The sequence below is a fragment of the Amblyomma americanum genome, chromosome 5, assembly GCF_052857255.1.
Source record: "Amblyomma americanum isolate KBUSLIRL-KWMA chromosome 5, ASM5285725v1, whole genome shotgun sequence".
Taxonomy (NCBI): Eukaryota; Metazoa; Arthropoda; class Arachnida; order Ixodida; family Ixodidae; genus Amblyomma; species Amblyomma americanum.
This window is the reverse complement of record NC_135501.1, coordinates 120263156-120324103: the sequence shown is the minus strand read 5'-3', so window position 1 is coordinate 120324103 and position 60948 is coordinate 120263156. Positions and strand designations below refer to the sequence as shown.

The following is a 60948-nucleotide window of genomic DNA, read 5'->3' as shown; positions in this document are numbered from 1 at the left end:
ACAGCGTGCACAGTGCTTTAAAAGTGGATTACCAAGTATAAACGACGCGGGTAAAGATAAAATAACTGCAACTTGGATGCTACGGTTTCAAATTTTCTTTACTACATTTAGGGGTATTTGTTCCACCAATGCAACATCTTCTCAGTTTTTGTTTGAAAGAAAGTTCAAGTGCATAATTGCAATGTCATCATTTGATGAGGCAGGGTTAATTGAGCAAGCACATATTAGCAGCAGTCGCTATTCACGCTTTATTATTTTTGTAAACTATTTAAGGCAATAGTTCATGCCTTCATCGAGCACGGTATCGAAGAAGGTTTTTCCAACGCGCAGAGTAAGGATAAATGGAATTTCCTGGGCAGCTAATTCGGTACACGTGCTGGCAGTGGGGTGGAATGGGCCCATCAACCGTGCTACCGGTCTGTAGGAGCTGGCAAGCTGCAGAAAGAGGGAAACAAAACTGCTGTTATAAGCCAGGAAAAGTTAACAGCAAACAGCTAGTTGACAGTAGGTTGGCAGCAAAGTACGATAAATATAGTCCGAAAACTGCGGCGGACCAAAGGGCGAACATGAAACAAAATTTATCTGAAACATTCCGAAATTGTTCTTCACAATAATATCAGGCAAAAAACTTGTTACCATACGTAAGCCACGACACTGGTTGAAGCCAGCATAGGCGCGGAGCAGCTTCGCATTGCGAGGCATGATAACGCTCAGAAATCATTAAACTGTCTTAAACTACATGTTATACGTGGTGCATAACCGTTCCTAGCCGCTCACCAATCTCTTAGTTAATTGTCACTCGTTATTTTGCGCTCCTAAATGCTTGGTGCCAGTAGCACAGACGTCCGGGACAAGTCAACAGAAAGACAGGCTTGCATAAGCCTCCATAACGGGCGGCTTTCAGCCACGCGCAAAGTTTACAAGTCCGCGAAGGTGGCTGAACGCGTCACTATGGCAAAGGAAGAACTGCCGAACGCGTCAAGCTGCATCAGCAGCTGTGTACGCTCAGCGTTCTGCACAGGTCTCCACATAAGCCATCGAAATTGCTGAAGGAAGCCAACTTATGAACCGCAGCGAATGGTGGTGGCTCCTAAAGCCATGAAAGCAGCCAAGGAGGCATTGAGTTCTTCCCCTATGAAAAGAACAAACGACAGCGAAGGCAGACGCGTGTTTTAGAACGGTAGTGCTAAGGCCCCCGTTGTGCAGACGATCCGGCGTCCTCGTCGCCTCTGTGAGCGAGAAACCCCCGGAGAAGAGCCTAGGTGGGCATCCTAGGTCACGTCATGTGGCGCTATCACAACCTGTCCACACATGGCGAGGGATTAAGTTACCACCGCGGCAGGCGGAAGTTTATAATTTATCGAGAGAAGTGGCCCAGGAGGAACATCCGGGGCTGCCAAAGCCCCGTCGACAGATGAACCTGTCATCGCAGGGCCATGTGTTAAACGCTGCACAACGGCGCCAGTAGTGTTATGAGGACTCCCAGGTATATTTGAATGTAAAGCTAAGAAAGATCAATTCCGCGTGTATGGACGTTAACCCATCAGAGCTATCCCGTCACACCCTTAACGCGCAGTTTAACGGAACCCTCCAATTTTTGTTTCCCTTTTTATATTTTTGTAAATATTGTGAGTGATACCTAAATGCTTTCCCTGTCCTATTTCGCTATCGCTGCCATCTGTACTTATCCTTGCTATCCTTTCCCTGTTCCTTGATTTCCGCTGGCTGCAGCTCGAGTGCTTAAGATATCAGATGACAATTGCCCCTTCCCTGTTACATCTTTTCTTTCCTTTTTTATAAATAAGCCACTACTCCTAGAGGCATGTTCAGGAGCTAAATGACCTTTTGAAAACGAAAGTTTGTCTCACTCGTTTTCGGCGAGCAGTCCAAGGCAATCCTCCGCCTTTCCTGCTACACATTTCCATTGATACAGCTATGCTCAGAGACCCGATCGACAGCGAATTTTTGTTCTGCGTTATCCTTGCTAATGGCCGATAAATAAATGTAGGCAATTTGAGGCGATGTAGAGGTTTGGTGCGCAATATGTGTCCCAGCTACGTCGCACATAGGCAGAGGCTCGTGTTTTGCTTTCTTGCCAATGCCGGTAGCCCGTTTTCTTCATGGTAGACTTAACATTTGTGTCAATGGGGCTTGCAATCTATTTAAAATTGGAATTCTTCTACACTGCAGCTAAAATTATTGTACTAACAGCATTACAGTAGCGCCGTCTCCTTTTCTGTCCTTATATCCTTTGGAGATTTTAATCGCTACCAAATTTGAAGGTTTGTTGCGTGATAAAAAAAATCTCAGCCCGTGTAGCACTCATGAACGGCACACCTATGTATTTATTCCTTTAGAAACCAAAGCAGCCTCGTGATCTAGAATACCTCCCTGAATACCATAGTTCTGCCAAGAAGCTCTATAAAATAGTTTAAATTGTTTGTTTACTTGAAAGTGTGTTTGTTTACTTAGTAATTCAGCGATCACGTAGAGGCACAGCGTCCGCCTCGTGTGCAAGAGGACCGGAGTTCGAATCCCGGCGCCGCGCAATTCTCCATCGAGTTTGAAAAAAAATCCGTGTGTCGATGGAATTGCATAAGCAGGCCTGGGGTGTGGCCTGATCTCGGTGACGAGAACCGCCAACGCACTCCCTCACCAGAACAGGATTTGGCCACCCTGGTGCAGTGCTTGGCCACAACCTTACGAGAACAAGCCAGTTACCCTTCGGAACTCAGTCCCCAGCGGCTGCGTAGCAACTGTCCACGGCGGCGGTCAGACCTGTGACGCAGCGGAGGGTGCTAAGAATTTCTGGCTCCGGAGAGGCCGCCATTGGAATCTCAACCTGGCAACGTTTAACGCTAGAACTTTATATAGTGAGGCTAGCCTAGCAGTGCTGTTCGAGGAACTAGCGGGCATCAAATGGGATGTCATAGGGCTTTGTGAAGATAATAGGACAGGTGAGGCATACACAGCACTAAAGGACGGGCAGATATTGTTCTATCGTGGATTAGCGGATAAACGAGAACTAGGTGTGGGATTCCTCATTAATCAGGATATAGCTGGCAACGTAGAGAAGCTCTATAGTATTAACGAAAGGGTGGCAGCTATCGTAATTAGGCCTAATAAAGGGAACAAGCTGAAGGTGGTGCAGGCCTACGCACCAACATCTAGTAATGATGACCGGACTGTTGGAAGCTTCTATGAAGACGTGGAATCAGCAATGAACAAAGTAAAAGCACAGTAAACTGTACTGATGGGCGACTTCAACGCGAAGGCGGGCAAGAAGCAGGCTTGCGACCAGGCGGTAGGCGACTATAGGATAGGTTCTAGGAATAACAGGGAGACCTATTACTAGAGCTTGCAGATAGAAATAATTTGCGCATCATGAATACCTTCTTCCTCAAACGAGAGAACAGGAAGGGCACCTGGAAGAGCACTAATAGTGAGAATAAAAATGAAATTGACTTCATACTATGTGCTCACCCTGGTATCATGCAGGATGTGGAGGTCATAGGAAAGGTGCGTTGTACCGACCACAAAATGGTAAGGTCTGGAATTAGCTTAGACGTGAAGAGGGAATGGAAGAAGTTAGTGCAGAGGAAATCCATTCATGAGCTAGCGCTAAGAGGGAATATTATCCCTGTAGAACAGCTATTCATCTTTAACTGTGCAAGGCGATCCTATGTTGGTACAATGAAGGATAATCTGACAGCTATCAAACGGAGCGCGCAGTAGAAGTAGGCGGTAGGACGGTTTGACAGGATACCCGCAAGCTATCTGATTAAGAATCGGCAAAACATGAGGGCATCTAACCCTACAGACGGAATAGAACTAGCAGAGCTATTGAAGTTAATAAATAAGCGCAACGTGGCCGACATAAGGAAGGTTAATATGAAGGGAATCGAGCATGCTCCAAAAGAACGGAGGTAGCTTAAAAGCGGTGAAGAGGAAATGAGACTTAGGTCAAAACCAGATGTATGCGTTAAGAGACAAGGATAGCAATGTCATTAGCAATACGGATAAGATAATTAAAGTAGCCGGAGAGTAGAGTTCTACACAAATCTATACAGTAGCCAATATAATAAGAACATAATTAATAGAGACAGCAGCACATAGCAATCTGTCATCCGGCGCGTAACGAAAGAGGAAATAAAAAAAGCCTTAGGAGCAATGCAAATGGGAAAAGCAGCAGGTGAGGGTCAGGTAATAGCAGATCTGTCGAAAGACGGTGGGGAGATTCTGCTAGAAAAACTAGCCACCCTGTATACGCATTGCCTTATGACCTCGACCGTACCAGAACCTCGGAAGATCTTAATTCATAAGAAAGGAGACGCCAAGGACTTGAAAAATTACAGACCGATCAGCTTACTGTCCATTGCCTGCAAGGTATTTACTAAGATAATCACTAAGAGGGCCAGGGTAACCTTAGACTTTATTAAAATAAATGATCAGGCAGGCTTCCGTAAAGGAAATTTCACAATAGATCATATTCACATTATCAATCATATAATAGAAAAATGCGCAGAATATAACCAACCCCTGTATATTGCCCTTATTAGGAGAAAGCATTCGACTCAGTGGAAACCTGAGAAGTCATACAGGTTTGAGGAATCAGGGTTTAGATGAGCCTTATGTCAAAATACTGAAAGATATATATAAGATCTGCACAGCTACGATAGTCCTCCATAAGGTCAGCAATAAAGTTCCAATAATAAAGTGCGTCAGGCAAGGAGACACGATCTCGCCAATGCTATTCACCACATGTTTACAGGAGGTTAATCCGAGGCCTGAATTGGGAGCAGTTGGGGATAGGAGCTAATGGAGAATACCTAAATATTCTGCGATTCGCTGATGACATTGCCTTGCTGAGTCAATCAGGAGATGAACTGCAAATCATGATCAATGGGCTAGACAGACAGAGCAGTACGGTGGGTCTCAAAATTAACATGCCGAAAACGAAAGTAATGTTCAACAGTATAGCAAGGGAACAGCAGTTCACAATTTGAAACGACGTGCTGGAAGTGGTAAAGGAATACGTCTACTTAGGGCAGGTAGTAACAGCTGATCCGGATCATGAGAGGGAAATAACTGGAACGATAAGAATGTGGTGGAGCGCAGATGGCAGGTTCTCTCAGATCATGAATGGTAGTTTACCAATGTCCCTCAAGAGAAAAGTGAACAACAGCTGTATCCTACCGGTACTAACCTACGGGGCAGAAGCATGGAGGCTAACGAAAAGAGTTCAGATTATGTTAAGGACAGCCCAGCAAGCCATTGAAAGGAAAATGTTAGGTTTAACGTTAAGAGACCGCAAGCGGGCAGAGTGGGTGAGGAAACAAACGCGCGTTAATGACATCCTTGTCGAAATCAAGAGGAAGAAATGTACTTGGGCAGGGAATGTACTGTGAAGGCAAGATAACCGCTGGTCCTTAAGGGTAACGGAGTGGATTCCAAGAGAAGGCAAGCGTATCAGGGGCGGCAGAAGGTTATGTGGGCGGATGAGATTAGGAAGTTTGCAGGCATAGGGTGGACGCAGCTGGAAAAGGACTGGGTTAATTGGAGAGAGGTGGTAGAGGCCTTTGCCCCGTAGTTGGTGTAATCAGGCTGATGATGATCATGATGGCGCAAGAGAGGTTTCATCTTTCCTCTTTGGAGGTGCTTACATTGCTAAAATTGTATCGTTTATTTTAACATAAAAATTCTAGCTGCCCGGTCTGAGAAACAGGAGAGGTAGTGACAAATTTAAGGCATGCTGAATACACGTGAAAGGCACTACATAGAAGTTAGTCAATGAAAACCTATTCCAACGACGGCAACTTCGGGGAGACAAAGAGCTCCCACTTTCTGCAGTCCCCTATGAAAAAACAGCGCTGAAACAAATAGCCGTGTGATGGCGCGCTTCATGGTTCTTCTCGCAAGAGAGTACTAAGTCCAAGAGATACATTGGCCTACATCTTCGTGGATCTGACGAGTTTGGAAGGCACAGGCAGGAGATGCTCTAGGGTGCGAGCCACAGGAGAATATTTTCAATGTTCAGAAGGGGAACACATAAGGTTTTAAGCTACGACCTATGATCATGGTGATGTGCATTGTGCTTTCCCCGGATAGACTCGTCTGTAGCACCATGATATAAATTCTATCCAGGTCCTACCTGAACAGTATTGTAGACGCACTTATACAGCTGCCAGCAGATTTGCAGCGATTAATAATGGCTTTCGTTCCACACAGTACACATGCGCACTGCTTTTGTAAAGTATAGAGCCTAGGGCGCTTTTCTGTCTTGAACACGCCGTGCTGCTCTTTATTCGTTCCCGGAGTTCTAAATCACTTGAAGAGGGACTCAGCTCCTCCACCAACTCAAGGTTACGACTTCCACTGATGCTGATAAAGCCGCCAGTGGCCGGGTTATATGCAAAGCCCTGTGGTGTCTGAACGTATGGTAAAGGCTGTTTTTGTTTTTTTTTTGTTTTGTGTTCCCCGCCACCATCACTTTCTAAGCGGGCATAAAAAATTTCCTCAATCACACTGATAACGTTTATGGCCATTACTGCGCAGGTCCTACGGTGCCGCTGCGTTCTTCGCACATGCAACCTACTAGCAACGCAGACCGCGCTGACGCCTGAATTCTGATGTGTCAAGTGCTAATTTGCCAAACGTAACGTAACAACGTGTCAAGCTTAACTTGTGCGCCGAGACGCACAGTGGTCTCGCCGTGACCGAATGGCAGAGCCATCCACCAGACGCAGCCTGAAACGGTTGGTTACGTGCCAGTATTACAGCAACGGGTGGTTGAGGCTGTCATTTCGTAGATACGCCAAATCAGCATGCCTTCGGTGCGAGCAACGCCAGCGACACCCGCGATACGCGGTGTTGAAAAAATGAGGGCACGCAGCTGGGCTGCCTTGATAGCTACAAGAGCAGCTGTGCTTTCGCGGAAGACGATACAGAAACTGAGCCCGCGGTATTCAAACTATAAACGAATTACTCCATGTTTTTATAGGAGCGTTCTTTTTCAAATTTATTTCAGTTTTCCTTATTGCAGAGCATAAAATTCGGATGGCATTTAATTTGGTCCAAACGATGGTACCAGTCAGCTTAATCTGTCAAAAATACCATATCTCGGGTAATTTCGCGCAGACTTGCAGCAAATGCGAATTAGTATAAGCATACTTTTCCGTGCGCAAAAAAATAATTGTTCTTTGCCGGCTATTTTCTCACAAAAAATAAAAAATGGCATGCGCTACCTTTTAGCCCAGACATAAATTCTATTTCCCAGCTATTCCACCAGTCCCGCATTTTTGCAATACCCGGCTGCTTTGATGCAGTCTGAAAACATTAATTCAACATCCCAGCCACAATTCTAATCGCCCAAGCGCCTTAGAACACGACATCGTTGCTGCGGGTAGAGTTAACTTCAATAATCGAAATAAGTAGTCTCGTAAGTACCATATTTTCCGGGCTATATTCTACGACTATACATATATCAAAGTTCGTATTTCACAAGGTACGGACTGTACATGACTTCTTCTTTTTAAGATCATAGTCATATCTGAAGAAGGCCGGCCTGGCTGTTACAATAAAATAATGGGACCTGACTGTACCTGCGTCATTTGGCCGGGTTAAATCACACAGCGAAATCAGCTCCGACATGCGATCAGCTTCGGTATACAATAAAATTGTGCTGGACATACTCAGAGTACTTGCTTTTCAGTGCTTGTATTCGTGAATACAAGCGAAAAGCCTCGATGAATAACTCCAGAGGCGTCATATGCCTTTTGAAGAACGGCTGCGATGGGTACGAAAAGATGAAGGACCTTCCCGGCAGAATTCGACCAGTAAAGTCGAACCAAGCAGCACCTCTTTCTTCCTTTCTTCTTTCACTCCCTCCTTTATCCCTTCCCTTACGGCGCGGTTCAGGTGTCCGCCGATATATGAGACAGATACTGCGCCACTTCCTTTCCCCAAAAACCAATTATTATTATTATTATTAGCAGGGGAGAAAAAACTTGATGGCGGTTAAAAAAGTTAACGGGTGTGGGCTGCTTCCCTGAAAGCGAGGGAATGTGAGAGAGAGAGTGGTAGAGGAAAGGCAGGGAGGTTAACCAGAATATTATTCCGGTTGGCTACCCTGCACTGGGGGAGAGGGATCGGGCAGGCGTTAAAGAATAAGAAAGAGCAATGTGATCTGTATCTAGCACGACAAACAATAACAAGCACAATCAAACAATCTGGAGAAGATATTTCATGCTTCCGACACATCAGTGGACAATATAAAAAATTACGTTAAACCGTAATTCGTTCCTGCGGACTAATTACCAAGTGCGGATTAACTAAGCAGACACATTTTGCAGGCCAAAAATTACCGCTGCGACTATAGTGACCGAACAATGACTATAAGCCGCAAAGACGGTACCCGTTTTGAGGCTTTCACTTCGAAAACTTTCTTTTAGACCTATTCGCGAACTTTATGTGCGCGGTGAATAGGACGCGTTTAATGGGCCACAGAAAGGGGTGTTTGAGCTTGGCTTTAAATTTCTTGCACTATGTAGAGTACAGGCCACCGAGCGTCCATGGCGCGTACGAGACCTCGGACGCGAGCGGGAAATTTACAATACATTTTTAAAAATTCCCGTTTTCGCACCTCGCGGCGACGCGCGGTGCCGGGCTTTCGCACGAAAACCTGGCCGAGGACGTGACGCCTTTCAAATGACGTCAGCAGCCGGAGGTTATCATTGATTCACAGCGCGAAATTCTTTCAGACGTCACGGGCTACCGCGGCCGCGGCGACTCCGCGCGCGCCGCAGCCGGTGGAGGAAGGGGAGGGGCCGAGCGAGTGGGGCCGGCAGAGGAGCGCCGCTGTTTTGGCGTGCAAGAGGAGGGAAAAAGGCGCGAGAACGCGGAAGTTTAAATTTTGTCTGCATATAACTCAGCTTCCACAAAACGCATTAATATAATATTAGCTGGGGGATAATTATGAACCGTCGTCGTTTAACATCACAGACATATCGCACCTTTTCTGACGCCTATTTTCTGGGTCCCTTTAAGTCGTTTAGAGTCATCAGTGCATTAAGAACGGCCCATTTAGATATGTACAAGGAATGGACTGATTCTCGCTTGGCGTATTCAGCTACGGGCATTGCAAAACAATGTCGTCAAGCAGGCGTATTTTCGCGATAAACAGAGTTTGATCCAATTTTTACGAATGCTTTCCGGAGGGGGGGAGGGGGCGAAAACGGGGTGGAAACCGTGATCTACTCGAAAAGACCATGCGCTATGAGCGCAGCGCTTGCGCGGTAATAATGTTTCTGTTTATCCAGCCATACTCCTTGGCCCTCTCCGTTTCAGTATAACTCACTTCCGCCAAATTACGCTGGATAACTGTTATTTAAAGAAGTGTACGGGGTATTTACTTCAGCAGATACATGGGCTTAGAAGGCCCATTTTATAAGCTTTAGAGAGACAGGCTACCTTTTAATAACAGGGTGGCAGTATAAACATTCGCCCGCTATTTAGAACAGCCATCCTTCCTTCTTGAGAAGAAGAAATTCTTTTTCTTCGCGTGCCGACATTGCACCGGGCTGGGAAGCCATGTGCTTATTATAATTATAGGTTTAGGACGTATTCCTTTATTCAAAATTCCTAATCAAAGCAACAGTCATAGCTCTAAGAGTATGGAGAATGCACGAAAAAACAGTATGCACATATTATCCATACTGAGAATATTGAACAATATACAAATCAATGTACTAAGCAACCAGTCAATTGGCGTCAAAAGGAACAAACAAAAAAATGAATATTCTAAAAACCAAATCAGCGACACAGACGAAGAACGTAGAAAGAAGACACAAGGAATGTCTGCCCTTTCTGCGTCCGTTGCATCCTCCGCAGTTTTTTTTTTTTTTTTACAAGGTGCTGCACTAGCTACCTCGAATGCCGGCATTAGTCCCTAAAGTTTTTCTGCCTTGTGCGCGCTGATTCAACCTTGCCCAGAAATTGCGGACAAAAGCATTTTTGAGCGGGAAACAGTTTATGAACGCAATTCTTTCATATCATGTATGATTTCACTATAACAATCAATATACCCGCAGATCACCCACGGCAGTCTTATAGTTATTTTTTCTCTTGACTTTTTTTGCAATTTTCAAAAGCGTCCCCATTGGTTTTCTATGGCAGTCTTAGCTGTTCGGTAACATCGCTTGAAACACTTCAAAAGAAAGATGTTGCTATATATAATAATAATGCACTATTGCCCTTAAAATTTCTATAACAATGTCTTACAATTATCCAATTTCCAAAATTTTTGCCCGAGCAAGCTGAACTTGATAGGAGTTTTTGAACTGACCTCTCTGGCCGCTGGCGAGGTAGCGAACCATGATAATGCATCCTGTTATTCGGTCGACGAACATGAGCTTGAAACGAACGATTGGTCCTCCTAAAGTGTGTACGAAAAAAAAAGCGCTGAATCTTTCTTCCGCAGAGAAGAATTCAGCACTACCTGAGTGTTGTGTTTTGAACACCAACTTTGCAGCTCTGGCTGTATTTCAGACCCCGCAGTACAATCAACTGGAATGGCAATGATCTCGTATAAATTCTTCATTTTTCCTGCTTTAAAGCCGGCTCACATTATATTGTAATCGAGTGAAAATACTTGTTAAGCCCTTCGCGTTCGCAAAACATACATTTAACCTTTGTGGTTAGATTATAGTGGTAGCGATTCATACCCGCCATTTCAGTACCGCTTTGCTCTATTGAATGTCTTCTTGGTTTCCTGCAATGGTTGAAGAACTCTAAGAAATATTTGCACTCGAGGAAAAATGTAGAAGCTATACGGACTTTTATACTGATGGTTGAAAAAGAGCTGTTGTTTGAAGCGCAGTCGTACGTGTGAAAGGAATGGAAATAGTAAGACCTCCACAGTGTGCATCCATCCTTACTGCCAAATGGTAGGCCGGTTTAGCCGTAGAGAAAACATTAAATAAAAAACCTCGGAAACATTACTATTTAAACAGGCTCTATAAGTGTACTTCAAGCTCTGTACTCTAGAAATGCAATCACACCGCTATTTATTGACATCATACACAAAATAATAATACTCATAGCTGAACGAAAACCTTTTAACTCTGGTACGTCCTGAGTCATGTCGGAATTGAAGGCAACGATAAAGCACACTTGTCCAATGCTCAAGTTCATGGCAAGAAAACAGACAGTAATAATCCCTTGAAAGATTGCATTCACTCATTACGCAGCCAATAAAGAAAAAAAATGGCAGTAGGTTTGGAACAACCAAGTAAATAACAAATTGTACATTTTAAAGCCCTTTTTAGGTGAATAAAAGTCTTCAACGCACCTGGAACTTTTGGAGGACGAGATTATCTGCTGTCTTCGTATAGGGCACACACACAACTTACACATAACTTCATACCAACAAACAAGACAGGCCAATATGTGCACAATGCGAAGACTAGCTAACAGTACATTGCATTTGATTTTCAAGCAGAAAATCCAACACACCGAGGGAAAATATTTTGCCGTGTTTTACAATGAACACGCACCATTCCATCTACCATTGCTCTTAGGTGAAGATGCAGTTGAGTCAGCACGTTCTTTAAGTTTTTAAAGAAAGCAGGCGTTTTAAATGAACTGTACATTTCATAAAATGTAGTCAGTTTATTATAACAACAAATTTTTAATCACACCTCATCCACTTTCGCACCCTGAGAAGAAGGATGAGGCTTTTGTTTGATTTATTGGGAGCACCGAGATCCGAGCAGCCAAATATGGTCGCTGAGGTAAAACGATTTTTAAAACTTGCACTCTTTGCCATTTCTGGAATTCGGTCCTTTGTAATCACTAAGCAGTACGAAATGCACATTTAGGCTCTTCTAATCGGAATTGTTATATATTTTTCTGAAATTTTGCATAAAACATTTATTTCCGTGCATTGAGCTTGATGACCTTAGAATCTTGTGCGCCACTAAACCCAGCAAAAAAGACAATACTTGCGCAACTATTACAAGGCACCTGGATGCCAACTGCTGCTTGAGCATCACGTGGCAGTATTCAATGCTTGGTCTCCAACAATACTTTCTGAGCAATATATGATGACGCGATTGCCAAGTGCTCTTTCAGTTTCACTTGACTCTATTGAATGTCCTCGTGTTTTCTTGAAATAATACTTGCCGAACTACGTAAAATGGCCCAGATGCCAACTGCTAGTTCAGTATCACTTGGCTATATACAATGCATTCATGGCTTCCAGCAGTAGTAGGCGAAACATTTATAGTGTCCCGGATGCCATCTGCTAGTAAAGTATCACTTGGCTCTATTTAATGCCTTCATGATTTCTGCAATAATTTCCGAACAATTTATAGTAGCCCGAATGACATGTTCTATTTCAGTAGTATTTGGCTTCAATCAGAGCCTTCATGGTTTCCAGCAATATTTGCCCAAATATAAAGTGGGCCGGATACCAACTGCTAAGTGAGTATAATTTGGCTCATTTAATGCATTTATGGTTTCCAGCAATACTTTTGCGTAAAGCTCCTAGTGGCCTGGTCACTGTTCTTCGAACTTATATTTCCACCTCGTTAGCATACATTTCTAGCAGGTAAGCTTTTTCGGAAGTGTCAACCTATAAGTGTAGACCAAGGAGGTGACCACTAGACAAAAGGTGTTTGCTTTTCTTGTTTTGTTTTCTCCGCCAATGAAAGCGGAGACTAGCCGCCCTGATCCTGCACAACCTTAAGGGAGAAATGCGTTAGAAACACATTCCGGGACAATTTTTTCAAGGAGTGTTGTATGGATTTGGAGAGTGCAAAGCTTCAAAGACTAAAGTCAAAGCATTGGCTTGAATAAGGCTGAAACACGAAAGACGGAAAATATTTTAAAAAAGGACTGTCAAATCTGTATAAGATCATCCCTCATTTGAAGTGTTCCTGGAAGTTGGACGAAAATTTCCCGCCAGGAGATTCAGATTTCTCGGAACGTCAAAGTGCACTTTTCATGGCAGTAGTAGCAGGACACACTCGTAAAAACATGTATCCCAGAACTACCTCTTTATATGATGGTTTGGTTCGATTTACGGGGTTTTACATCCCAAAGCGACTCAGGCTTTGAGGAACGCCGTAGATAATGGCTGCGGAAATTTCGACCACTTGAGCTTCTTTAACGTGCAAAGACATCGCACATTACATGGACCTCTAGCATTTCGCCTCCATCGAAATTGTACCACCGCGGCTGGGATCAAACCCGTGCCTTTCAGGTCAGCAACCGTGCGCTATAACGACTGAGCCTCCGCGGTGGCACACCCAGAGATGAATGTAATATTTCGCTGACGTCACGCATTCACTCACATACACTCGAAATGAAAATTGGTTTTTGAGGAAAAAACTTGGCGCAGTAACCGTCTCGCATGTCTCGGTAGACACCCAAACCACGCCGTAAGGGAAGGAATAAAAGAGGGGCTGAGAGCAGAAAGGAAGAGACGCCATAATGAAGGGCTCCGTAATAATTTTGACCACCTGAGGATTTTTAACGGCACTGAAATCAGAAAGCGCACGCGCGCCTTTTGTGTTTCCAAGAGAGCGTACCTTGTACGGGGTGGAAATCTAAAGCGTTGTCCAGAGCGTGCTGGCCGGTTCTTGCTGGAACTACCATTGTTTGAGTGGTATCGCTGCAAAAAATAGAGGAAAAGGTGCTTTGGTAGTATAACTGTTGATCATGGAACTCATTTCGCAGCCTAAACGCAATGAGGCGTGCCACTATTTCTGAATTCCAACATTTTCTAAGTGCTCATGTATGCAGTAAAAAACGAAATGGAATGCACACAGGTCTTAGCATTCGTCTTTTTTCCTTATTGATGCGAGGCAAAGGCATGCAACATTGTTGCCATTCTTCTTTTAATAATCATAGAAAAACACTAAACAAGATTATAAGTCCAGTTAAATTTGAATCTTGACTTGAAGAGGGAGCACCTATATCATTTTTATTGAGAGCGCATTATTAATTAGTGGCGAAATTACGTGAAACTAAAGTATATGCCTCATCCTCTAAAGGTTTTAAGTGACTTTGGTTTCTCACTATCACAATGGCAAAGCGTATACAGCGTAGAAAGCAGTAAGGCAATACTGAAATCGTGGCCGAAAATGGAAAATGCCTTCCGAGACTGCAGCCAGCGTCAATTCATTGTACGCCGAAGATTACGAACTGCTCTAATGCCCTGTCGGGTTTTTTGGTAGTCCGGTCAAGCAGATTCGTTTTCGTTTCATCCATCAAATTAGCTGCTTTGCCCATGAAGCTTTCTGGCACTTAATTAGCCAAATTTTCCTTTTTTTTCGTGGTGCACACAGCGATGAAAGATGAAGGCTTCGCTACTGAAGAGATAACTTTTTGTAGCTTGAGTATCCTATATTTGAGACGCAGAGGCCGGCTGATGTGGGGTTCCTCCGAACATGATGAACAAATCTCTTTGATGCCATTACTGCCAATCGGCGTTGCCGTGACAGGGAGGGTATATCGCCTGTCAGATTTTAAGTCGGGCCATGTGTGATACACATATGCATTCTATTACATAAACTTGACTTCCCTCTTCGAAAATAACTACACCTTTGCTATTGAACGCCTGGGCAATTATAAAAGCTGCCCCATTGCAAAACGGTATTTTCTCAACATTTCACTAAAGCTGGAAACAAGTAAAAAGATAAGAGCGTGATAATCAGCCATGTTCAAAGTATCTTTGTTATCTTTGCCATTGCAGTGAAGCTAAACACAAGTTCACAAAATCGGCTTGAATCCCGGGCCAGCAAGACCGGAATCTGAACTCTGCTCACTGCTTTCCTACAGAAGTGCGACAAAAGAAAATAAATGACAGAAAGCAGATAGGAGAAGAACACAAATAAAGCTGAAGGCACAGCGCACGAAGGACGGGACTAAGAAATAGACAAACCCAGCGCTGTGTTTGTCTCTTTCTTAGTCCCGTCCTTCGTGCGCTGTGCCTTCAGTTTGAACCATGTACCGACTAGCCCAGACAAATACCTTATTGCCATACAATTAAAGCACAGCTTAACTTTGTGCAGCTCTTGCAAACAGGGGTGGGATACATGTGCACCCACGTGTCACGATCAGCAAAACAATACGTGTTACGAATACCAACACGCCGAAAATCGGCGACGCCGGTGATCAACGTCGCACATAATAGTATGCCTAAAAATATCACAAAGACTTTGAAAAGCAAGCAGCGCGACGAGCCTCATAGACAAACGGTGGATGTACATCACAAGCGTACGCAGTCAGAGTAATCTGTCTATTAGTCTTTTTTCTCGCATTCGCGATGGATTATGCCGAAGACTAGTGGCTGCGCATCGGCGCGTACGACTACGCTGCGACGGGGTCAGCATATTTTTGGGCCATACCGCTTCTCAAGCGCGCCAGTATCAAATGCCTGTGAGAGAAGCCGCTTGTGTCTTCAAAAGCGATGCGGTTACCGCAAGAGGTAATTTTACAAACTCATTGCTCACACTGGTGGAAAAGAACTAGAAAACTAAATATTAACTATGCATGACACAAGCAAAGAGGAACAAATAAATTAAAAGAGCAGTTAAAAACACAGAAGGTAAAAGTTGAATTAATTCAATGGAAAAGGATTAGACTTGTGAACGGTATCAAAATTTGAAAAGGTAGAACAGAAAGGAATCGTTTGTTCATAACAAAAGACGCAGTGCCATACTCTGAAGCTACGTGAGGGTGTCTTAGAATGCAAAGCTACAAAAAAGTAACTTTAACAAAACGATGACCATGGGGAGTGTGTGATAAGTTTGGAGAAACAATTCAACATCGTATTCTCAAATGTGGTGGCATCCATCCAGATGTCGATATCGATGTCATGGGGGTTTTGAGATAGAAAAAGTCTTGTGAATGAATCTGTGGTGGAAGTTAGCAAAAATAATTTGAAAAATTGGTTGCTCAGAGAGCTGACAAAGTTAGAAATGCACGAATAAAAATTGTATTGTAAGAAATTGTGGCTATGTCGACCGATTTAAGACACAAAAAAAATTTAAAGATAAAGAAGTCAAACATGGTGGCATCTGCCGCCAACCCGTTTCAAAGAGGCGCTTCTATTTCTGTCCATTAATCCACACTTTTCTTCAGTGGCCGCTCACGTACACATGAAGTGCTCTGCTTCTTTCCCCTAGCATAAAGAATGCGTATTGGCGAAAAGCTTCTTTCACTTGATACAAGGTGGTTGTCTCATGAATGCTCCCCAAGTAATATCTGCAGTTGCACGGGAAACTCATTCGTCAGGCGAACGGCTACCCCTACCTATCTCTTCTATTCCTTCTTATACGGTCTATCTCTTCTTATAGAATAGATGTAAGCATAAAATGCACTGCAGGAAAGGCGTACCGCAATCCAGAATAGCTCAAAAGTATTTTTGAGCTATTCTGGATGTAAGCTTGAAGTTCACTGCAGGAAAGGCGTACCGCAATCCAGAATAGCTCAAAAATTTATGGCTGTAAACGTGTCTAGTGGACCGTACTTTATGAGCCATTTTTCTTTCCTTAGCTTTCTTCACGAAGTGGAGGGTGCCCGGATTTCTTTTTCGCTCTTTATGGATGGCGACTAGCGCTTGCCACATGCCAAAGAAGAGGGGATGATCCTAGCACGGGCTACACCGAACGCTGGGACGTTCACCGCGGCTGGACGCCGCCGTCACCACCCGGAAAGAGAGCGCGTGGTCGAGGTCGTCAGCTGCCTCATTCCTCTCGAGACCCGTATAAGCAGGAGCCCATTCTATGTTCCGAGTACCTCGAACAACACAACACCTTCGCGGACACCATGTTCGATTTTGCCCACACACATCCGCGCAGGATGTCCTGCTCAAACTCGACAGCGAAATCTTGAACCCCATCACACATCCCCAAAACGACAAAATTGACCTCGCACTCGACATGACAGCGTTCGACTGCGTAAATCATGACATCATACTCATACACTTAAGTCAAGCTCACTGCGGCACCAATACCTTTAATCACGTCAAACAATTTCTCACGCACAGACTGTTCTACATTCGAACACAGGATCAAGACCACGGACCTTTCCTGCTCGGCATGAGGGGGGGGGGGGGGACTCTACAAGGCGGTGTGCGGTCCTTTCTGCTATTCAACACTGCTATGATACGCCTACCTGCTCTGCTGGGTGAATAGAGCACTGGACTTCCCGGTCTCTACATCTACCAGCCACCTCATGGCACTGAGGGTGGCGAACAATTTCGGGGAGCTTCGGGAGGCCACCTAAACAACCAATACGCTCGTCTCCGAAAGAAGGTCGGGTCGCCGCCTTCTAGCCCGACTTCACATCCAGCACACCCAATAGACAGAGGAGAGATGCCGCCTTCCCGTACACTGCAGACGCGCCCTCTACATGCGGCCTCTTCCCACCATGTCCAAAGAGGATCAAAATGGCAAGCGCCTGGCGCAGGCGGAAGCCTTGCATCGCCATTTTGGGAGAAAACTAGGGGTCTTCTACGTGAACGCCTCCTTCCTGGATACCACTGGATGAAGCACGGCCGGGGTCGTCCACAAGGGCAAAAACTAGACGCCCTTACTTTCAAGCCCCAGTCAGCAATTAACGCAGAAGTTGCCATCGCTCTGGCAGCCTCGGCCTCTTCCCCCAAATGCATAACCACCGACTCGCGAGGGGCTTATCGAAACGTCGAGCAAGGGTGGGAAAACCCCCGGCTTATCGCATCTGCCAAAAATGTATCCAAGACTCGGATCCCACGCAGCGATCTCTGGTTTGGGCTCCAGGTCGCCAAGGCCTTCATGGAAACGAGGCAGCCGACGCCACCGCCCGCACACTCTCTCTCCGGGCATTTACCGCGGGACCCGACGCCGACCAGGACTCCGATTTCAATCCAGTTAACACTTTTAAAGAAGTATGCCAATATTACAAATCCGCGCACCAAACTCTTCCTACCTCGGGCAAAAGGCTGGGGAAGGCCAACGAGCGGGTACTCCTGAGCCTGCTCACTAACTCGATGCTGTGCTCCCACATGGTGTAAGCCTGCCAGCAAAACCCATTCCTACCCCCAATCCCAAACCCCACGCGAGAGGACTGTGAGGCGACCCTGTCCGGCTGCTGCAACGTCGAGGCCCAAAGGGTCTTAACGCAGCGCGCCCGGGCTGCGGAAACCGCCAATGGGGTGCCTGACTGGGCGTCCCACCTAATGGTTGTAAGGGCGTGACCTATCAGGTCACGACCCCCAACACTCTCTCTGTGAATAAATAAATGTTTTCACCACCACCATTCTATGTTCCGGAAAGCGGGGTCCCCGGTGTAGGCACAATTTCAAAAAAGTCGGTAGGCTAAGTATGGAGCCCAGCCTTGCTCGACCTTCCGACAGGCCCCCCGCACTTGATCTGGATCCAGAATTCTATCCCGCATATTCTTTTAAAATCCTTCATTATCAATCACGCCATAGTTTTTACCCTCGACAGAGTAAAGGTCTATCCAAGACGGAGGAGCGGTTCTACTCCGTCTCTATCAAGCACTCTGCTGTGCCCGGCAACACTAGGATATTTTGATCCTTCCTTCACGGGTAGTTGTCCACAGTGTGTGGAGAAGTCTTCAGACATTTACCACATGGTGTTGCCCTACCCATCCTTCCCAGCTATTTCCCTTCACTCTAACCACACTCGGGAGGACTAGGAGGCGACCCTGCTCGGCGACTGTGGCCTGCAGGCCCAAAGAGGCTTGGTCGAGCGCGCTCGAGCACAGGCCGATGTCACTAGAAACCCCAGACAGTATTTGTAAGGGCCACACTCTAATGACCGGCTCATGCATACTTCCATAAGCATCACTTTTGTATGCAATAAATGTTTTACACCACCACCGTCACAACCTCCGCTGACCACCACGTCGAAGAAAAACAAAATAGGCCTGGTTACTGGTAGTGCTAATGTGGCGCCACGGGAGTTGTTTTCAAGGATACCCGTGCTTCATATAATACGGCAACTCACGCGGTGCTGTCGCCTAGCTTAACAAGTCCAAACCAGGACTGCGCTTACACCTGTCGGGCTGCAGAGAAAAAACTTCAAGGCTCCTTCGCGCCGCGCGATTACTTCACCCACAGCGACACCAGGAAGACGCTGTTATTGACGCAAGCTCTGCTCCGTTCCCAGCATAGCAAACAGCACCATGCGGACCGAAAGATTCGCCAAACTTTGTTTTACACGACCGTGTATACAGCTCGTTCGGCCTAAAAGCCGTCGGCGTCGTAGTAGTAGGTGTAGTAGTAGTAGTTTTAATTGTCGACACCGCGCTTCGGAAATATTCCTTCCCTTACGGCTGGTATCGGTGTCCACCGAGATATATGAGGCAGGCGTCATTTCCTTTCTTTAAAACTAATTTCCATTTAAATCTCCTTCCCTTACGACGCCGTTCGGGTGTGTAACGTGATATGTCAGACATTCGTCATTTCCTTTCGTTAAATTGTCCAACGGGCAAGGCGTGACCCGCCATGGTGGCTCAGTGGTCAGTGCGCTTGGCTACTGACCCCGAGAACACGGGTTTGACCCCGACGGCGGCGTCCGCGTTTCGGTGGAGGCGAAACGCAAAGGCGCCCGTGTGCTTCACTCTGTCAGTGCATGTTAATGATCCCCAGGTGGTCGAAATTATTCGGGGGTCGTCCATTATGGCAGCTATTTTTTCCTTTCTTCTTTCATTCCTTCTTTCATCCATTCCCTTACAGCGCGTTTCTTGTGTCCGCCGAGATATTACACCAATAGTGCGCTATTTCATTTCCCTAAAAACATATTTTCATTTTTATAAGGCGTAAGCATGACGCGCGATGGCGTTCCGTAGACCCCTTGGCAACGCTGCAACACGCTGTCGCGTCCCGCTCTTAATGACGAAGCTTAGGGCACCCGGCTGCTGATCCGGATTAGCCGGGTTAAAACCCCACCGCGGTGGCCGCGTTTGGATGGAGGCGAAGCGCGAAGGTGCACGTGTGCTGCGCGATGTCAGTGCACGTTAAAAAACCCCAGGTGATTGAAATTGTTTCGGAGGCCTCCACTACTGCACCTCTTTTTTCCTTCATTCTGTCACTCCCTCCTTTATATCTTCGCTTACGGCACGCTTCTGGTATCCACCAAAATATATGAGAGAATTACTGCGCCATTTCCATTCCTCAAAACCAATTTGAATTTTCATTTCGACCGTCAATTTATTTCGGCGCGCTTCGGCGCTGCTCTACGTCAGCCTCCTGATTTCCATGATGTCACCAGATGGCATTTGGCTGTCAGTTGCGTCAAAAATTTCGCGACGCGTTGTTTTCAGGGCAAAATTCGTAAATCCGAAGCTTCATTTTTATTTCAAGTTAAACGCAGTCACCTTATTTATTGCCCGGACAAAACACGTCTGAAACGCTACCCAACAACAGTATGCATAGCTGCACATACTGTCCGTATTTAGTTCCCCTTCAGCTCTCTAGAAGCTATGAAGTTGCCACGCTCAGGCGCCAGAGCAGAGGTTTCTTTTTTAGAATACGGGCTCCAGTGCCCACATTTCCATTCCGACAAAATATCACGACCGATTTAAACATATCAATGTAAAATTACCCCATAGTGTAAGACAACGTGTGTAACGGTACAGAAGAAATGCAGTTGTTTTCTGAACAGCTGCAGAAATGTTCCGTGCAAGAAAAAGTTGCAAATGTTAATGTCATAGATTTCCAGCGTATCTATTGCGAGTCAAGTACATTACAAATTGCATATAAAAAAAAAAACTGGCCGTACTAATATGGAGCACATAAATAACATTGAAGTTTTTATTATTTTTCGTTAAATGATAAGACTAGAGTAAGCTCAACTTGTGATTCTCTTAGCAAATTCACATTTTCAGGATGTGATGTACATGCAGATTTCGCGTATCCGCTCTCGGGGTTGAGTTGTCGACTATAGTGTGCGCCCTCTTTGCCCTTGTCGTAGAGTCCGATGAACTCGTGTTTAACTCTTTTCGTTGCCGTTATTTCTTTCTTTTTTATCTCCTTGTTCCTCTCCGCACGTGCAGGGTAGACTAGAGTCACTAAATAAAGACTTAGAGTACCGTCACTGCGCACGGCGGTAAGCAGGGGTGGCAATTTTGTTGTTTATCATTGTTGCCAGATTGCCGCTTCGGCGACCTCACCGCTAACTTTGGCCCGGCCATTTTGTAAACAACGCTGTTAGCCACCCTGCGCTGCGGCGGGGATCGTAGCCGTACGGCATGGAAAGTGGAAAGCGCATGAAGCGTTTTCCATCATTCTGCGAGTTGAAACAGAAAACAACGCAGCAAAACGGCATCCTCGTATGCTCTTGTGCAGCTTAAATGCTGCGAGGCGCGGAATCCCTGGTCACTGAGTCGGTCACCGGCATCACTCGCAGCGTCGCAGCACTAGGACTATCACAGTTGCCCGACTGAAAACGCATAAGCCACAAAATGGCAGCCCCCATGAACCGTCGCAGTGTAAACAAATATCACGTGATGCAAACTGACCAATGAACGTGGCGGCGGCACAGAACAATAGGAGAAAAGAGTGCCGGTACTCTAAGTCTTTATTTAGTGGCTCTAGGGTAGACTACTCGGCATCGCCCAGTAGGCCCTGCCTTTCCGTCCTTCTTTTTCTCTTCCTCACGCGTATCCGCTGCGGCGTTTCTCGACGCTTCGTAAGAAATGTGAGTGGATTCCCTGCAGAGAGCGCACATTTCTTTCATAATTTTAGTATTTCTTTTTGCTTGTAGGATGAAGAGCAATGCACTAGCAGAGGGTGTCCAAGACCCAAGTTTGGTACTGCTCACGGTCCCCAGATTCCGAAGCTACCATTCCTGCGTTCTTTTATCATGCTGCATTGCATCAAAGCCAAAGCCACGTTCGCTTGAAATGTTTTCAGAGTCTCTATATTACCTTACCTTAAAAAAGCCAACATCGCTCTAAGGTGCGGTTTACGTTGCTGTGTAGGGAGAAAAATAACAGCCTACGTGAGCTCTGCGTACAAGGGGCAAGGCGGGTAGCCAGGGACCTCATGTATTTTGAGCTTTATGAATTAGATGTCAATTATTTTAACTAGTTCAACAACGGTAAAATACCGCCCACAGCGTCTGTTTAATTAAGTATCGAAGACGCAGTTGTGTGCTGCCAGATGAGTGCGTTCAATTGGATTTCTGGCATAAAATAAAACCAGTAATTTTGTAAATGTTGCCGTTCTATGGGAATCACGAACCCTAGTTGTAAATTGTTAGCGCGTTACTTCGTGCTAATCGGGAAATTAAATACGAGAAGCGCACCTGAACGCATCTTACTATTATCTAACGATTGATAAAATAGCGCACTTGTGAAGTTCTTGAAAACTTTTACTGAGCGAAGGTTTGGCTCCCACGCAAAGATATCTTGAGAAAAGGTCGACAAAGAAGCTTATACTCACATCTGGTTGGGAAATTGCGGGGTCGACGCATACATGACGTATATGAAACCGTTGCCTTCAATGCGCAACCTCTTTTTATAAGCTTGGCAGCGCATAGCAGTGAATAGGCCGAAATTTCTCACTTTCACAAATAACATCTCATTCATGTCCAGTACCTGAAGGAAATGAATGCTACTTCAAGCACCAAAAGCGCGGATGACATTTTGTTATGTGTGACGAGTACCAGAAGACGACTAAACACGCTGCCAGATCACTCAGCGCAAGAGCGACATTTAAAATAAAAATTCCGTATCCACTCGTAGTAGTGACGCTCTTTTCGAATATATCTTTGCATTTTTTTATCTCGAATGGTGTTCTGCACTCGATCAACTCCGTTGCACAAGTCGATGCGGCAGGCAATGTGCAGTTCTTCCTTCAACACAGGGGGCTTCATTCGGCCCCGAGCAAGTTCTGTGATACCGTGTGGACCCCTAAAAACGCAGCGGAGCTGGAGTGCACCTCCATATTCAATAACTGTGTAAATGTGTCGCGGTGTGCAGTCTCTGTTTAGCCCGGCTATCAATCGACGACGCTATTAATACGTCTGTCGAGATATCCAAGCTCTTGTTAAAGGCACGTTTATGTAAATTCGGTGTAGTGGACCCAGTGCTTCTCTAAGTATGGCACCCGATCTGCTGACTGCAGTTGTAAAGCTTTTAGTCACGTCTCGAATATTATTCGGAATTGTTTGAGTTGTCAAGGCGCTGTACCCGCAGTTCATGATCCAACATAGAGAGGGAGCTAGGTAGACTCCTAGTGGGATTCAAGTGTGTTTTGTAATTATAGAGCTTGGAAAACACAACGACGGACTGTGGAAAGACAGTCCGTCATCCTCTTATTTGCTGCTTTAACTTTGAATGCCTACCGATTTCCCTACCTCCTCACAGGAGCCACACTGCCTTGCATTCTTAGAGCTCCAGATGCTCTGCTTGTTTGTAGGTTAGAAGCTGGGGACCCGCGATGGCGGCTGCCACTGGCTGCTTTAGTGCGAAAGCATTACTTAACGCAGTCCTAACCAAGAGCATTTTGTGAAGCCTCGGAATAACTCGGGTAAGCTCGGGTTAGTTCGGAGGGGCGTCAGGCCAGCTGTAGGCAATTGGGGTCGGGGGCCTTGAGGGTAACCTTGGCCATAACTAGCATAGCAACAGCCAATGCAGAAATTAAATAAATATTGCCGCCCATGGGTTTCGGACCCATGGTGGCGAGAATAGATCAGCTTCGTTTGCCTTATGCCTTATGCTATCGCCGCAGCCTATCCCGCCTCCTCTTAATCTGCAACACACTCTCGCGCTGTGCATTGCACATCGTCGGATTCATCAACTTGCATCTACGGTGCGAACAGAACAGGGAAGCTAACCTTGATCAGAGCCTAACCTGGGTCCAATATCGTCGCCAGACTTGCCGACGACCCAGCAATGAGGCAGTAAGGCTAAACACATACTTTCACACCTTTACTCGGTCTAGCCGCGTTAGAACCCAACCACAATTTTACAACGTTTACGTGATTGCGGTTTGTTGAACTCCCGCTTGCGCAACACAAACTCTGTTGAGCTCATTTTAAAGATTGTAATTTTACTGTTCAACGGTATGCGTCATAAATAGCCATTAATATTGATACCTGCGTAGTAAGAAAAAAACTGAGTGCATAAAACATTCCTTCTGTTCGTCATACCCTCTTTTTTAAGATCTTGAAGAAACAACTGCGCCGTAAAGGGAGCTTCTTCCGCTCTATTTATAATAGAGGTTAATTTCATAATCGTAGGAGCATGACTATGACTCCAGTGGGTGGTTCCTTAAAACATATGATCTAAACACATGACATAATTTACTGGTATTAGACACCGAACATCTTCTGGCCTAACTGACAGAACGAAAACGTACCTATAGCAATCTTGTAGGCCATGCATATAGCTTTAAGAGTACAAAATGTCTCTGAGTTGCAGGGAGCAGTTTTTAAACTTTCATCGTTCAAAACTAACCACCAAAGCTCTCAACTGGGCTGATGTTCTTGTCGTAATCACACGTGTTTGCTGGCGAATATACACAGACACTGTGTATCACAATTTTGATGTGTGATCCATACAAACCATCCCTTTAAAACGTCTACCTAGAGAACTCTGGCCAGTCGCTGCAAGAAAAAGAAAACAAATACTACCAAGGCGCCGTTTCTAATAACTTTACAAAGGCTGGTAACTCAAGCAAAGGCGCATTTTTATGCACTCCCCATATCCATCACTCCACGCCTGCTAACCTCGGTTCCAGTTAACCGTGCCCAGCAGTGACGAGTAAACACACTGCTCTTTCGAGCAAAGTAAATTGTGTTCTTCTATCAGAAGCGGCAAAGCCAAAGTGATTCCGCAAACATTGTCGCGCTGTTGTTTTTTTCCTAGAGGGAAACGAGGCTTCTGCATCGCAACACGCCTCTTTAAGTTCCTTTTTTTGCCGTGAATTTACAGCTGGCACCGGGACTGAGACACCTGTGTGTTCACCATATTGTTGGGCAATGACAAATTGATGGAATGCACTGCTGTTGCAGTTGACCGGGGCTGATGGTTATGTCGAGCACCACATAGCTGATCCGCAGATGTTGCGGCTGCCAGGGGCCAATGGTTATGCCGGGAAGCACAGAGGTGACCCGCTGCTGTTGCAGCTGCCAGAGGCTGACGGTCCTCTCGGGCACCACAAGTGACTTTCATCTCTTTCCACTCGTATGGTGCCATTGTCTGTTGAGTATTACCGCCGATTAATTTCAGCAAATTTCCGCTTACTGTCCCCTCCGAACAAACTTCTGCTATCCATATGCTCTCGCTTTCTTGACGCCCCGAAATATTTTCGCACAAGTGCAGGGGTTTTATCTGACTTGGTGCTCTTTCTTGTTCTCATGTCGTGCTGAGACCTTAGCGCTGTTCGGAATGTGTGTTCCCCAGTGAAAGGAGGCGAATGAAAGTTTTACAAGCTGTACGAGTATTTATTCGCAACTTGCATTCTACAAAACAGAAATAATGAGAGTGCAAATGTATTTGCGCGGCATTGGGGTAGGATCATCACTTTAGCAGCGCCAATAGCAGTCGATGCGCGGAACGATACATGGCTTTCACAATAAAAAAAAAGGACTCACATTAGCGGCGTGCTGCCTCGCATGATGACGTGGATCATCTTCGTAGAATACCGCTGCGACACAAGTAAAAAGGACTCCAGCGCAGGCGATACGTGTAATCGTAGCTATCATTATTTGTTTCGGAAGAACGAAAACTCCACATTTCATAGAAAGAAGGGACTCATTATGGCCAAGAAAGCTCGTACAGTGCTTCAACAGCCCCTCCAGTACTCGATTAACCTTAAGAGCCTCACAGCAGTTCTCTGATATACAAGGGTTTTGCTCTATTCAATTCGTGCTCCTGCTTTAATCTCAGTCTTCTGCCATTTGCCAAGTGTCCCAATTAGACTTCCATTCAGCAAATAACTAATAAGTGAATCATATCGCGAAGAAAAATTTATAATGTTTATTATTCCATTTTTGCTTAATCTTACTCTGGAATAGGCTTGTATATGCTAAAGAATTACGTAAAATCTCATTCAAAATGCGGGCGCAGAGATCTGGCTATCTTTATGTTGTTTTTGGTGGCTTGTTCAACTGACTTCAATTTTTTATCATTTCTGGCAATGAAAAAACCTTCAGATATATTTATAGGGAGCGTCACTAAGAGAAAGAAAAGCCGGGAATGAGGAGAATCACGCATCGTTCCTGTTCTTCGTGAGAAGCGAAACAAAATTACACAATAAAAGTAAGTCAAGAAGGAAATTCCTGTAGATTGTCTCTAGGCGATGTAGTATTTTTTAAAGCCCCACCAGCATCACGTCTTTTCGAAGCTAGAACGAGCCCGAGGGTTGGCGTTCTATGGGCGAGTTGCATTGCCGGTTTCAAAACAAAAGTTCATGGGGAAAGCCGAATGCTACACCTATTTCCAGTTCCGACTTCATCCCCCTGCTCGCATCTTTCATGCTTGCCGCTGTGTTGTGACCGCTTAATATTATAATTTATTTGCATTGTACACCGACGTCGACCCTGCTCTCTTTCGTGGAGCGTTTTCCCACAGGAAGCAACCATGCAAATTCAGGAAAACGATGAAAAAGGCTTTCTATGAGTGTGCAGTGCGAAGTGTTGGGGCGTGGTGTGCGTTCAGTTGAATGTATGGGTGGTTTGCTAGCCCACAAAAATGCATGCTGTGCGAATGTATATCAATGGTCTGCTCGCCTCTGGAGGTCTCAGCCTTTCCCAGTGCGCCAGAAAGAAACAAATATATAATAGGCGGTCCGTTAAACTACTTCACACGCACATGAAACCGACTGCAGCGCACGCAGAGAACAGCCAGCCTGCGTCGGCATATTAACGACGGCAGAACACGCTTACCTCTGGGAATTGTCAATTTCCGCGCTCAGGATGAACACATGCACACGGTGCTGATAATACGTTGATGCAGTACAATGAGGGATGTTGCAGCAAAAGTGAATTAATGAAGAAACAATACTGGCCTTTGCGGCGACTTCAATATTTCTAGAAACTACTGTTAAATCAGCGGTTATCAAGACACCTTTAGCACACCACTTCGTATCTGGAAAGCTAAAAATACATTCCAAATCCCCGCTCGCTTGCAGACATAACCAGGGAAATAAATCCTGTTCGAGTGGAAACCCTAGCCTGCGAATCTCGCATTGGGAGCCGCATTCCTTACCTCTTGACCATATCTCGAACAAGGGGCTACATATTATCTGCAAGCCGCCATGCTGAGGTAGCGCCCTTGCTGGCCGTGCATGATGAACCGCTGCGTTCTCAGCGAAGACGCGAGGCATTGGTAAATACTTCTTGTTGTAAGGGCCACGTAAAAGCTAGGAAGTAGGAGCGTCTGCGCGATTTTCACCAGGGTCATCAAGCTCGGGAACAGTTTTTCAATCGAAATGCACTGATTGTTCAAATTTTTATATTTTCAGGAACTTTCTCTCTTTATTAGTCGAAAGAAATTTTAGATTCACAAAATTTTTGCATGTAGCTCCGGTTTGTCGCTGACAAAATACTTGATGCCTGTGGGATTTTGAATATCAAAGTTAAAATTATAAATTCATAATGAAAGTAAGGCTCTCCAGACGATTTAAAAACTTGCAAAATATTTCGAAAAATGAACGAGCGTCAATAATACCAAGAGCGCTTTTAGAAGCTCTGATTGATATTGAGAAAGAATTCAAGACATCAAGAAGGTTTGAGTACATACATTGCAAAAGCAGTACTTTTCTTTGAAACCACCAATCCTACAATTCCTGCGAATTCTGCAATACTCGTAGCACGGGCGCTGCGCTGATGGAGATGAATATTGTTGAAACAATTTTTACAGAAAATTGCTGCGCTGTAAGGTCTACCGGTCGTTACAGGTCACCATTACAAAAGCTTAATTAGCATGCAAAAGAAGTGCCAAGAATATTTGAGAAATATCATCGCCCACCGGAATTACTGCGGACAAGACCGCTTTTCCTGAAATATAAAATGTTAAAGGCCAATGAAGTTTATTATTTCAAATTCTTCAGTACATAAAAAAAAATCGAAGTTTTACAGTATACAGAAATCCAATGCATCTCCTGCATACACCCTCCGTAAAGAAACCTTAAGGCCAGCCACTAAGGACGAATTATGGACAACTTACTGAATATCAAACAGGTAGCCTTCTAAATAAAATACAAGAACTAACAGATCTGGGTGCTAATGTCTCCAAGAACAGGCTCTGAGCTGCGCTGCTGGAAAGTAACTAGAAACTGACATAACCTGCCGTGCTCCTGTTCCTAAATTGAACTTTTCAAAAGTGCATTATCGATTTGAATCTTGCTGTTGTGTGTTGCTATTATGATGTATCTATTGCTTTGTTGCTAATCTTACAACAGTGTTCAAAATTTTGTTAAATTTGCATCTTTGTACCAACTATTTTTTGTTGGCATGTGTGATTTATTGTTTTCTGCATACGCTTATTTTTTCGTTACCTGATTTATTTACATTTTTTTGCCCCTCACTGCTGTTTGATATTTTCTTTTTTTCCCCTGAAGATTTTGGTGTGGAAGCTTTCACTTGAATCTACGTTAAATGACTGCTTGTGCCAAACTGCGTGCGGGGCAAGAGTCATCGTCAAGTGTTTCGATTTTTGCTCTTGCTCCTCTTTTTGTGTCAGGAAGGAAACAAGTATATCAAATCAAATCTGGGAAGCTGCTGCCACGCGAAGCTATGATATGGGCGGTGAAGATTGCGCAAATCCGACAACGCTTTACGAAATCGCGAATGAGAGGGCTGTAATCGCTGTGCATTTTGGCGCATGGAGCACCCTGTTTCATTGTACACTTGAATTTTAGCGGGTTAATATTAATTCCAAATATTACCACATCGGAGGCATCGGAGCTTGTACATTTTCCGGGTGCTCGACTACTTTCCTATTCACAGTAAATGGTGAAAGCTTTATTTAAGCGGTAGTTATTGGCGACTAATTATTAAAGTAGGTAGAACAAAAAACAATGGTCGGCAATGTACATAATTCCTAACAACATTCATTTGGTTTCAATTCGAAACAATTCTTTGGATTTTGTTAGAACTTGGTCTGTTTTTGCTAGCAATAGGTGCATATCTTCAAATACACTACCACCACCGTATAGACCTGGGAACACCACGATTATGGCTCTCGTTAATATATAATTGGAAATTTTTTTACAAACAACAAATCAAGGCAAACTACAGGTGCTGCATATAAAAATTGATCTACGCATCTCTTAAACAGAGAGGATAAATTTGATGCTGTAAAAACAAAACGCATTCTTCTCCTTACGTAGCCGCTTTCTGGAAGCACTCCTGTGAACATTGTCAGTAACTTGTGAAACAGTTAGGTTTGATTTCTTAGTATTGAGTCACATTCTATGAGGAAACATTGACGGTATTAGCATTTTAGTTCAATTTCCGACAAAAAGTTTCGTAGAATAAGTAATTATCAAATTTCTAAGTGCACTTTGCGCATTAGGACAATACACACAAAAACAGGGGTGTTCGGGCAAATTCAAGGGAAAGCCATTTCATCACACTCTTAACTCAGGCCTCCACAAAGAAATCGCGTTTCGACAGTTGATGCACATACAGGTGGACAAGCTCTTCGCAAAGCAGAAGGAAAGCAGAAAATCCTCTACAGCTCCAACAATAAGAACAACCTACTCTGAGGTTATGCTTGCAAGGATAAAATTTCAGCTAACAGCACTCTTTACAAGCATAACCTCAGCGAAAAAAAGCTGCGACAAAAGTGAATTTGGACTGTATTGTAACAAATCTATATTATTGTGTGCCAAAACGAACACCGAAACGAATGCTTTTTATGTGTGCTAGGAGAAACATTTGAATTTTATCACAAATATGTAAAAAAACCAGCTCTTGGAGCATAGAATATTTTTTTACACATTAGAAATGCACCAAACTATACGTTAAATACATTACATTGAATTAAATATACGCTAAATATGTACATTAAATGTATCATATTACATTAAAAATAGATTAGGAATATTTTCAGTTCGGCTTAAAGAATCACTATCATAGAAGGATATAACTCAAGTGTGAAGTGAAGCTCCGGCCACATTCTGGACAGTGCACAGAATTCCTCCCTGAGAGAAACCTAGTCCGTTGTTAAAACTTTCTACCTATACAAAAAGCTAATCACAAGAAAAGCATTAGGGGTTCTATAATTTTCATACCTGGCTTGTTTATTAAATTCCAGTATTAAAAACCTCATTTTGTCGGTGTACTACAAGACGCCGTGGACCGTTGCCCATTATTACCAACTACTGATTTTTTTTAAGTTGTCTTTGCAGACGAGACTGATTGAAGTTTTAGGCGGTAGAAAAAAAATGTAAGCGGTAGAACAAAGCCGGCACGAAACTTCGGTCAATGGCCCTTTAAGTATAATGAGCCCTGTACCTAAGAAAACGCGGCGTTGTAATCAATCAAGAGGTCGATGACATTGCAATGTTATCAGGCTCCACAGTTAAACGAAAAAAAAATGTTCACACACCGCAAATGCCGACAGAAAGGGGCGTCAGCAACCTGGAAGTGGTACAAAAAGCGTAATACTTGACTTGCCATAGATATACCCCCGAGGAACGCCATATTATCTTGCCCAGTGAGGCGTTTCTGGCGCAGACTGTGGGCGCCCAAATAGTCGCACATGTGCGGGACTGTCGCGTTCGAATCTGAGGTAGATCTAGAACAGTACTGCTAGTCGGAACTTGCGTCAGGCATCGGTAAGGAGCAGTGCCGTCAATCAACAAATACATAGCCGTTTATGGGAGCCGTTCGGCCTTGCGAATTGGGGTCCTTTTTACTGGCATGTTCGGATCCGGAGGTTCCCATGACGCACTTGATGGTCTAATGCTGTCACATTCTTCACACGCAATGCAATTAAGTAGTGGTTGTCTTCGTGCCGGAAGTTACGACAAACGAAAGGACGACAGAAAACTAAGAGTTTTGACTGTTCCACGGAACATGATTTAAGGAACTCGGCTGTTCTACAGATGCTTGAAAAGTTCTGCAAATATTTTTACGCGAACTGCCCATCTTTTAGAATCAAAATGTACTTTGCACTAATTAAGTTTATGTTTCCGAAGATAAATTTTAATGCACTGCCAACATAAAAATGCGATTGCCCCGAACTCGATATCGAGCCTTACATTGTTCTACGCAATCTAAAAGTGTGCTGCAAATATGCTTATGAGGAATGCCCGTTTTTTAGATTTGAAATATACTTCAAAGGAATGAATTTTATTTTTACGAAAGTACGCTTTTAATACACTAACAAGATGCTAAAACCGCATATATATTTTTTCGCGTGTTTGAAGCCTGCTCGCAGCATGCTTCAGGGGAAGTATTTTTGACAAATTTTAAGAATATATTTCAAATACCGAGCATTAAATTTCGGGTACCCATTTCATGCATACTTTCATTGAATTCATGATTACGAAACAAGTTTAGAATACAACATAAATATATCTCGTCGTCTATTGCAAAAGTGTTTACATTCAGTAAGAGTAAGCTACGACTCGGGGCTTGCAATCTTCCAGAAAAATGCAGATAATACCTTCGGGTCCAAAAAGATGACAAAGAGACTCGAAGAAAAGCTAACTGGCAAAACAATAAAAGGCAAATTCCTAATATCCTCCGGAGCCGCACATTGTTCACAGAAATATCTGAATATTTTACAACTTTGTTTAGTTCCAGGAAACCGAATTGAAAACATTCGTTCAAGGTAAACTGTCGTTCACTGTGCGCTTTATTTTTGAAAAGAAGTGCAGATTATTTACTAACTGACCTCCTTGACCAGTTAGCAGGGTTCGTATGTTTACAGTGCAGCCTGTTAGCTGGTCGGTGAAAAAATGTTCAGACTAGCAATACGAGCTGTTGAGATGCTCAAAAAGAAAGTTAGATCCCTTGCGGTGATCAAAGGAAATTATTATATTACGCAGGTATTACGTTTTCCAGCGGTAATGCTTGCGGCACGAATGTAATGTTCAACCTAAAATAGAGACTACCGGTGTCACATGATGCAAGAAATAAATTGTTCAGTCAAGCCCATATCAAAACAGCCAAGATTATGGTCAGCAATGCGTGCAGAAGGCGTCAAGTCACGCGCGTAGTACAGTACTTTCTTTCACCCCTCCCCCCTCAAGAAAAAACATTTGAATGTATACTTTTCTATGTTTTCACTCCTTATCATTACTATAGGCGCTTTCGACAACAAGAACATGCTCGAAGCGTTGTATTTATATAAATAATAGGCGATCGCTTCCCTCTTGCCCGTCCGCATACCTCTCAAGCTGCCGTCTGCGATTGGCCGCGACTAAAGTAAAAGGCCAGGAAATAAGAGTAACCCAATATCTTAAGTTTAAAAACACGACGCGCCATAACACGTTCGGTTTCTTCTAGAAATGTTACAGCGGTATTCCGACGGGCAGGTTCAAATAGACGGAACAATGTGAGGGGGGGGAAGCTTGGGTACGGGTAAAGTGAGCTGCCCCCCTCTAGCTCACTTTATTACTAGCACAGGGGATTATTTGAGCTTAAAAGGCAACCCCGGAGTTTATTTAATTGAAAAGATTTGGCCACCCTGGGGCAGCGCTTGCAAGCCACTTCCCAATTAGCTTTCCGTCCCCAGTCTCCAGCGGCTGCGGAGCAGGTCACTAAAAGTGGCGGTGAGACCTGTGCAGAATTGGAGTGTGCTAAGCATCTCTGACTCAGGACAGACCTCCATTGAAAACAGAACCTGGCAATTTTTAACGCTAGAGCCCTGTTAAGTGAGGCTAGTCGAGCAGTGCTGTTCGAGAACAACTACGACTGGGTTTCCTCAACAATAACTGTATTTCTGGCAAAGTAGAGGAGAAAGATAAACAGGAGGAGGGAAGGCGGGAATGCTAACCAGAAGGCCGTTCTGGTTGGCTACTCTGCACAGGGGCAGAAGGATGAGGGTTTGAAAAGAGAACGAGAGAGGGGTGCGAGGGGCACTGTCAGAACTGCTCCCGCAAACCGGTCGCTCTCAGGAATCTGACCAGTGCCTTGAGGCCTTGAAGGTAGTCGATTGCTGTGGCCACGGCCCCAGGATCTTATGCCCTGTTAAAGGCCGAGGATCGAGGCAATTCAAAGCACAACACAGCCTACGTCTTTCGCTCGCCAAAGCAGGGCACTCACACAGAATATTGTGCAATTGTCTCTTCGCAGCCACATCTTTCACAACCAGGGCTGTCGGCCATCCCAATCCACAAGCTGCATTCTTTCGGAAATGTAACGCCGGGCCAAAGGCGGCAAAACAATATTCAATATTTCTTCACGACAAGGTGTATTGCGGGTAAGACGAAGGCGCAGTACCGGTGCAATGCCCTGAGGCGAGGGTAGAAAAACTAGCGAGTGTTCTACACAGGAAGTGTGAGCTCCACAGCCAACCTGCGTAGCTGCGTTTACTCTTGATAGATAAATGCAGACTTGAGGTGCCTCAATTTGCATTGTTAACAAAAAAACACCTATATGGGAGTAAATGGCTTGTACCCTGGCGCAAACTCAAAAGGAGGCTTTATTTACTCCATATAAATGGAGTGTTTTATTTAGTCTCTTATACAATGGAGTTATTTAGGAGTATGAGGGAGTAATTTCTTTACTACCCACTGAAATCGTGCCCAAAATGGCTGTGTGTTTATTCATCCTCATCCAGGCTCATTCTTACAGCAGTTCCAGCGGCGGAAACGGGCAGCAGCTGCTGGGGCAGCCGGAATCCAACTTGGAAAACTGCGCTGCCCTAATGTGATCCCGCGCCACGCGTTCTTTGCGCCGTCTGCAAGCCCAGCGGTGGCGTAGACGGAGGCGCCAGGAGTCGTCTGCTTTTTCGGTACAAGCTTGCTTGGTTGGCTGTGTTCGTAGATAAAGGGAAGCAGCATTAGAATAAATAGTTCAAAACTGAGATGTAGGCGCGGAGTTTTCACGGTTGTGCACCACGCTATATTTGACTGAAAACCAGTGCAGAATAAGTTAAAAATGAAAACACCCCCGAAGGCTGTTTGGTAGGGCAGCGTTCGCTTTCATAGTCATTTCTTCAAGGCTTGGCATCTCAATATGTCTGAAAAATGTAACCTAGAAAAATGTAGCCTAATCAGCTCAATCAAGAGCTCAGCGTCGAAAATATGTTCTACCACAGTTCTATGTTATGCAGCGCACTATAATCTGCTGCAACACACCGCGAGAATCACAATGAAAAAAAGCTGTGAGAAGTATGCCTAAGTAGCGGCGACAGTAAGAAAAGAACGTCAGGTATGGTTATAGCACTAAAGGCTTCAGAATAGCAGTTCAATTCTGTAGCTTACTGTAGCGGAAAACGGCGACAATCCGATATCTTGTACCGCGGCAGGCGCCCGTGAAAACGCAGAAGTGAACAGAGATACAGTGACGATGGTAACCAGGGGGTCGTCCCTCACCGCCATTAACAGACGACTAAACAGAAGCAGACGAGACGCTAGGTGACTTTTTTTTTACTCCATTGATCACTTGAGGCGCATTAAGACCTAAAAACTCTAATTAAACATGGGATTGAAAAGGAGGAGAATCCTCCTCTATACCCTCTTATATAGAGAAGGGGTAAAATAGGTAATTTAGCACGTTTTTGCTCAATATTGATGGAGTAAATATTTCAGCATATGAAGTATAAAGGGTGGCGCCAACCATCTAAATTCCCATTTGGGTTGATTTTTGTTTAGAGTTTGGGAAGATCGGACAGCCTCGTCCGCATGTTGTTCCCTTGATACCGCAGTCTCCTTGCAGCCATTGAAAAATGATGTCATGAACTTTCTGTATAGTGCAGCGGTACACCTATCGAATCTCTGCAACTAGTTGATCGCGTGACCCACTGCGTAGGGCAGCTTGCAGGCCTTGAAGGGCTTCACTATAATCATTTAAGATTGACCATTCAACATAGAGGAGTTGTATACTATTAAAGAGAGGGTGTTAGTCATCATAATTAGGGTTAATAAGGCGTACAAACTGAAGGTTGTACAGGCCTACGCGCCTGTACCAAGCCATGGCAACCAGATCGTCGAAGACTTCGCTAATCAAGTGGTATCCGCATTGAGTGAAGTAAAACACAATATACACTGTACTGATGGGCGGATTCAATGCTAAAGTAGATACGATGAAGACTGGAGACCAGGCAGTGTCCGACTGTTGCATAGACTCTAGGAAAAGCTAAGGGAGATAATAGTAAAGTTCGCAGAGCCAAAAAATTATTCAGGGTGGTCAAGGCTATTTAAGTGCTGTGAATGCGACAGCAAGCAGGCGGGTTGTTCGGCTGTGGCAATGGCGTACTACTCTAATCCAGTGGCCAGCTTCTGTTCCCGAATGGAACTCGATGAAGACGACGATGCTCAAACCCTTCGTGAGAAACTGGCAGTTCAGCGTGCGAGGTGTATTGCTGCGGTGATGGCAGAGTGGTCTAAAGAAGGGTCCAGCGAAGCGGTTGCGTTCCCGCTGCTGGTCTGGGTTCGAAACCCACTTCGGGAGAAACTTAATCAAAGAAATGTTTCACTCTTTCCCGGTGATTTAGGTACTGCAGTGACGTCATGAGGTGACATGAGCTTTCGGATCGCCTTGGATGAAGAACTTCAGATTTTCGGTCCCATGAGCTATATAATGCTTTTGGATTGATAAATTGCGAATGACGAAAATGATCTTCTGCAAACAGAACAGGAAGTGGATGTTAAGAGGAGCCCACACCATCTGGTGGGACCCAAACAGCTTTGGCAGATTCAACGGGTAAGAGAAATCGGCGAAGCCGACGGTGCTCTGAAATCAGGTACAGTGGCTGTCTGAGGTCAGCGACCGGAGCTAGCGTCACGAACCCCTCAGGCCGGAGCAGTAAACTTTTTCAGAGTCGCCATCTCCTTGCGAGGAGTTTGAAATATGATAGACTCACATGGCTCTAATTCTAGCTTCGGGCCAACCTGATACGCGGAGCTTCCTGGGCACGTCTGCACAACCAAGCGCAGCTGAAAACTGACGCCGAATCCGCCACCGGGCTCGTCCATGTGATGTGGCAAGCGTCAAGTGGCCAGTTCGCGTCACCAGCGCCACGTGGTCATGTCGCGTGGCTAGTTTAATCCTGTCACATCCTGTGAATAGAACCATCTTCCTGATGATATTGCTTCAATAGATAATACCTTTTATGAAATTGCATTGGTAATATATTATGACTAGGAGAAACCTGTTTGAAATGCAATCATTTACATTTTTATACATTTCTATTTACTTTCTAGCCGCCCTCCTCCGTAAGGCTTCTGGCACTGAGGCTGAAAAAAATAAATGAACAAAAAAATAAAGTCACGAGTCTTCACTGCTATTATGCAGAGTGGAGGAAATTCGTATTTGAAATGGAGTATAAGTAATAAACTGCTGGGCTACCATCATAGTATTTAATATTTGAGAATTTACATCATTTCGACTTACAAATTTCAGAAAATATACTCGTATGCCTGAGTTTTTTGGCAATACTTTCGGCTAGAGAATAATTTTATAACGATTCCAGTATACGTTAAAGTTTCATGTATATGTTTGACGTTCCTGGAGGTCTCATTAAAGAGACGGTTGGAATGCATACATAAACGTGCCGCAGAGCGCATATATTTAGTTTTCTAATGTCACGCTTATTTTTTTCTCTTGGGATGAAGAGCATGTGCGATGAAAAGAGATGAACAGGAAGTGCCGCATTGTGAACTTTCATGCCGCTGACGGCCTCAAAAAATCCTTCCACTATTACACGTTCAAAGCAAATATTTCCAGGTTACTAACTATGCTCAGTCGCGTTAACATCTGAGCTCAGTCTCTAGGTGGATTTTAACCAATAAAAACCCCATTCTCGCTGGTAGTTTTAAAAGTGGTTGTAGTTGCTTCCATTCCGTTCTCAAGAAAAACGCGTTTATTCAAATATAATGATAATCTACACCGAGAACACCACCGGCTTGCGCCGAGTAGTGCAGGTGTCGTCATCTCAAGAATTTTAGGGTATGGCTGCTTGCCTTTTATGAGCGCTAATTTCAAGCGCTTGGGTACTGCTACGTTTGTGCGCTTGTTTTTTGCCACACCAGCCAGACGTAGTTTTAGCGCTGGCGCCCTCGGAAAGGCGGCGTCGTTCCAAACCAAGAGCGCACAGCACGCGAATAACTGATGGTCCGTTGGTAAAACGTCGAAGTACGCTGCACCACTTGAATCCCGCAGCGGCGGTAGTGAGTTAGTCACTTTCGTTTTCTCTAGTTAATGGGCGCTTATAGCAGCCAGAACACGGTATTATAACGCCTGTGTTCGTGGTGTAAGATGGCATATTCAGATGATCGATTAGTTGTAGGTTATATAGAGTGTGTTCGATGTGAATTCCTTTCACCTTCTTGCGCCTGCAATAGAACTGAATGATTATTTGGCGCGTTGACTGTACTAGGTAAAATAATGCCTGATCATTCGGTTAAGCCGCGCCACGATGAGGTCTACTTCACAGCGCTCTAATGTCTAAAATATAATGAACGAGGCTTGCGTGCCGCGAAATATGCGCGATTTGAAGTGCACATATGTTTTAAATTTCTCTATATGCTAGGGAAACCTTGAGAGAAATGTATAGCAGAACACTGATTTGAACGCTTTGTATGTTTAGAAGTTATGAAGCACTGGAAACTGTAACTTAAGATAGTTTTTTCACACAATGAGTTTACTTGATATCTCCTTTTTGTTATACTACCCTTTTATACTGCCTTAATATTGTAGATCAGAAAAGAGACTGTTGCATGCCACGTGTCATGGTATGCTCTTTATTGATCAGATGATGTCTCGAATTCCGCGTTAGGCCCAGAGCAGTCTCCAAAGGCGTTAGTTGTTCCAATAAAATCTTTCTGGGTAATCTCTTAAAGCAAGAGCATATTTCCCATTTATGCAACCGCATTATTCTTACTCCCTCCTTCACCCTTACCTTCTCTTGCTCTCTCATTGCGTGAACACTTGATTTTTGTTTCATAAAATTAAGTTTCATCGTATATGATAAAGCGATGTTTTAATATTTCTTTATGTAGCAAATTATTATTTAGTTGCATACTCACGGGAAAGGTGGCACTGGCTAGAACCACAAGCTGCCATGTTTTCAACTTATGAGCTCCACCAAGAAGCCACTCTAACCATCTAGATCTATCTTGCCTGTGCAACCGAAATTAAACTGCCATGTCAGTGCTGACTAGCGCTGTTCTTTTTCCGCCTTCCCTGCTTTGCACAAGCCGGTTTATATTAGCTAGCAGCCGACGCAGTGGCTTAGTGGTCATTGCCCTCGCCTGCTCATTCGAAAGACGCGGGTTCATTCCCGGCCGCGGTGGTCGAATTTTAATGGAGGCGAAATTCTAGAGGCCCGCGTACTCTGCGATGTCAGTGCACGCTTAAGAACCAAAGGTGGTCGAAATCACAAGTGCCCCTCACTACGGCGTCCCTCACAAACCAAAACACTCACAAACCAAACCATATTAGCTCGCAGTCGCTGCGAGCTTGCCAGTGTAGTTTGTTTCTTTTGTACCTAAGGTTTGCATCCTTTTGCGCTATGATTTCCATGGTATCTTTAGCGTTGTTTATATGGCCGTAACCGACTCACGGAAAAACAAGTATTTATAGTTCAATAGAGCAAATTGCTGGTCTAGTTGGCTCATAATGTGCGATGGTGGAACCAGCGAAACGAACTCAGATACGGTGTTGTATGTGTGTGCCTACTTGATTTTCTTCTGCGTCCGTTTCACTGGTTCCAACACTGCGACCTATTTTTAGCATGCACGCTATGTAAACACCGCACATCGGAAAGGCGTAGCTTCATCCACTTCGTAGTATCATGATTAAGTTGCAAGTTACACACCGTTTTATGAGGCGCTTGTGTGCTATCCGATCGAAGGCTTTAGAGAAGACGATAAAAATTTAGTCATTGTACAAGGCGCTGTGATTTGTGCACTGGAGAGCCGTTACTAATTCAGATAATTTGATTTGACATGAATGCCGGTACCAAAAACGAGGCTGATTTTCAAGTAACACTTCATTTGCATTAAGGTGTTTCATGATGTGGGTAAATATTGCCTGTTCTAGTAGCTTGCAGCACACTGTCGTAAGAGAAATTGGTCGATAGTTGTTGGGATATGTAATACCCCCTCACTTAAATATTGACATAATGAGTGCAGTTCGCCAATCGTCAGGACCGCAGATACTGCTTAGAGACTGCTGGAATAAAAGTGAAAATAATAACGGTTGACACGTGAGAAGTTAGCTTTAGAAGTTTAGTCATATGCCATCAGAGCCGGACTAGAATTTCGTGAAAGCCTATCAATCGCACGAAGAACCCCATCTGTTGTGATATTGATAGGATTAAAATGATAAGCAATTAATGGAGTGAGAAGCTGGATGTGCTCGGGAATAGGTGCCTCGTCTGTAAATACTTTGCTGAACTGACTCTTTAGATGTTCCGCATTTGCTTCTATAGAGACGACAATTCAATTTACTTCATTTAGTGTTATTAATTCGCTTCAATCTTTAGGACTGACAACACGCCATATGTTTTTGGTTTTCTTAATAGGTTAAGAAGCGTATTATTGAAAAGTAATGCCTTGTTTCTTCAATACTTTTTCCGCAACAGATGATAGTTCCTTATACCTTTGCAATCACAAGGTGCGCTAGCTTAAGCAGCCTTTTTGAATGCCCTTTTCGTTCTGTTCAGATGTTTCCTTGTTTCCTTTGTGAACCACAGAGCATCAGCTCTTGTCTTGATCTGCAGTTTTTGTACGCATATTATTCAGTTTACTCCAACCTGTCGCGAAACATTAACAAGTTTTGGTTTTGAGTTTTGATTGCGTTTCTCGAAGTTATGATTGAATTTGGTTTCGAAGCCAGCCAGCATTCTTCTCATTTTGTCTTGGTCCACTCTGGCGTAGTTTAGTTTATTTCAAATGGGTTTCACACTCCCAAAGCGACTCAGGCTATGAGAGACGCCGTATTGAAGGGCTCCGGAAATTTAGACCACCAGGGGTTCTTTAACAACGTGCACTGACATCGCACAGTACACGGGCCTCTAGAATTCCGCCGCCATCTAAATTCGACCTCCGCGGCCGCGATCGAACCCTTGTCTTTCGGTCCAGTAGCTTAGGGTCATAACCACTTTGCCGCCGCGGCCGCTTTCCTCTGGCGTAGTTCTAGGTATATTTTTTAGTTACGGTTTTATTGCGAGCATATATTGGGTGTAAACAATGTACGAAGCTATGGTTGCTTACGCATTCTAACACGCGCACTTCTGTACTAAATGATTGATGTTTATCAGTGAAGATCAGATCCAAGATATGTTCCCCACGTGTCAGTTCGTGCAAGATTGAACAAATTAAGAGCACTGCGAAAGTTGTAACAGTGAAACAGGCTTCCCTGGGAACCTCCGAATGATGTACTCCAGTCAATAGCAGGGTAGGTTAAATCTCCTACCAAAGTTAGGATGCAACTTGGGAACTTGTTGAAGATGCACGCAATGACCCAGTGAAAAGAATCAACAAAATTTTACCAACAGTCGGGTGGCCGATAACAAACACCGATTGCTGAAGTGATACCACATACCTAACTTCACAAACAGTACTTCGAGAGGCATGTGAAGATTAAACAGAGACAGCTGATAGTCGTTTGTTACCGCGATCGTGACGCCTCCTGATTTTGAAATCAGTCTATCTTTACGAAATATTGATAACTGACTTCGCTACAGTAGTTCAGTGTTTGGTACGTCCCCTGCCAGTCAGGGTTCAGTGCCAAGAACAATATCTGCTGTACAGGCGTGCATCATTGCTTTCGTCCTACCAAGTTTAGGAAGAAAGCTACGGAAATTGGCCAGAAGAACGGATACATTGCATGTGGTGTTTTGTGCGAGTTCATTTCGGCCTGCTTGTCACCATGCGTAGAAACCAGCGTAGAAAGCTGTACAACTTGGATCACCTGCAGCGTCTCAACGGAGCAAACTGTCACGAAATTTGAGCTAAGTGAAATGGGCAGCATAGCGCTCATTTTCAGCTTTGTTTATTTTGGTGACGTCCCGCAGCTTATTACGCTCCAAATGAACTTGCGTGGAATAGTCTTCTTCTAGCCACACCTTGGGCGACACATCTTTCAACTTATGGGCGTTGCGGACGACTTCGTTTTTGCCTTCAAGATTAAAAATTTGATGATGATTTACCGATGACTGCCAGCGCATCGTTCTACTATACGGTGTGCGCGTTCCATTTCGCCTATCACGACTTCAAGGTGAGGTGAGAGGAACTGTCGAACAACTAGCTCTGTTTCCGCGTAGTTTTCCTAGGCAAATTCCGGAACACCTTAAACCAGCGCGTTTTTTCGTCTCATTCGATTATTCAAATATTCAACAACATTAGTCAGTTTACTCTGCGTTCGCGATAATGAACATTTAGCATCTTCAACATGTCGCTGACAGTGCAAACATTTTTGGTACGCTACTCACACTTCTTTCAATGACACCAACCCCGTCTTTTAAGTCTTCAATTTCCTTCTTTATTTCATCGAGTGCTGTTTTGGTGCTGCTAATGTACTCTTCATTTTCATTTTGAAATTCGTTCAGCAATGTGAGAACCTCATCCAGCTTCGGTCCAGGTTAGCCTCGACATCACCAGCACAGAGCAGAAGAGCAGCAATACACATCAATGCCAACATTGTTGCAGATTTGGGAAAAACACTGCTTATGAAGTTCCATCCTGCAGTGCAGCGTTGATGTTGTCCACTCACACTTCGTCAAAACCGTAGAAAGGAGCCGATAAGGGCACTGTACGTACTAGTATCAATAGCCATAGCGTTGCACAGGTACAGCAAGGCAAACCACAATGCGGGTCACGACTACATGAAATCAACGGCAGCATTAAGGACAGTGATTAGGACGTCATACCTATAGCAGTGAAAAGAAGAGGCGCTCAGTAGTTGCCACGCGTGGTCGCAAATCCCAGAGAAGCAGTGGCGATGCAGTTTTTATATAGGTGGTGGTGGCGCTGTTCGTGAGGGTGATGTCATTTTCCTGTGCAGTCATCACGGAGCAGCCTGCTTGCAATAATCAGAACTGTCAATTGTGTGGTCTTTGTCTTGATGGCTATAACAGTGAAAATAAGAGGCGCTCAGTAATTGCCACGCGGGATCGCGAATCCACAATAACGTGGTCGAAAATCTAGCTTATTACGTAGCCCCACACATAGCTTGCACGAAATCAACACACACACGCGATATAACACTGCATGAATTTTTTTCTCTATTTCTTAGAAAAGTAAGGGCAGTGCTCAATCGACACATGCCGAACATCTAAGGGTGGAAGTGTGTCGAAAACACAGACACACGGCAGGAACGGCAAAACAGTTAAGTGGTTGATTTTGAGCACCATATTTTACTGCTCGGCCAGAGGTAAACTGACCGAGGACTAGTAACTTTGTTGAAGAGAGCTCGTCTAGGAGCATTTTTCACACAAGTCTTAAGTAGACTGAACTGTCCTATAAGCCCAGTAAGATCATGCGGAATTCTGTAGGTTTTCACCACAAGTAAATTTTCATTTAGTAGAATAAGATTGCAGCTACCTCCCTATAAGTAGGTTATGTCCCAGAAGCAGAGCGTCACGACAAAACTGAAAGGCATTGATCCGCAGTCTCTGATTCTCAAGACAGGCAGCAATTTACTGGTCATGGTACAAGAGTCACCTTAGGGTGGAGTCATGCCTCCACGGTTGATGCCAGCGTGCAGATATAGAAAGAACTTTGGTGGCAGACTGAATACACATTCTGCTTAATTACTGAGCTGCGTGTGGACCAGAGTAAGTAATATTCAGATCAGGTTTTTAGAATTTTGGCTGCATCGCAAAAATATATATGTGCTTTCGAGAACCTTGCCGGCAAAGCAACCTCTAGAGTGCACGGAAGTCGTTGAAGTATCCAAAGTTTGCTTGGCCACAGCGCCGAGGGGAACTGCTTTTTCAAAAATATAAAAACTGATATCAATATCACTTATGGAAGGCTATACGTCTGTAAGTAATTAAGGAGAGTAATATTAATATTTAAAATTCAATATTCAGAATTAGTTCACCAGCCACCTGTTTAGCATGTGTTAGCTGTATTGTGATGTATTGCACCGGTTACAATGCTATGCCGAAAAAGCGCCATTCTAACTCAAAAATTCTAATTATATTTTCAAAAATTGTTAGTCTCAGGTGAAACGAAAAACTACTGCTGAAAATTGCTTACTGCCACTAATTAGCCGCAACTAAAATAGGCCGATTTGCTGGCACAAAACGAAAACGTGCAAAACTCTGGTGAACAACAAAGCTAGGATGGTGTGGTAGACGAAACTGCAGAGCAAACGAAAGATTTACTCGGTGTACGCTGTCCCTTTGATAGCTTCACTTGAATTTCGCAAAATTCGCCGGAGTAACCTCTTTGTCGTGCAGCGCCACAGTTGTGTCTGATAGATGGCCTTTATATCGATAACTGAGGCTGACCCACACCAACGATGGCTGAGTTCTACGTCCCCAGCCATATAGTAGAAGGATATTTGTTTTACGAACACTTCCAAAATCTGCTAGGCAATATTTTCTTGGAGCTTCGGGCCTGCTGGCGATTTGTTCCGTGGGTTACGCTTTAACATTACACTTAGGACGTACATGAAGTGTTTTTCGCTTGTGTGGATATCCAACATTCTATATAAACGTCGATAACTACTAAATGGCGAACGATGCTCAAACAATGGGCCAACCACATTGAATGGTGAATTTTTTATACTAATCGCTGCTGAACAGACACAAATTTCGACTACTTAAAAGAGAAACCTATAATCTCGTTTACAGTGAAAGGCTGAATAGCACTGAGGTCAGAAATAATTATTTTAATGAACAGGCCAGAAAACATCAATGCACTGTGAATAAGTGCATGGCGCCGAAAGATCTAGCTTCTTTCCAGGTGCAACCGAACAGCAGCACAGGAGATAAACAGTGATCTTTCCTCAGCACACAACTGGGCGGAAAGTCCGCAATATTGCAGCCTTGGCGCCAACCTCCTTTTATCCATAAGTGCCCTTGAGCACCAGGATGATAAGTAGCTTCAAGAGCACCGCGGTGCTTTTGATACCGCCGAGGCGATATTGTAATATGATTACCGTTCGCCGATATATGCGCTGGCTAGGGAGTGAGAAGAGCTTCGCTTCAAGCCTTTGCGGCAACATGTTAATGCTGAGTGTCCTGTGCGCTCTGCTTTCAGACTAAACGACGCGTTTAGAAATGGGAATGCCTACAACAATCGTTTAGAGTAAATGCGTTTCAACTGTCTGACTGGGGAGTAGAACGCATGGTGTTCGCACAGACCTGAAAGTCGCACCATGCTTTCGGAACTTATTGAGACTACCAGGGTAACATTACTGTCCAAAGCGCATTTTTTTCCATATGAAGCGCGTATAGAGCAAAACGCGCCCTATTTATATTCGACCTACCAAACTATGTGTTCTGTTCACTTCCCCAACCATTTCTGGTTCCCACAACGACACTCAAAGTGTGAACCAAAATCTGAGGATTGCGGCTATGTGATGAGATTGTGCGCAACACCTTTGTATATTTCCTTATACAGCTCCCTATAAAAACTTGTAAAATATGTATTCTCGAGCCGCACGCATTCAAGCAATGATCATTACCATTATCTCGCAAAAGGTGAGCAGATTGCTCTTGATTACCCTACCCTAGTCTAGAACAACCCAAATTGTCCTATCCTACACATCACCCCAGATTAACGAAGAACCTTTTCAGAGCTGCCAAGGCCGGGTGAGCTAGGTTCAGTACATCTTTATGTGCGACAGTTTGTTGCCCGCTGCGTATTTTTTAGTAAGACATCCCACCAAATATTTCTACGGTTTTGCAGAGAAAATTATTATTGCTTTCCTCACATTAATTGTGTCTTATAACTTGGCTTACCGTCTTTTATTATGGGAGTTCATGCATGAGGTATATTTTCTTGCGCGTTTTCCGGCAGTTCGTTTTTCAACACAGTTCTTATTTCCAGCGTAGTGAAAACGGTTGTTCAAGAGCCTTGATTTCGATGCTTTTCACACCTCATATATAATGTTCGATGTAATTTGGGTTTCCAGTAGATGATTATCTTCCCCGGGAGCGAAAAGTGTTACTTTCATTTGGCACTAAGAGTTTCTTATACGGAAACATTCTTCGCCAAGACTTGGCTTCAGAAAAGGTTTTTTGTCTTGCCAGCTGTAAGCTGCCACCTCTCTGATATTCCTGAAAGAACTCAATATTGCTTCATTAAATGTAAGGAGGCAATTCTGTTCCCAGATGTCTTGCAACGCACCTTGAAAATGTGAATTTATTTGACTTCCAATACCAATCACTACCTTACCGCTTTGCAATATTTGAATTCCTTGATACGCTTTTTCGCATTTAACTACGCAGCTTAGAGGACACTAGAATGAGGGACCAGCACTGTGAATCATTTATTTCTACGAAATGTTAGTTTTGCTATATGACTGTTCACGTGAGGGAAATGTATGAACGAGTGGACTTTGAACCGGAGTGGCACTCTCTCTTAGTAAACTGCTCAGCTTAACATGCCGTATAGTACCCCCTGCCTCGGTCTTTTGAGATGAATTTCGTGGCGTCTCCTTAAACCTTTGTAAAAATTTCATGTAAATATAGCATATTTTAAAAAATGTAATAAATACCTCGCTGTAAAAAAATGTGGCGACAGCCAGCCGCCACTGGCTCAAATCTTAGTCGCGGCATTATTTCCCTGATTTACTTTTATCATTTTATTTCACTTGTCACAAAACCACAAACATCAAAACATACTTGACCAAAGTGACAAATATCGCAAGATTTTGCTCTGCTTATCCTTCGGAATATTGCTTTCGCACGAACAGAAACACCGTCTTGAAACTCACCGGCCGCTGAGGCTCAGTGGTTATGGTGCTGGGCTGTTACCCGATAGACGCGGGTTTGATCCCGGCCGCGGCAGTCTGATTTCTATGGAGGCAAAATGCTAGAGGCCTATACATGTGCGATTTGGTGCGCGTTAAAGAACCCCCGGTGGTCGAAATTATTTTAGCCCTCCACTACGGCATCCCTCATAGCATGTGCCCCTTTGAGACGTTAAACCCCATTGAAACCCAAAACAGTGCTTTAAATGAATTACAGTGCTTGGTTACCTTTCTTATTAATCCTAAATGTGACTAGTGACTTTTCTGGTGTTAAAAGTTTCTAACGTAAAGATTTGGTTTTGTTTGGTTTGTGGGGTTTAACGTCCCAAAGAGGCTAAGGCTATGAGGGACGCCGTACTGAAGGTCTCCGGCGCTCGCATCGCATAGTACGCGGGCCTCAATAATTTCTTCTCCATCGAAATTCGACCGCCCCGGGCGGGATCGAACCCGCGTATTTCGGGTCATTAGCCGAACGCCGTAACCACTGAGCCACTGCTGCAGCCCCTGAAGTTACTTTTGGGCAGTCATTCTGGTAGCAAAGTAATAATTGCTTTCAAAGTTACTTTTCCCAAATGTTCTTCGCAGATTTTTGTCTCCACACAGCTTTCTTCTGGCGTTTGCTTCGTTGAGCGCTTAGAAATTAGAAGCGACGTGCAGAAATGCTGGCCAGCTAACCAGCGCAGCTGCAAACGCGCACATAAAGCGATGTGGGAGCAGTCATGAGCAGTCACCTTGCCTCCAAGAAAAACGAAAGGCAAGCTCAGCAGCTTCAGTAACTGAAAATACGAACACGAGCACCAAGACGTTAAGAGCTCAGCCGAGGGTAGGGCTGACCGCGAGTGCCATACATACACACAAAAGAGGTGCGATAAAGTGAGAACGTTGTTCCTTTGAACATTGTTAACTATTATATTGTACACTTCGCCGTAATTACAAAAACTCTCGATTAGAATCTATTATATTGTACACTTCGCCGTAATTACAAAAACTCTCGATTAGAATCTGCCAAAAATGGTCACGAATTTTTCGAGATAAGCAGCTTCAGTGGCCGAATGTTAAGTTGTGTGTGAACTGAATACCCAAATAGAGAATGTCATCGCCGCATGCAAGTTACACCTATTGGTTGCGGGCGCAGTGCTTCCAAGCGCTTAGGCTGCATAAAATTTTGTGATGCGCGCTGTTTTTGTAGTCAAGTACCATTATCCACACTTCAGAAGAAATTATCTTTACTGTTTTCAGCTTAGTTAGCTGAACTTTTACAGCACAAACGCGAAAATAGCATCGCTGTCAAGTACTGTGTCCTATGTTTCTCATTTTATATACTTGCAAAATAGATTGCAGAATTATATGCAGAAACTGCATCATCATACCTTGTACTGCATTTTGGCTGCTTATCGTTAAACACATTTCTATAAATTAAGAAGTTCGTGGACCCAGGAGGCATACATTATCGTTAAATAGAGAAATATCTGTCCGGGCATTTATAACGAATCGTTTTGATTTTAACTCTTCAATATCTAGCTCTTGAAACCAGACTACATAGTACTGGCGACCAGGCATCTATGTTTTAGGTGAAGGTGACTCCAGAACGAGAAACGACTGAAGAAATGGCAGCTTGATTAATTTTATTACGAGGCGCAGTCCAGCGACGGGAAAGAAACTCCAGTGCCTATGAAATGAACGGCTGCGCAAATCAGGACACAGTGGTGTCTCTTTCTTGTCTGTGTTTTCGCACGTGGTGTCCAAGAAAGAGACACCACGTGCGCACACACAGACAAGAAAGAGACACCACTGTGTCCTGATTTGCGCAGCCGTTCATTTCATCATGCACCAACTCGCCCCTCAGGCCGTTATTTCAGTACCTATTCCTAATGTGAACGAACAATTTTTTACAATTGATTTAGCTTCTTGTGAGATGAATAAATCAAGTATTTTACATTGCTTTATAAACAAGGCAGCAAAACGATCTTTGCACTGCATAACAGTCAATTTCCATCACCTGCTTCACTAGTGCAACAGTTCTGAATGCCAAAGGACTCTTTTTGTTTCAACCGGGGAGAAAGATCTAACTTCCGCTTTGAAGCTGACCGGCTCCTGCACTGTAATAAGTGAAATTATTAATAAATGAAAGACCGCTGCCGGGACCGATAACCACAGGAATTCAATGAACGCATGAAAAGTAAAAAGTAAACAAATGTAAATACATATTTTCTTAGAGGCTATCATCAAATGGTATCGTCGCTTTTTGTTCTGCTAACTGTAATTTAAAATGGTACTGCAACTGAATTGCACTTGGTGTGATTTTTGTGGAAATACCGTTGTGAGTCTATGACTGTTCAAAAGTAATTTTCCAGAGTACGGTCCAATGTAATCAGGCCCAGTTGTATATCCTTCTCCTTTATAATGAAGATTTATTGTTGATGTTAGTTTAAACACTGTGGTTCACGCCAATTTTTTTCTTTTCTCATTTTATTGAACGATTAGTACTGTTAGCTTGCGTCCTTTTTATTTTGCGTGTATTTGTTTTCTTGAGGATGATCCTTCTTTTTTACGACTCAGGTGGGAATCTGTTTTTGTGCGGGAGTCGGAACGCGAGAGTTGTGACGTGTGCGCAAGGCCCCGAACCAGTGCGCCTGATTTCCTCGCGACGCTTTCACTTGTCTGACAAGTCTTGAAAGGCAAGATTGTGCATGCGTGAGCGTCTTGTTTGTGTTTGTGATTCCTGTGCGTGTCCGCCTGTTCTAAATGTGCTAACCAGGACACCAGAAGGGTGGTTCAGAGCCGGAGATTGATCCGGGCAAGTGTGTAGTGTGTGTACGAGTGTGCGCGTAAATGGTGCATTTAGCGAGACGGTGTTTCATTGTAGTCCTCAAAGAGCTCAGTATAACATCCGCAAATGTAATCGCCTTCCTTTCTTCACTGTATCTTGTAGCCTATCTTTCTGTATTTAACCTTCTGTTAGTTATCCAAATGGAGCTATACAGACGTAGTTCCATTTTAAAACCCACCTATGTCACATGCCAGACGGTGACAAATGAAAGCTAAACAGCTTACCTTGACCTTGCAGTTGAAGACAAATTTTCTGCGGATCGGAAGAGTCATGCATTGATAGAAAAGCACGCGTTCTAAACACACCGTATGCGCGACCCGCAGTATATCGGCCTGCGGGCGCCTGCAGATGGGGCCTACGGTAATAAAGTAGAGCCGCACCGGGCGTGTAAGGATAAAAAAATCTGGTCTATACGCATTATTTCTTTATTAATCATTTTGTCATATTGATCTCCGACTTTATATCGAATCGCAAACTGCGTGCATGCTGAATGGAAGTAACAATTGTGATTTATTTCTTTGCAACAAATATTGAGTGGAACATTCTTCTTATGTTGTTATCTTATATGGATCATAATGATGTTCTTGCATTTCAAACCCTATTATTGACAGTTCTACTCTAGTGAGCGTCGTGCTTGAACGTTTAATCGTAGTGTTACGAGTCAAGAAATGAGCATTAGAATAACTAAGCAATAGCTTTATTCACAAGCTTAATTTAACACCAAATTTTTACGAATTTCTCAGTGGTAAGTTTTCATTCAGAGCTCACTGTTTCAAGATTAATGGTGCTCCTAAATATGGTCACACCAATTCAGGCTTTAAGAATACAGTAGTAATGTGAGTAATGTGAAATGTTTCCTTATAGAGCAAGTATTTACTTATTTAAATAGAGTTGGGCTGATGATCACGGCATCTCTTTCCTTCAGGCACGGGGCAGCACGTCCTATATCGTCTTGCATTTCTTCTGGCAGACAGCGGCCGTGCGGAAGTTGTTCGCGTTGCCACCACATCCGCCGAAGGAGAACAGTTCGCGCCTACTAATGAGCGTGTTATAGAACAAGCGTTGCTCGTAAGCAATGCAGGGTCCTGTCTCAACAGGGTAGGTGCAGTCTTCAGGAGGTGACACTGCTAGGGAAGGTGACCAACAATACCTCGTTTTCGTGGCCACCAAAGAGGCTGACACAATTAGCGGTAGGCCGAAGCAAAGAACAAACATAATAAAAACGAACTATATGCTTCACAACTGCCGCATTCCAGGCGTCAAAAAACCATAAAGAGTTCGTACCGGCTGCAACTGGAAACAAAATTTAAAACAGACACGCTTCTTTCAGTGGTACTTCTTTCTGATCAAGTGCTTCACGTTAGAATGTTTTGCCTAATGTTTTATACTACAGCCAGCAATACCATGCATCCGCTGGTAACTTGCACGCGTGTATTTTATTTTTCCGCGGGTTTTGTATGTCATCTTTTTAAGATACATGTAATAAATGCAGAAGTGAATATATCATTTGCCACCTGTAACAATCGTTTTTGTTGGTTTTTCCATCTTTATTCGTCTATATTTTTTCATGTGGTTTTCTACATAAGTCCGGCGATGCATTGCTGTTCAAGATGTAGTTCCAGATACTATGCCTTCGTGAATTCAACACATCTGTAATAATCTTTCAGGCGGTACATATTTCTGTACTTTTCGAAACAATTATATATCCCATTAGCCCAAACGCCGGCATCTGCCGTCTATGACACTGAATGCAGAGGATGTCAGAACGCTGGTGAAGGATGTCAGAACACATGTAAAACGAACATGTGCATGCATGAACGACGAAAGGTAATGACGCGCCATAACCATGACTGGTAGTCATTCTCCAGAGTATCATGGCTCAGCACTATGACAAGTAACGAAATGTAAAGTGTGTAGAGTTTGTGCAAAGTGTGCGTTGTCATGACACATAGTCATAGTCATGACTTATGACTCATAATCATTCTGCAGCATAGCATGACTCCGCACTTTAGCAATAGCATAACGAAAGGTATATTGAATTTATACAGAGTATGCATAGCCATGCCTCGTAATCATAATCATGACTCAGGGCTCATTGTCGTTCTGGAGTGCAGCATGCCTCCTCACTTTACAAGTACCATAATATAGAATGCATACAGTTTGTGCAGAATAACCATTTACAGTTATGTCTTGGAGTCGTAGACATGACTCAGTCATTCTTCAGCATGGCATAACTCAGCACTTGAATGCTCTCTCATTCTAACATGCATGATATTCTTAAGTGTCCCTGCCGAATTGTTTTGCTGTTACCCACCTGCTCTGTCTTTCGCTGTGGCTGCAGTAAAAGGATATAATATATAAAAAAACTGCGCAGGTGTACCACTTGACTGATTTATTGATCTAGGCGCCCCTGGGTACCACCAGGAGCAGACCAATGTTTTAGAAGTCAATGGTATCCGCTATTATTTTCCAGTAGTCCCGGTATTGTGCCAGTCATGCCTGCACGTTCTCAACAATAACCTTATTCAATACCTTTAGCTATCATTAAAATTGCCATGTGTGTCGTCGAAGTGTACTTACCCGGCCACCATGGTAGTTCAAACGCCTCAGCGGCATTAGCTGCTGATCGGCTCAGAATCCCTGCGCAGAAGCAAGATTTAGTCACTTGTGAATTGTTAGGCAAAGACTTCGAAGACGAATTTTATCGCGCCTACGAAACAAAATGATTTGATCTTTATTAAACCTCAGGTGAGGTGAGAACACAGCAAGGATATCGCAACGGCTTGATTGGCTAGCGCCAGAAATTGTTATTGAAGTGATTTCGCCGTATTACAATGTGCTGTAAGGGCAAAAGTGTCCAGGATCCACGTGCAGCATCCGAGACCAATAGACTGGCAGGTGCTGTTCTTCATGTGTTTCTTACTGACGTCTTCTCCGCACATATTTCCTATGTGCTTCCAGTTCGATCTGTCTCAAAGCCTTATCAGCCTTTTTTATTTCCGCTGCCGCTGTCGTCTTGCCCTTTGTTGTTCCCATCGCCGCACACGGCCGTAGCCTTCGGCAGACAACGGGACAGCCCTGGGTGAGCCTCCTTACTCAAATAGAGCAAGTTGTCGGCCTAGTTGGTGCTCGTCACGCGCCGAACCCTGCATTTGAGCACCCCTTATTGCTGCAGCGAATTCCAAAGCGAGATTGTTCACTTTATGCATCAGTCACAAAATATTGTCCCCTGATCTGCTGGTGATATTTGGTGGCTTCCAACCCACTACTGGCCACGCCGCCCGCCTATGCAAGATTGCACGTTGGAATGGCGGCATGAAGCTCGTCTGCGCCGGAAGCGCCAGCGGCTGCTCACGCTTCCACCTCGCGGTTGGCAACCTCTATCGGGAAGTGGCCTGAACTTTGTTCCATCGCCGACCGACCTACCAAACTACTGTGGCAGCAAATCTTGCCAAGTTTCCGTTCAGTACCTGTGCCATCGTCTTCTATGTTTTTTGTCTTCTGTCCATGTGTTTCATCATCATCATCATCATCATCATCATCATCATCATCATCAGCCTTACTACACCCACTGCAGGGCAAAGGCCTCTCCCATGTCTCTCCAATTAACCCTGCCCTTTGCCAGCTGCATCCACCTTTGCCTTCAAACTTCTTATCTCATCCGTCCACCTAACCTTCTGCCGCCCCCTGCTACGCTTACTTTCTCTTAGAATCTACTCCGTTACCCTTAAGGACCAGCGATTATCTTGCCTTCCCATTACATGCCCTACCCAAGCCAAATTCTTTCTCTTGATTTCGACTAGGATGTCATTAAGTAGAACGTTTTGCTGGGCTAGTTGGTGCATGTTACTAAGAAAAGAAGCGCCAACAGAAACAAGACGTAAGAAGTGACACGGAGAAGCGCTTACTGCAACTTTTTGCCTTCGGGATTTTCACAGGTAAATTCCAATCCATGGCTTTGCTGTCTAAATACTTCTAGAATATTATTCATGGTGTCAGGGTATGTCGACGGGTCCTGTTTGTTTAAGATGACTAGAAAATAATCGACATACCTAAATACCTTCAGAACTTTCCCTTTGTCCAGAACAGTGTCCAAAACTTCATCAACTGCTGAGAGAAAAATGTTACTTAAAATAGGCGGCACACAAGAACCTATGCAAATAGCTTTCTTTTGAATGCAGACCCGATTTTCAAATTCGACCACCGTGGCAGTTTGGTGGAATTCCAACAACCTTAGAAAACTGTCTATTGACATCCCCAATGCATTTTGAAATGACACCGCACCTTTTTTCTCGATACAAGACTTAACGGTTAGGAATAATTCTTTGTGGGGAATAGAATAAAAAGGATCCTTAACGTCGACCGAGAAAACGCTGCCTATAGCTCCACAAGTCCGAAGAAAGTCTATTACATCAGTTGACTTCGTTGCAAACGGATCCTCTACAAAAGTGAATTCAGATGTTTTAAGAGGAATTGGATAACAAGGCATTGCCAAGACTCGCTCTCGCTCACAATGCAACGGAACGGTACATCTACCTTATGAGTCTTGGCAGTGAAAAACATGCTTAGAGTCTTGTCCTTGCACTTACTTATAGAATTTGCAATCTTTTCCAAATCCGGGTTCCTACAGAGGGTGACTGCTCGAGATCTCACTTTTTCCGGCTTGAGACTTTTTCACAGCGAAATTCTTTTCCACTGCAGCGCAGGTCTTTGCATTCTAGTATCCCGGTGGTACCACCACAAAACCTCCATCTTTGTCGGCTTGTAATAACCGCAGACCTCTGTTCTTGCAACAAGTGACGACGGGGTTGAACTCCTTCTGGCCCCCTGGAGATTTTTCCGAAGCTGTCCTTGACAGAGCGTCTACTCCGTCCAACAACCATCTCTCACGGTTCTTCGGCGAAGCCTTCCCAGACACACGCCTGTTCAATGACAGAAGTTCATGAGCCGCAGTCCTAGGTGCAAGGCTAAACTTCGGCTCCTTCGCCAGAAACCGGCTCACTTCTTCCGTGACTTGCGCCTGCCCCAGTACCTTCACTTCAGCACTGCAGTTCCTCTTGTCAGGTGCCTTAGATGTGTTGAAGTGAAGGTACTGGGTCAGTGCTGAAGCTAAGGTACTGGGGCATTCGCAAGTCACGGAAGAAGTGAGCCGGTGTCTGGAGAAGGGGCCGAAGGTTAGCCTTGCACCTAGGACTGTGGCTCACAAGCTTCTGTCATTGAATAGGCGCGTGTCTGGGAAGGCTTCGCCGCAGAACCGTGAGAGATGCTTGTTGGACGGATGCTCTGTCAAGGACAGCTTCGGAAAAATCCCCAGGGGGCCAAAAGGAATTCAACACCGTCGTCACTTTTTTTCAAGGACAGAGGTTTGCGGTTATTACAAGCAGACAAAGAAGGAGGTTTTGTGGTGGTACCACCTGGATGCTACAAATAAAAGACCTGCGCTGCAGTGGAAAAGAATTATGCTTTGACAACTCTCAAGCCGGGAAAAATGAGATCCTGAGCAGTCACACTCTGTATGAACCTGGATTTGGAAAAGATTGCAAATGCTATAAGTTAGTGCAAGAAAAAGACTAAGCATGTTTTTCACTCCCAAGACTCATAAGGTAGATGTACCGTTCCGTTGCATTGTGAGCGAGCGCGAGTCTTGGCAATACCTTATTAGCCAATTCCTCTTAAAACATCTGAATTCACTTGTTGTAGAGAAACCCTTTGCAAAGACGAAGTCAGCTGATGTAATAGACTTTCTTCAGACTTGTTGAATTATAGCCAGCGTTTTCTCGGTCGATGTTAGGGATCTTTTTTATTCTATATTCCTAGCCGTTCGGTCTTGTATTGAGAAAAAAGTGCGGTGTCATTTCAAAATGCAGTATGAATGTCAATAGGCAGTTTTCTAACGTTGTTGGAATTCTACCAAAGGGCCACGGTGGTCGAATTTGAAAATCGGGTCTACATTCAAAAGAAAGGTATTTGCATAGGTTCTTGTGTGGCGCCTATTTTAAGTAACATTTTTCTCTCAGCCGTTGATGAAGTCTTGGGCACTGTTCTGGACAAAGGGAAAGTTCTGAAGGTATTTAGGTTTGTCGATGATTTTCTAGTCGTCTTAAACAAACAGGACCCATCGACATACCCTGACACCATGAATCATATTCTAAAGTGTTTAGACAGCAAAGCCATGGATTGGAATTTACCTGTGAACATCTCGAAGGCAAAAAGTTGCAGTAAGCGCTTGTCCGCGTCACTTCTTACGTCTTGTCTCCGTTGGCGCTCCTTTTCTGAGAAACATGCACCGACTAGCCCAGCAAAAAGTTTTACTTGAATACCTTTCTTATACAGTGGGCCCTTCGTTATGTGTTTCCTCTCCTACGGCACAGCTGTCTGCCCTCGTCTCAAACATCACATGGTCAACCTGCCGTTGCAGGTACATTGCGTTCTGTCTCAAGAAGGGCCTAGTTCCAGGTCAATTCATCGCTCTTTTCGGCGCGGTTCGGCCTTCCTACGGCCACGTAAAGCCTATCTGTAGGATCTTACGATCGGAATTGTGGAGGCAAGTGCGGCTCTATTACGACTGTCTACGTGTCGCATGTCACGCTAGAAACCCTGAATGGATCGCTGAAAAAGCGTTCCGGGCATACAGGAAGCTCTCAGCTCAGGCTGTAGACTTCTGGTGGTGCCATATGCTGAATAACACACCTAAGGCACCTGACAAGAAGGACTGCAGTGCTGAAGTGAAGGTACTGGGGCAGGCGCAAGTCACGGAAGAAGTGAGCCGGTTTCTGGCGAAGGGGCCGAAGGTTAGCCTTGCACCTAGGACTGTGGCTCACGAGCTTCTGTCATTGAAGAGGCGTGTGTCTGGGAAGGCTACTCCGGAGAACCGTGAGAGATGCTTGTTGGACGGAGTAGACGCTCTGTCAACGACAGCCTCGGAAAAATCCCCAGGGGGCCAAAAGGAGTTCAACGCCGTCGTCACTTTTTCAAGAACAGAGGTCTGCGGCTTTTACAAGCCGACAATGAAGGAGGTTTTGTGGTGGTACCACCGGGATGCTACAAAGAAAAGGCCTGCGCTGCAGTGGAAAAGAATTTCGCTGTGACAAGTCTCAAGCCGGGAAAAGTGAGATATCGAGCAGTCACCGTCGGTAGGAACCTGGATTTGGAAAAGATTGCAGATGCAATAAGTAAGTGCAAGAAAAAGACTCTCAGGATGTTTTTCGACGCCAAAACTCATAAGGTAGATGTACCGGTCCGTTGCATTGTGAGCGAGCGCGAGTCCTGGCAATGCCGTATTAGCCAATTCCTCTTAAAACACCTGAATTCTCTTGTTGTAGAGAATCTCTTTGCAACGAAGAAGTCAACTGATGTAATAGACTTTCTTCAGACTTGTGAAACTATAGGCAGCGTTTTCTCGGTCGATGTTAAGGATCTTTTTTATTCTATTCCCCACAAAGAATTATTCCTAGCCGATAAGTCTTGTATCGAAAAAAGGTGCGGTGTCATTTCGAAATGCAGTGGGAATGTCAATAGACAGTTTTCTAACGTTGTTGGAATTCCACCAACGTGCCACGGTGGTCGAATTTGAAAATCGAGTCTGCATTCAAAAGAAAGCTATTTGCATAGGTTCTTGTGTGCCGCCTATTTTAAGTAACATTTTTCTCTCAGCCGTTGATGAAGTTTTGGACACTGCTCTGGACAAAGGGAATGTTCTGAAGGTATTTAGGTATGTCGATGATTTTCTAGTCGTCTTAAACAAACAGACCCCATCGACATACCCTGACACCATGAATGATATTCTAGAAGTGTTTAGACAGCAAAGCCATGGATTGGAATTTACCTGTGAACATCCCGAAGGCAAAAAGTTGCAGTAAGCGCTTGTCCGTGTCACTTCTTACGTCTTGTATCTGTTGGCGCTTCTTTTCTTAGTAAGATATCATAAACCCGTGTTTGTTCCCTCACCCACTCTACCCGCTTCCGGTCTCTTTAGGTTACACCTATCATTTTTCTTTCCATGGCTCGCTGCGTTGTCCTTAAGTTAAGCTGAACTCTTTTCGTTAGCCTCCACGTTTCTGCCGCGTAGGTGAGCACCGGTAAGGTGAAGCTGTTGTACATTTTTCTCTTTTGATTTAAATTGGTAAACTGCCACTCATGATCTGCGAGAACTTGCCATATGCGCTCCACCCCATTCTTATCCTTCTAGTTATCTCCCTCTCATGATCGAGATCAGCTGTCACTACATGCCCTAAGTAGACGTATTCCATCACAACTAGGCTGTCGCTCCCAATTGTGAACTGTTGTTTCCTTGCTAGGCTGTTGAACATTACCTTGGGTTTCTGCATGTTGATTTTTAGACCCATCGCTCTGCTCTGCCTGTGCAACTCATTGATCATGATTTGCAGTTCACCTCCTGAGTGACTCAACAAGGCAATGTCATCCGCGAATCGCAGATTATTTGGGTATTCTCCATTTAGTCTTATTCCCAACTGTTCCTAATTCAGGCCCCGGAATACCTCCTGTAGGCATGCGGTGAACAGCATTGGAGAGATCGTGTCACCTTGCCTGAGGCCTTTCTTTATTGGAATTTTATTGCTGACTTTATGGAGGACAATAGTAGCTGTGCAGTTGCTATATATATCTTCAAGTATTTTGACATAAGGCTCTTCTAACCTCTCAATACGCAATGCCTGTATGACTGCTGAGGTTTCCACTTTGTCGAATGCTTTCTCGTAATCAATGAAAGCTATATATATAGGTTGGTTATATTCCATGTCCATGTCTTTAAGCGTCCATGTCTTTAACAATGGCTCCATACTCAGCAGAGAAACAGAGCTACGGCAGAATGCGTTCAAACATGCCTAACTGCCAATGCGATTCGAGGTTAGATTCTTCTTATTCGGCTGTTTCTTTGGGATATTCCAGGGGTTCCCCTATACCTCCGTGGGGCACCTGTGGCGGAGCAGCTTGTGATGTCAGCAGTTGGACAAGCGCTCCCTGATACGCCATGTATCACGCGTGCCTGTGTTTGGTTCATGTGTGCCGCAGTTGTCCTCCTCCACCGCATGCTCCCCGGGAGGGTGCTCATAAGTCGGTTTCAGACATCGGGTTTTTCCAAGAAAATGTGTAGTACTGCTACTGCACTAATACTGCTACTCTAGGAATCGGAACTACCAGCTCTTATCTCTTCCCAACACCTGGCAAGGGCACTCCACAAGCTGTAGTCCTATCATTGATATTCAATACATTCATGACATTGCTCGTTCACAAGCTCTCCAGACTTTCCGACGTCGGATATGCCATCAATGCGGGTTACATAACCCTCTGGCCAAACCGAGGGCTTCCCGCCACCAAAATTCCAGCCCTGCAAGCATATTGGTCAGGCCAGAGGTACGCAACCTGCACCAGTCAAATCGGAAATAATCCGTATTCACGGTCCCCGCTATCGTTCCACCAGTCAATCATGCTCCAAATTCACGACCACCCTGCTGAGGAAAAATCACGGACCCTAGTGCTTGGCCCTTGGGTCCAACATGAGGCAAGCTCAACCGCTCACCTGCAAAGCTTACACCAGTGGCCATGACCTGCGCACGGCTCTGAGTGTTCTGTTCGGTCATGCGGCCATCTCCGACATGATCACGTATTCGCCTCGGTCTGAGGACATCCAGGTCGCGATGAAAATTTTGTGGACGGCAATCTAACTCGAGACTATACCTACCGAACGGGGCGTACCGAGTGTGCCCACTATCTCTTCGTAACCCATTTTTTTCACGTGCCTAGAGAGCCTGTGTCTAAATCGGCATCTCTGCCCGCTGCCACATAAGCAACTTAATTTCCCTGCAGGACTCCTACCACCAAAGGTGCATCCTAACACAAAACTTTCCACAACCTCCACCATCTGCATTCTACTCGCACAGCAATATACACATACACGTAACCCTGGTATGGTGATGTTCCTACATTCACACGGATCACTTGAACATGCACAGCTAAACCCAACCACTTATAGCCACCCAATGCGGAGCTGAAGCAGTGGGAAGCTACACAGATCAGAGGTACCCTGGAAGACTAGGAGCCGCTAGTAGCCATCGCCAAAGCGTCAGTGGAAGCTACTGGAGTCCTCGACTGAGGTCCCGGCCCCCAATGCCTCGGTTTTCCTTTTTTCGATAAAAATATACTCCATAACTCTCTGCCTCTGCATTAAAAAGGTATTTCCATCTACTTGAACTCATTGCTACTCTACAGCTACCAGCACTAATTAAAATACCTGCAAAAAGTGGACAGCCATATGCATTAGCGGTCATCGCGCTCCTTAGAGTATTGCCCATTTTAGTGTCAGTATTATTTTAGGTATGGATCTTTGTTTTTAATAGGCACGTTTGGCAAAGAATGCGGAAAGCACAGTGTCTCATATAATTTTCGGTAGACTCAAATTTTCGCTGTTATTTGCGGCTTTCCCAGATAAGCGGCTGGTGGTGCTGCGCTGCAATCCAGCCTCTGCAAGTGCACCGGTCCTCTGTTGCCACTAATAAATTAAGCTTTAGAAATCCATTAGCTGCTAGAATGTTGACATGAACCACATTGGTGGCCTAGTGATCTGAGCATCCGCCCAGCATGCGGGAGGCGCGGGGTTTGATCCCCAGTGCCACCGAGTACCAACCAGTCATACATAGGTGCGAGCTTTCCTCTCAGTTAGTGCTCGGCTCATTTAGGGTGAAATGCTTAAAAAATGGGCCTTTGAAACAACCTTGAGTACAAAAAATACCTTGTGCCATGGCGCTTTTTGGCCGCAGATGCCCTTGCGTCATAACAATTGATCATCATCATCACCAATTTAGGATATTGAGATGGAAATACCTGCCGAAGAGCAGCGAAGCAAGAGACCACGAACGCGGCAGTGGCGCTGCTTTCGTGACTTAAAATACATGCTCGGCTTCCTTATCGAGCATGGTTCTCTTGCCCTCACAGTCACTAAAACACTCAGCAAGGCTGTATTCTTCACGATGCGCTAACAGAGAACCCGAGCGCACAAAGGACAAGCACAGAGCTCACACGGCGGGAACGCCAGTGCTTCTTGCGTTGTTTCAAAGCACATTGCCACGATGGTCATTTGAAACGAAAAAATGAAGGATCATAAAGATCAATGCCAATATGGAATTGAAACACATACAGGAGCGAATAAGGCCTCAAGCCGAATACTGTATCTTATGAGAGTTGCATGACTGCTGCATTTCCTCCTTGACTTTGTTCTGTAATGCACTATGCATCATGGTTTGCAATCAACGGTCATCTTTTCCTTACTAAACAAATTAATGTTCTTAGCGTAGCATGCTGTTTCACACTGGGCGACCATGTGGAAGTTGTTTTCACTTCCTTTGCAGCCTCCGTAGATGAACATTTCACAAGTCTTAGTTGTGATGTTGAAGAAATAGCTCTCAAGGTAGCCTACGCAAGGTCCGGGAACCACGGGCTGGTGGCACTTCGGATGCATCCAGGCTGCGAGCGCAATATGCATGATTGTTGTTGCGGGTGTGGGGCATGGGGAAATTGAAAAAAATGATTGTAAGGCGGTAGAGGAGGAGCACGAGAAGGTGAAAGGCGGAGAGGTTAACCGGAAGATAAAACCAATTTGCTGCCCTGCAGGGGGAAAAGGATGAAGGGATATAAAGGTGAGGGATGAAAGGGAGTGAAAAGAAAAAACAGAAATTGAAAAGGCGTCGGCAAAATCACAGCCTGTCGTGCAGGCGCGATACTCTTAAAAACCGCAGGAAGGTCTCGCCGGCCCTCACCGCCCATGATCGCCGCGGCCAGTGTCCAAGAATCTTGAACTCCGTTAGCGGGCGTGAATCGATATGTTCCAGCAGTTCACGCTGCCTCGTCCGCACAGTGGTGTCCTGCGATGTCACCGTGTTCTGGCAGCCATTGGTGTATACCATCGTGTCCTGTATTGATGGCCGTATCCCGTAGTTCTCGGATTTCCGCGGCCGTGTTCATTAAACTCAGGAGGAAGAGCACATTGTAAGGATTGCAGGGCTGCTTTTGAGTCAGTGGAAACAAAGC

The 60948-nt window shown here is 44.5% G+C and overlaps 1 protein-coding gene across 1 annotated transcript; it reads right to left on the bottom strand.

Annotated features, from left to right (window-relative positions):
- Positions 1–205: 205 nt before the first annotated feature.
- Positions 206–25790, bottom strand: LOC144134980 (uncharacterized). The gene is made up of 4 exons (XM_077667764.1): positions 25614–25790; positions 13590–13672; positions 10343–10432; positions 206–435 (listed from the first exon to the last, which is right to left on the bottom strand). The coding sequence occupies exons 1-4, from the start codon at positions 25649–25651 to the stop codon at positions 290–292; spliced, it is 357 nt and encodes a 118-aa protein (XP_077523890.1). The 5' UTR covers positions 25652–25790; the 3' UTR covers positions 206–289.
- Positions 25791–60948: the final 35158 nt, after the last annotated feature.

Coding starts and splice junctions, on each gene's coding strand:
- LOC144134980 (XM_077667764.1), bottom strand. CDS start 25,651: ATGATCCACGTCATCATGCGAGGCAGCACGCCGCTAAT. Junction 13,673..25,613: donor CGAGGCAGCACGCCGCTAAT/GTGAGTCCTTTT, acceptor TATTTTTTGCAG/CGATACCACTCAAACAATGG. Junction 10,433..13,589: donor AGATTTCCACCCCGTACAAG/GTACGCTCTCTT, acceptor TACACACTTTAG/GAGGACCAATCGTTCGTTTC.